Raw genomic sequence first — 72,089 nt, 5'->3', positions numbered from 1 at the left:
TCCATGTGCACTTGAGAAGACTGTGTGTTCTGTTGCTTTAGGATGGAATGCTCTGTATATATCTGTGAAGTCCATCTGATCCAGTGGGTCATTCAAAGCCCTTGTTTCCTTGTTGATCTTCTGCTTAGATGATCTGTCCATTGCAGCAAGTGGGGTGTTAAAGTCCCTTACTATTATTGTATTATTATTAATGGGTTTCTTTAATTTTGTTATTACTTGGTTTATATAATTGGCTGCTCCCATGTTAGGGTCATAAATATTTACAATTGTTAGATCTTCTTGTTGGATAGACCCTTTAAGTATGATATAGTGTCCTTCCTCATCTTTTTATTTGGTTTAAAATCTAATTTGTCTGATATAAGGATTGCTACTGCAAGTTCTTTTGATGTCCATTAGCATGCTAAATGGTTTTCCACCCCCTCACTTTCAAACTAGAGGTGCCTTTGGGTCTAAAATGAGTCTCTTGCCGACAGCATATCAATGGGTCTTGCTTTTTTATCCAATATGATGCCCTGTGTCTTTTGATTGGGCATTTAGCCCATTTACATTCAGAGTAACTATTGAATGACATGAATTTAGTGCTGTTGTATTATCTGTAAAGTCCCTATTTCTGTATATTGTTTCTGTTCCTTTCTGGTCTATGTTACTTTTGGGCTTTCTCCTCACTTAAAGGATCACCTTCAATATTTCTTGCAGAGTTGGGTTAGTGATCAGAAATTCTTTTATTTTTTGTTTGTCCTGGAAGCTTTTTCTCTCTCCTATTTTGAATGACAGCCTTGCTAGATAAAGTATTCTGGCTGAATGTTTTTCTCACTTAGCACCTGAATATATCATGCCAGTCCTTTCTGGCCTGCCAGGTCTCTGAGAATAGGTCTTCTGCCAGTCTAATATTTCTACCATTCTCGGTTAAGGACTCTTGTCCTGAGCTGCTTGCAGGATTTATTCTTTGTCTCTGAGATTTGCAGGCTTCACTATTGTATGTCCAGATGTTGACCTGTTTTTACTGATTTTGAGGGAGGTTCTCTGTGCCTCCTGGACTTGAATGCCTTACTTCTTTACTTCTTACAAGCTTATGCCACATTACTCCAATTCCTTGTTATAGCTAATCCTTCTTCACATTAAACTTTTCTTGTTCAAATTATCGTCTGGATTCTCTCTCCTGTGTGGACTTAGACTTCTAATAAATACTTGCTAACAGAATAGAGTTCACTTCATTCACACCATAATTTAAATTATTTCTCTCAAGGTTCTTCTCGTAGGGTTCACTTAGGTGAGAGTAAGAAAAGTAAAATTATTGAACATTCTCCACTAGGAACAAGGATTGAAGAGCCAGCTCATAAATCACAAAACATATATGACATGAGAGTTTCTCAAAGTTAAAGTTAAATATTTAACAATATTCACTAATTCTTTTAAAGACTATTCTTATTTGTGAACACAAGTGGAAAACTCCTGTTTCTTTAAGTGAATATTTACTTCCCATTTAATTATTATATTGAAGATATATACAAAGTAGTTTTCGATCAGCTGAAAGTTATTATACTTTTTGTTTATTTTTTTTTGAAATTAAAATCTCAAATCAAATTTAACTCTTCAGTAAGATTTTACTTAATTTTTCACACATGTTTTTGGTTTATTATTAATTCTGGTCGAATATGCCATAATTCATTATGAAAGAATTACTTGGAGACATAAAAAATGCATTAAAGAACAGCTGTTGTATTGCTGAAAGCAATGCATCAGGGCATGCACATGGTGTTATGAAACACAGAACTGATTAATTGTATACCCTTGTTACAGTAATTTCTTAACTTTATGGTAATTGCCATCTATTTAAGAGCAGACTGTAGGATTTCCTTTATGCAATAAACTTGTCAAAACAAATAAGAAATAATTAAGTTATTAACTTAATTGGAGAATCTCACTATAAATAGTGTATTTAAGTTACCAATACCGATAAAATATCTAAGTCCAAACTCTCATGAGTAAGGTAAATTACACAAAAATTATTGAAACATCAAAGATTTTAATATTTTGAATATCTTAATTTCTGAATGATTCTGAAGTTATATACATAATCATTTTAATGTATATAATATAGTAAGTTCTCATTATGCAAGTTGCATTCTTTCATATGTTGTTTACCAAACACTGTCACTAATGCTAAAACAATGAGCCATGTGAATTGTCGATGAAGCTGGAGGCAATTCTATTGAATGTTCTTGACCATTATGTATTTATTCAATGATAAAAAAGAAAACATTAAATGTTGAAAACATGAGAAAAAACTTTCGATAACAAAGGAAAACTGTATAAACTTCCTTATTATTCCTCAGCATTCAACAAATATGTTTGTTTTGTACTTTATTTCAGGCACCATGCTAGGATTATATGGTCATAAATATCTATTGTTTTCAAATTCAAAGAATTTTAAGCCAAACAGGTAAGATATATAAACATATGTCCCCCAGGAGTTTATTGGAGATTCTGCTCCTTAAAAACCTTCAACTTGCTTATCAAATTATCTGTAGTTAATATTAAATTAACATTTAGTTTAACTATGTTGAGTAATTTCAAAATATAATTCTACTAACCTAGCCAAGCTACAATGTAAAGAGAGATTCATTATATTTATCTGATAAAAAAAAAAAAAGGATGTTTATGTTTTTCAAAGTAAATAATAGCTGGAAGATAGCTTACAAGTTAAATTTCAGAGCTAGGAATTATATTTAGCTCTATGACTACAAACTAATAGTTCCTTTACCATATTACAACTGTTCATATTAGAATTTCAACAAATGTTTCTTTAAAGTTGAATAACAATTCCTAGGTAGTATATGAAAGTGGTTTAATTTGTTTCACATAGTTTTCCACTTCTGTAAATAATCTCTAACTTTTTAAACATACCCTTCACCCCTAATCTTCTTTACACTTTTTAAGTGAGACTTATTTTTTTAGATCAGTTTAGGTTCATAGCAAAATTGAGCAGAAGGTACAGAGATTTCCCATATACCCTCTGTTCCCACATATATATACCCTCCCAATTATCAACATCCCCCACAGGAGTAGTAAATGTGTTACAACTGATTAATCTGCACTGGCAAATCACTATCACCCAGAGTCCATAGTTTATATGGAAGTTCACTCTGGTGTTACACATTATATGGGTTTGGACAAATTTATAATGACACACAGTTACCATTACAGTATCATACAAAGTAGATTCACCACCTAAAAAATCCTTTGTACTTAGCTTATTCATCTTTCCTCCTCTCCCCCAACCACTGACCTCTTTGTTATCTTCATAGTTTTGCCTTTTCTAGATTATCATATTGTAAGAATCATACAGTACTCAGCCATTTCAGTTCACCTACTGAAAGACATCTTGTTTCCTTCCAAATTTTGGCAATTATGAATAAAGCTGCAAAAACATCATGTGAAGGTTTTTACATGGACATAAATTTTCTATTCATTTGATAAGTACCAAGGAGTGTGTTTGCTGGATAATATGGCAAGAGAATGTTAGTTTTATAAGAAATCACCCAAACGGCTTTCCAAAGTGGCTATACCTTATTGCATTCAAACCAACAATGAAAGAGAGTTCCTGTTGCCCTACAGGTTTGCCAGCATTTCATGTTAGTTTTCTTGGTTTTGGCTAACCTAATAGGGGTACAGTAGGAGCTCATTGTTATTCTAAATGCATTTCCCTGATGACATGTGATGTAGAGCATCTTTTCATACACATATTTGCCATCTGTGTATCTTCTTTGGTGAGGTCTGTTAATGTCTCTGACCCATTTTTTAATTGGGCTGTTTTCTCATTGATGAGTTTTAAGAGTTCTGTGTGTGTGTGTGTGTGTGTGTGCGTGTGTGTGTGTGTATTTAATGTTCCTTTACAGATAAGTCTTTTGCAAATATTTTCTCCCTGTTTGTGGCTGGTCTTTTCATTTTCTTAACAGTGTATCTTTTAATGGTGTTAAAAGAAGATATGGTAGGGGCACCTGGGTGGCTCAGTTGGTTAAGCGACTGCCTTCGGCTGAGGTCATGATCCCGGAGTCCCGGGATCGAGTCCTGCATCAGGCTCCCTGCTCGGCAGGGAGTCTGCTTCTCCCTCTGACCCTCCCCCTTCTCATGCTCTCTCTCTCTCATTGTTTCTCTCTCATATAAATACATACAATCTTTAAAAAAAAAAGATGTGGAATATATTATATATACAAAGGGATATTATTCAGTCATAAAAAAGAGTGAAATCTTGCCATTTGCAACAATGTGGATGGAGCTAGAGAGTATAATGCTAAGCAAAATAAGTCAGTCAGAGAAAGACAAATACCATATGATTTAACTCACTTGTGGAATTTAAGGAACAAAACAAATGATCAAAGGGGAAACAGAGAGAGAGAGAGAAAGTGGGAGAGAGAGAGAAACCAAGAAACATTCTTACCGTTAGAGAACTGATGGTTACCAGAGAGGAGGTGGGGCAGGGAATGGGTGAAATAAGTGATCGGGATTAAGGAGGGCACTTGTTGTGATGAGTGCTGGGTGATGTATGGAAGTGTTACATCACTATATTGTACACCTGAAACTAATATAACACTGTATGTTAACTACACTAGAATTAAAATAACAAAATAAAAAATGAATAAATTAAAACAAACAAAACAACAGCAACAACAAACCAAAAGAAGTCTTAACAGTGTGTTACCAGGGTGTAAAGTCTGTGGTCCACGTCTAAATTTCTTTTTTTTTTGCAGATGGATGTCCAATGTTTTAGCACCATTTGTTGAAAAGACCACCTTTTTCCATGTATTGCCCGTGTCCCTTTGCCAAAGATCAGTTGATTATATTTATTGAGGTTTATTTCTGAGCTCTCTATTCTGTTCCATTGATCTATTTGCCTATTCTCTTGTTAATATCACACTATCTTGATTACTATAAACTTTATAGTAAACCTTGAAATCAAGTAATGTCAGTCCTCCAATTTTGTTCTTTTCCTTCAATTTTGTGATGGCTATTCTGGGTCTTTTGTTCTTCTGTATAAACTTTACAATCTGTTGTTATCCACCAAGTAGCTTTCTGGGATTTGGTAAGGGTGTGACGAAACTCTAGATCAAGTGAGGAAGAATTGACATCTTGAATGCATTCAGTCTTCCTATCCATGAATGCAGAATAGCTCTTCATTTACTTAGTTCTTCTTTGTCATTGTTCATTATAGTTTTGTAGGATTCCTCATATAGATCTTATAACTAATTTGTTAGGTTTATACTAAGTATTTCATTTTGGGGATGATATTGTAAATGATATTGTGTTTTTAATTTCAAATTTCACCTGTTAATTGTGGTAAATAGGAAAGTAATCGACTTTTGTATCCTTCTTCCTTGCTTTAACTGCTTATTATTTCAGGAGTTTTTTGTCGATTTTTTCAGATGTTCTGCATAGACAATTATTTTACCTATGAAGAAACATAGTTTTATTTCTTCCCCAATCTGTATACCTTTTCTTTCTTTCTTTTTTTTTTTTTTGGTCTTATATTAGCTAAAATTCCAGTATGTACAATTCTTTTCATACATTGTAGGATTAGATTTGATATTTTGTTGAGAATTTTTGTATCTATGTTCATGAGACATATTGGCTTACTTTTCTCATGATGAAAAGATACAGTTTTCTCTTAATGTATCTGATTTGGCATTAGGGTAATACTGGCCTCATAGAATGAATTAGGAAGTATTCTCTGCTTCTATCTTCTGAAAAAGAATATAGAGAATTAGTATAATTTCTTCCTAAATGTTTGGCAGATTTTACCAGTGAACCCTTCGGGGCTGGGTGCTTTCTATTTGGAAGATTATTAATTATTAATTCAATTTCTTTAATAAATATAAGCCTATTCAGATTGTCTGTTCTTCTTGAGTGAGACTGGCAGATTGTATCTTTCAAGGAATTGGTCCATTTAATCTTGGTTATCATATTTGTGGGAACAGAATTGTTTATAGTATTACTTCATGACACTTTTAATGTCTCTGGGATCTGTAGAGATGTTCTCCCCTTCATTTTTGATATTCGTAATTTGTATGCTCACTTGCTCGCTCCCCCCCCCCCTTTTTTTTCTTGATTAGTCTGGCTAGAGGCTTACTGATCTTATTTATCTTTTCAAAAAACAAGCTTTTTGAAAAAAAATTCTCTCTTGATTTCCTATTTTCAGTTTCACTGATTCTGCCCTAATTTTCATTATTTCTTTTCTTCTGCTTACTTTGGATTTTATTTTCTCTCTCTCTCTCTTTTTTTTTTTTCCTGGTTTCCTAGGGTGATGCTTAGATAATTTGTTTTCTCTCTATTCTTTCAGGCATCATTTGTGTGATCAATTCTCTTGGTGTCATATAGTTGCTAGTAAGGTATGAAATGATATATAAAATACTGAGTTTTCCTTAAAACATGTGTCCAAGAGTGCAATTGTTGTTGATAAATGACAAGTGGAAAAGAAAAGTTGAAGTGATTGTGTTAAAGAAAAACACCTTCGGTGCACTTTACTTCGTAGTGGTATCTAGTAAACTAATAGTTATTTGAGTATTTACTACTCAGAGAAAAACAAATATCCTAGCAAATGAAAGAAAATACAACAAAAATGCTTATGATTGCTTCTCAGGAGGAACTTGAACTCCAGGTAAGTGGTTCCTCATTTTTTTTTTCTCTTCCTCTCTGATACCTATCTTCGGATGCAGCATATTCTAATAAGCAGACACAAATTTGGATTGCCATACTATGTAATTGTTTCTCAAACCATTTAATCCACATCTATTCTTAATAAACATAAAAATATATTTTTCAACTTGATAAAGAATATCTATGAAAACCTGAAGCTAACATCATACTTAATGGTGAGAAATTCAAACCTTTCTCACTAAGATTAGGTACAAGATAAGGATGTTCTCTCTCACCATTCCTTTTCAACACCATATTGGAAATTCTACCCAGTGCGGTAAGACCAAAAATAAATAAATAAATAAATAAATAAATAAATAAATAAATAAATAAATGGTATGAAGATTAGGAAAGAAGAAGTAAAACTGCCTTTGTTCACAAGTAAAACAATAGTCTATGTAGAAAATCTGAAAAAAATCAAGAAAAAAACTACTACAAGTAATAAGCACTTATAGCAAGGCTCTGAAATAAATAAATGATTACATTATGAACTGAATAATATATATGAATAATAAATATAATAAATATGTTCATTGGATATTTAAATTTGTGTACAAACATATTTAATATATCGAGCTTTAGCAAGCACTATACACTTTTATTTTCTAAGAAAAAAATAAAAACAGGAAAGACTGTAGAAGTGTAATGATTAATTAAGATTCAGGTAGTTTTATCTTGACTTGTTTTTGAAAAAAACCTCTTGAATAATGCAAGAAAAAACATATTTGCGAAAATATTCATCTCAAATATTTTTGATTTTGTGTCAAGTATAAATAACATCTTTTGTGGTTAGAAAATTTTCCAATTGAGGACTTTGTACCAAATGTGAAATCTGAATGCATATGTCTTTTAATTTTTTTCAGATTTTATTTATTCATTTGAGAGAGACAGAGAGGGAGAGAGCATGAAAAGAGAGAGGGGCAGAGGGAGAGGGAGAAGCAGACTCCCCACTGAGTAGGGAGCCTGACACAGGGCTCAATCCCAGGACCCTGAGATCATGACTTGAGCCAAAGGCAGACACTTTTTTTTTTTAAAGATTTTATTTATTTATTTGACACAGAGAGACAGCCAGCAAGAGAGGGAACACAAGCAGGGGAAGTGGGAGAGAAAGAAGCAGGCTCCCAGCAGAGGAGCCTGATGTGGGTCTCCATCCCAGGACTCTGGGATCACGCCCTGGGCCGAAGGCAGATGCTTAACAACTGAGCCACCCAGGCGCTCCAAGCCAAAGGCAGACACTCAACCAATTGAGTCACCCAGTTGCCCCTCATCTGCCTTTTAATTAAAAAATATAGTACAATATTGAATACTAAAATAGTTTTTATTCGAAGAACTGAATGCTATTTTATTTTCTGTGAAAACAAATGTATAATTTTAACTTGAAAGGATATTGAAAGGTAATCTACTTGGAGGTTTTTGTTTTAATTATATTATAAAATAGCATATCAATGTAAATAGGCCAGTTGGCAATTGAAAGATTAGATAAAAAGAGGAAATAAGGAAAATTAGAAAACAATATTATTTTACTGTTTACCTTTAATGTAATATTTGGAAGAGGTAAAATAATTTTGAGGGAAAGTCAACCATTTGTACACTCTTCTTGAGAATAAGAATCTTTCTAAATATAACTAATAAGTTCTAAATTTTGAATAAATACAAAATAAGAATAATATAATGATTTATCTTTTATGTTTATGATCTTCAGAGTAATATATATATATATATATATGGTACAGAGTAGGAATAGAGTATTAGGTATACATATATACCTAATAGGAGTAGGAATAGATGTACACGCTTATATATTAGTATAAATATAAATAAATATATATATATTTTTTAAATAAGAACAAAATTTGCAACTTAGTGCTTATATTATCTTATTTTTACAGAGTTCCTTTTTCAGAAATAGTAAAAATCCCTTAAAAAAATAAAGACTTAAATAGTTTAATGAGGAAAGAGATTAATGTGGCCAAATCTTCCTGTTTTATTAGAGTTCCATTTGTCTATATTTATGTTCAATGTTCTTTCTTTAATTCATATATTATAATGTTTCCTTGGTCTGCTTTTTAGCAGTAAAACCAATAGACAATAAGACTCTATTTTCTTCAAAGTGGTAGAAATTTTAAAAACTTCCAAACCATGAATCAGATATGATTTGCATAAAAAATAAAAATAACGTATCACAAAAAGTTTTTTTACAAGTCCTGAAACTGTGTGTGGAAATTCTACATAAACAGAACAATAATGTATATAAATGGACACTACTGCATGCTTAAAGATCCTGATATAACCTCATTTCATTAAAACATAAGAAATTTTGGTGTAAGTGGCCAAAACAGCAAAAGAACTTTATGCACTCTAATTCATAGGTTGTGTTAAAAAAAAATTTAACTACAACATTTAAAAATGAAAGAAAGAAGAAATTCTAAGGGCCAAAATAGGGAAATACCAAAGAATCAGGAGTGGCAAAAACTTAACCCACTAGGAGCTTGGGACCAATATAAGATTCTACATACAGAGAGCAGGGTGGGGTGAGGAGACCAGGCTTCCTGCATGATCCCTAGAACCAAAACACCAGTGTTAATTAATTACCTTGGCTGAATTACCTTTGCTCTTCAATTTGGGATGAAGCCGTCATGTGCCAATTTGAATATTCAGAGGGCCAAAGTAAATGCACCCACAAATACGTATTTGGTCTGTGTCACGTGTGGCTACAGGGCCAAGATTGCTGATCTGCAGAGGGTAAGGTTCTGGAAACAAACTGATAGCATGGTATCTGCTCCTTATATCATAAAAAGCTTTTATTGAGGCTGTTAAGAAACTACTACTCTAGTAAAGAGTGCACGATGAAGAACAACAGAGAATTTTCAATATCTGAGTAATCAATATGTAGGAAACTTTACATCTACAGAAGTAGAAATCTAATAATCATAAGTACAATATTTTACAAAAAGTAAGCTTAAGTTCTCAAAATGTAGAGGCTTCCTAGTACTAAAAAAATAAGTAAGAGTTTTAAAGTACAGAGAAATTAACAATTAATCATTTGAAAATCTTTAAATGGAAAACTATAATCATTGAAATTATATTTTTACTCAATCTTGCTAAGAGAAAATAAATGAACTGAAACCAGAAGTAAATGCAGGAATTAGCACAGGTCAAACTGATTTGGTTTGAATATTTAACCTCCTTGTCACACTCAGATTCTTCATCTCTAAAACACAAATTGTAATAGCCTTTGCATCTTAGGCTGTTGTGAATGCAAACATGCGCTGAGTACCTACTCAATAAATCCCTACACATCTATTATATCACTATAATCTCAGAAAGACAAGATAATAAGAAAGAGACTGGAAGATAAAAGCAATTGAGGCACAGAGTATCAAATGCAAGTCTCTAACATAAATCTAGTAGGAATTCTAGAGGGATAGAAGAGGGAAAAGGGAAAGGGAAGGGGGGGAGGGGAGGAAAGAGAAGGGGAGGGGGGAGAGAAGGGGAGGGGGGAGAGGAGGGGAGGGGAGGGAAGGAACAAGGTGTCAGAGTGTGGTGTTGGTGGTGGCCTTGAGGCAGACCCAGGTATGCCGATCTTTGTGAGACATGACAGACAAGACAATTGTCTCCCTACCGCCCCAAGGTCAAGCTCAGTGATGTCACTGAGAATATCAAAGCCAAAATCCAAGACAAGGAGGGCACCCTGCCTGACCAGCAGCATCTGATTTTTGTGGGGCAAACAGCTGGAGGATGGCCACACCCTTCAGATTACAGTATCCAGAAAGAGTCCCACCATGTACTTGGTGCTTGTCCTTCAGGGCAGCATCACCGAGCCTTCTCCAGCTCACCCAGAAGTACAACTGTGACAAGATGATCTGCCCCAAGTGTTAAGGCTCCCCTGCACCCCTGCACAATCAACTGACAGAAGAAGAAATGCAGCCACCCAACCACCTGTGCTCCAAAAAGGTTAAATAAGGCCCTGCCACCAGCTCTTTCTTTGCCCACAGGGCAGCCTCCTGCCCAGTCCCATGGACCTGGGACCTCAATAAAAGAGGAAAGGAAGGAGAGGCAAAACTCAAAGAAAGTATTGGAAATGTATCTTTTTTTCCAAGTTAATAATATTAAATTGTTTATCATGTGTCAAGGCAATGAACAAGGGCTTGTCAAAAATAAGTATTATGTTTGAAAAGTAAGTTGAGTTTTTCATTAACTGTGATTGGTCCGTGAACTTTGAATTTCTGATCTGAACCTTTCATACTTTTTCCATGAACAAGAAGTTTGGCACAAAAGCCCCAGTGATCAATGTCAAGTGTCCATATCCTAGTTCTGATACTTTATAATTTGGAGATACACAAGATATTTAAACTCAGTGTGCCTCTGTTTCCTCACCTCACAAAGCTATTAGGCTGCTTTGATAATTTGAATAATATTACACATATAAAAAATTAGGATTGTGTATTACTTATAAATACAATTATACTGCATAAACACAGACTTAATGATTCATCTGAGGAGCATTTCAACAAATCTGAAATTTATCTTGTGAAAATTCTAGTAGGCTACTCCTGGATATATATATATATATATATATATATATATATATATATATATGCACAAACTTATGTATAGACACACAGTTCATGATGTAAATAATGTAATATGTAATTCATGTAATGTAATATGAAATAAGTTTGATCAATAAATTGAAAATAATTAAATTATAAGTAGAAAATATACCTATTTTTTCTAAATACTTTCTACTATCTTTGAAATCTCCCTTCCCACTGTGTAGCTGATTACTATAACTGCTTCTCATTTGAGCCCACGAATTTTCAATCATTTTTTTTAACTTTGATCACATATTTGATTCAAAGTCCTCCTTTCACTAGCTTAGTATGGGTGGAGACAATATCTGCTCTTATCCAAAGACCCCTTCTTGCACTTATTGCTCTAGTTGGAAAGATGCAGAAGAAGAGGAAAAATGAAAGTCCACATTAGTGGCACAGAAATTGTTTTCCTCATTGTGTGGGATGCTACTAATTCTCCAGCTAATACTCACTAGTTTTCATTTACTTCTCTGTAGCAGGTACTCAAATGCTGGCTGCCTTAGGAGAAAGATGTATGATTATACAGAAGGTACCACAGGATTTTGGTCTGCACAGAAAATCTATCTTAAGCTATCCCTCTTGTCTCTACTTCTCACCCACACCTATAAAAATTATTACAAGAAGATTTTTTTTTAAGTTTAAATGCTCCTCAGAGGAGCCACTAACATAGTGACTGTGTAGTATAATTATGCTTAACATTTGTTAGGTTACTTGGTGGTATTACTTAACAGGTTGGGTTTTTCTTGTTTGTTTGTTTGTTTGTTTGTTTGTTTGTTTGTTTGTTTGTTTTTGCCACAGGAGGCACCTCACTTTGAAATAATGATAAGACAACTTAAGCTTTATAGCAAACAAGATGTTCCCTTAATCAATGGAAAACTCATGTACTCTTACCATGACAAAGAGATGCAGCCTACCCCTTGGTATTCCTGCACTTAGCTAAGCTATCTTTTTGGTTTTCTCCAACCCTGGTCACCTCAGGCTACTTTTGCAGTTTCACTAATTTTACAAGTCCCCTAATTTTTTAAGTCCCCTAAAGTTTGCTGCATTTTGCAGATTTCATCTCATTGACATTAGGCAGACCACTTCAAATTTCTAGGCCTATTTCTTTATATGTAACACATGAAGGATACTTAATTCACGGAGGTTTTTTTTGTTTTGTTTTGTTTTTTAAAGATCTAGTTATTTGAGAGAGAGAGAGTGTGTATGTGAGCAGGGGGAAGGGACGAAGGAGAGGGAGGGGGAGAGAATCTTCAGCAGACTCCCACTGAGTGGGGAGCCCAACATGAGGCTTGATCTCACAACCCCGAAATCATAACCTGAGCCAAAATCAAGAATTGGACGCTTAACCTACTGAACCACCCAGGCACCCCTAATTCATGGAATTTTAATGAGGTTCAGTTGAAAGAATATTGGATTGACTATATAAAGTTCAATTAATATTTTCATATAAGAATATATGAAGTATTAATCCAAACCTCTCTCTTTCTCTTATACACATGAACACACACACACACAATTTTAGAACCTACTCTGTATATAATGTCTGTCAACTGCTTTATAATCTAATTATAGAGTCATCACATCAATATAAAATTAAAAAGTATAAAGGGAATAATATTTTGCCTCCCACCAATTTGTTTTTCCTTTTGCTGATCCAGCTTCCTGCATTACTTCTACAATTTTCCCTCAGGGACAGGAAGGCAAATACACCTTGGAGCAGGAGGAGGATGTGACTGTATTGTTTTCTGTTACTGCCACAACAAATTGCTACAGATTTAGCAGCTTAAAACAACACAAATTTATTACCTGATAGTTTCTGTAGATCAGATCTGTCACAGACCTCACAGGACTAAAATCAAGATGTTGGCAAGGTTACTAGAAGCTCTGGATATAATCCAATTCCAGACTTATTCAGGCAAAATTCAATTCTAAGTAGTTGTACAGCTGAAATCCCCATTTCTTTGCTGGCTGTCAACAAGGAATCTTTGCTCCGAGAGTCCCCATCTCTCTTTGTGCTTTCCAAGTGGCCTCCTTCCAGCAACAGTGAGTCTGGTTTATCTTAAGCTTCAAACCTCCCCTGCTTTCCATGCTACTACATCTCTCTGCCTCACTCTTGGGCCTTCCTCTTCTGCTTCTCAGGGGTCATATGATCACATGGGGCCCACTTGGAAAATCCAGAATAATCTCCCTATTCTATAGTCAGCCTATTAGCAACCTTAATTCTAGAAGCAATATCCCTTCACAGCAGTACCTAGGTTACTGTTTGATTGAATAATCTAGGGAAAGGAATCTGGAGGGAGGGATGCATCTTTAGAATTCTGCCTGTCATAATGACAGTCATGTTATATACAAAAGGAGTTGGTGCACATTAAAGAGGAAGAAGGCATTTTGTTTCTGAAAGGAAGTACCAGAGAGGGAGAGTAGGGTCTAACCAGTTAGACCAGTTATTTCCACCTATCTAAAAAAAGTTTAAATGCCTGGGAGAGAGAGGTAGGAAGTCAGAAGCACAAGAAGCTTCCTGGCCTTTTTCATCCTCATGGTTGGTACTGAATCTGAGTAGGGGGTGTGGAGCTAGAACACTGAGGAAGGTTGGAAGATCTCCCAGATCTGAGAACATCTGCAACATGTCTTAAGCAGAGTGAGAAAGCAATGGTGGGGGAATGCACCTGGCTTAGCATTACAGAGTTCTTCACTCTGCTGTTTAGTATAGAAAAAGCAGCGCAGAACCTACACCCTCTCCAAAGAAAAGAACTGCTGAAAAGAGATTTGAGAGGAATAAAGGATGGTTTCTCTTCCAGTACATAGTATCCTCCTATGACCTGAACCTCTTTTCTTAGGAGATGAGTACATTTGCATGTTCTTTTAATCCTTGGTGCCCCTTGGCTTGGAAAAAAGAGCTGGAGGTTCTCTGAACTCGAAATGTAAGTAGAGTTCTCCATATCTCCATAAACTTAGATAAAGTTCTTAATGCTAATTCTGAGAAAGCAGGAAAATCTCATTAAGCACTTCCATTTATTCTGATATTTTTGACAGAGAGAACAAATAATTGTTCACAATGCGAACACTCAAAACATAAAGAAAGTGGCCAGCACATGGCATTCTAATCAATCACAATACCTAGTGCATCACCCTTCATTTCTTTAGTAATCTCAGTGAGGTTAGGAATGTCGTTGATTTTGCTCAATATTTTATTTCCGTGCCTTTATCATATTGGATAGGGAGTAAACATTCAATAAACTGCATTTCTATCACCACTCTGGGTGGGGAATATTTTGAGAACTGGTACATTTCAGATAAGCCTGTTTATCTTTACTGTGACTGAAACACAGATTTGCAAAGAACCTCATATTAATTAGTGCAGGCCCACTTTACACAGGCAGAGGTTATCATTCTACATTACTGTAAAGGCAGCTGAGGCCCAGAGCAAGACAAAGAGGACCACCCAGCCAGGAAGACACAGAGGGAAGAACACAGTGCAAATTTTCTGACTTCCAATACAGTGCTTCCTTCACTTCACAATGTTCCTCAAGCATAAACAAGCTAAAATTGTTCCCTTTCTGCACACCAGAGTACTTATTCAAAAAGGCAGATGAAAAATTAAATCAAGTTATTGTTCCCACAATATAAACAGGACTGTCCTTTGCTGAGACAGAGAAATACTGAGCACTGGACAGCTTCCTAATCCATAAAGAGTGTCCCATTAGGTCATCCATGGGAATTATCAAGAGACTATCCTCCTGATACCATGTGGGAGGTAGATGGCTTCCCAACAGAGATTAAAAACACAGCCAGGTGGCATTGTGCTAATAAGGCTATGTACCTTGAATCAGAATAAAATATGAGACCCACAATACCCATGATAGGGATGCTTTGGTTGAGAGAACAAAGCACTAAAGAGTAAAAGGGAGAGAGGAAAACAAAAACCTTCTTGAAGTCAGTTCTTCAATAGGGAAACTGAAATGTGGCCAGTTCTAAAGGACAATCTGTTCACTTACCTCTTCTCCATTAAAGCTTCCCAGCATCCTGTAGCAGCCTTTCCAATTTCTCAAAGAAAGAATCAGCACTCAGGCTGTGAGGCATATACCAATCAGCAGCTGGATGCGCGTCAAGGCTTCCCCTCGGCGGGTTGGCTCTCTGCTGAAGATGGGAAAAGTCAGAGTGCAGCCAAATTGAACAAACAAATAGAAGTGATGTCAGTGGATTTTTTTGTTGTTGTAAATATGCAGTGTTTAGCCATATCAAAGGTGATATAAAATTATAGAATACTTAGATCTGTGGTTTGGACCTTTATTGTCTTAAAACTTGATTGTGTAGAGTACTTTTTTTTTCCCTCAAAGCCAAGCTTCTAACCAAAATTTAATGTAGAATATTGATGTCATTATTTAAACAAATAAAAATGAAGAAAAACAATCTAGTTTCCATCTAAATTTCTGGGAGAAAAACAACTCAGTATCTCACATTTGCCAATTTAAGCATGTAATATCCCTACTTGATTTTGTAAAAATAAACTGTGAAATTTAATAATGTATGCATTTAAGAGAAAAATAATTCCAATTCACTTCTATGAATACAGAATACATTAAGGTACAGTGTTTTGATTTGGTTCAAGATGATAAACAGCTGGGTTTGTTTATTTGTTTAACTCTCATCATGGGTTGATTTTTTTTTACAAGTAACTGTATTAGTTTATTTTATATTTCTATAGAATATATTTATGTACAAACATTTCATAGTACAAATTTATTATATCTGAAATTACGGAAATTTGAAAACATTGTTATTTTCTCCTTTATTTTATTTTTAAAAAATATTTTATTTATTTGAGAGAGAGAAAGAGAGCACACGTGTGTTCACACATGGGAGTGGGAGGAAGGGCAGAGGAAAAGGGAGAGGGATAAGCAGACTCCCCACTAAATGAGGAGCCAGGTGCAGTGCTTAATCCCAGGATTCAGAGATCATGACCTAAGCCAAAATCGGACGCTTAACCAACTGAGCCACCCAGGCACTACACCACTTCCTCTGTCCCTCCCTCCCATCCTTTTCTTTCTTCCTTCCTTCCATTAGCAATCTTAACTGTACTTTTTTAAATTAATTGAAAGCAGCTACTGTAAAAACATTTTCTTTTTCAGTACTTACGCAATGCCAGACAACAATGCAAACATGAAAATGAATTAAGTTATTCTTTCAAAGATTTCTCTATATATCTGGGATGACAGAAACAAAAATAAATACTTGTAATATATGAGAGATGTTAGGACTGAGTTAATAAACTACAATGCGAAGACAGATAAAGAACTGCTCAAGGTGAGGAATTATGGTTAGGTGTGTCAGGCAAGACAGATGGGGGTAATCTATTGAGCTGGCTCTTTTAAGATAAACAAACTCAATATTTTATATGTAAAAGAGAAAAAAACTTTTCCTAGAGTTCAGTGGCCTTATTAAGTGAGATTATAAAGATTACATTGAAATAAAATGTATTATGAAGTGTGTAGTGAAGAGAATTGTACTAAAGAACATATTAGGTAGGTATTGTGAAACTCAATGTAGGAGAAGTATGAATAAAGAGAAAAAGATCAGGTGGCTGTACCCCCCCCCAAAAAAAAAATCTTGTGACTAGTGTAAGTTTTCTAGCAGGGGGTCAGACTGGCAAGAAGGCATCAGTAAATGCAGAGAATTCAGCAAATTAGGTACACTAGAAAAGAAGGGACACAAGAAAAACTGATTTTGCTATGTTGGAGTCAGTAATACAGAAATAACTCAATGTGTCTCTTGTAGCTTCTCCTTCTTCACTTTAACCACACTAATCCATTCTCCTGCCATGATCTATTTCAGTATTCTTGTTTAGAAAACAATCCCCCCCCCCCAAAAAAATACTATTCATCATTTTGAAACCTGTAGCTACTTAAGTTTGAGCAGAAAGTTGTTTTATTTATTTTTTTAATTTTTATTATTATATTCAGTTAGCCAACATATAGTACATCATTAGTTTTTGATGTAGTGTTCAATGATTCATTAGTTGTGTGTTGCTTTTAACAAAATTTTTATTCTAAACAAACTTTCAATTCACATAATTACATAAAATAATTTGACTACAGTAACAAAACTAGTGCCATAATTTAATGAGTCACATTAACTGAGACAAGAAATGTTAGGACATCAGATTTAGTCTGTTTCTGTTGTTTTTAAGAGAGAGAGACAGAGTGTGTAGGGCTGGGAGGGGCAGAGGGAGAGCGAGAAGGAAAATCACAAGCCAACTCCCTGCTAAGCATGGAGCCAGAAGTGGGGCTAGATCTCTTGACCCTGAGATCATGACCTAAGCGGAAATCAAGAGTCCACTGAATGAACCACCTAGGCGCCCCAAATTTAGCCTGTTTTAAATTAATTCAGCAAATTATCTTTGATGATGAATTTATTCTTTCAATTCAACAGATAATTTTTGAATGATGATGTACCAGAAAATCTTCTAGGAACAATGGATATATTGCAATCCTTACAGGGCTTTCCTCCTAGTGATAGTAAACAAACAAACAAAAGATGAATATGAACTATTTTGGAAAATGATAAAACTAAATAAAAGAAATTCTAAGAAATAAGAAAATTACAGTTTTATAGAGAATTTGCCAGAAGGGATTCACTGAGTACGTGATATCTGAGTGAAGAAATGAAGCTGATGAATCAGCAAGCCATGAAATATCTAGGAAGGAACAATCGAGTTAGAAGAGCAAAGGCTAAAGGAGACTGACTAGTAGGATCTAGAGATACTCAAGAGTCGAAGCAGCTAAAGCAAAGTGAGTAGAAAAGAGACACAGAAATTAGCAAAGAAGGTTAACAGTGGGCTTTGACTTAAATTCTGATTTAGATGAAAGACCTCAAAATCATCAGAGAAGCAACTGTATCCACCTTACATTTTAACTGTGTTATTCTAACTGCCCTTGAGAATATATTGATTGTATGTAATCAAGAAGCAGGAAAACCATTTCCAGGACTATTGCAAAAACCAAGGTGTCAGCAATGTAGCTTGGACTGGAAGTGTAGCAATGAAGGTAGTAGTAAAGACATGGAGGAGTAAACAAATGCTGAATAAATGCTGGTTACTGTCCTACTCTATACCATTGCTACACTGATAAAATTTGTTAATGGGTTGCATGTGGTATGTTAGAAAAAGCAGAATCATCAAAGACTACAAATTTTATGACTTGAGCAATTGGGAGAACGGAGTTACCATGAGGGAGATGGCAAACACCATTGGGTGATCAGATTGGGAGAAAATATCAAAGGCTCAATTTCCAAATGTTAAGTATTAGATATCTATTAAACATCAAATAGAGATGTCCAGTAAATAGTTAAAAATATGTATCTGTAGTTTAGGGTGAAAGTCCAGGCTGGAGATTTAAATTTAGAATTCATTAGCTATTATATATTCGTTCCAATTATGTCCTTTACAGGTAACAGATAATGTTGGAAAAACAGAAATGGTCTTGTCTTCAATGAGTTACAGCCAAATTGAAAATACATAATGGATATTAGTAAAATAGTAAGCAATCAACTCCAAACTGTCATGTCTAATAAATCTCTAAAATAGCAAATGTTAAAAACATAACACTTGTCAACTGTCTACAAAAAATATCCTTTTTTTCTCCTGTCTTCCCCAGGTGCCAAGTCTGTGTATCTAGTAACTCAGATCAAAACAAATTGGTGTCATCTTTCTTGCACTGCCTTATCTAATTCTTGAGCAAATTATTTTTTATCTCCTTTCAGAAATACATTCAACATTTGACCACTTCTTTTTCCAATTCTATTATATTCTACCTACCACTCTCAACTATCGCCTTAAACATTTCAGTAGTATAAATTTGGTCACCTTGTCTCCACCCTTGTTTTTCTGCAGTCTGTAACCTATATGGCAGTCAATGTATTTATTTAAATATTTAAATCTGGTCATATCATTTATTTGCCATTAATCCTGATTGCTTCCTTTCTCACAAAGAATACATCCAGACACTTTCCAGTGGTGTGCAAACCCACATGGTCTAACAACCAGCTACCTCACTGAGTTTGTCAATGCAGACTCTCCTCTAGCACACTGTTCTAATCACATCAGTCTCATTACTCCTGGAACTAGCAAGGCTAGTTACTACTTTACAGATTTGATATTTTTGTTCACTTTTCCTGGTATTCTCCTCCACAAAATCTTCACAAGAATAACTTCTCTTCATTATTTGTACACTTAAATTTCAATTTTTGTAGACACTTCCTCCTGATCACTTTATCTAAAACACGTTCATCTGATCATTGTCCATACAATTACCCTGTTTTGTTTTCTTTCTTTTTTTTTTTTAAGATTTTATTTATTTATTTATTTGACAGAGATAGAGACAGCCAGCGAGAGAGGGAACACAAGCAGGGGGAGTGGGAGAGGAAGAAGCAGGCTCCCAGCGGAAGAGCCTGACGTGGGGCTCGATCCCAGAATGTCGGGATCACGCCCTGAGCCGAAGGCAGATGCTTAACGACTGAGCCACCCAGGCGCCCCCTTGTTTTGTTTTCTTTATGGCATTTGTGTTACCTGAATTAAATAATTTACTACATACTCTTTATCTAGTAGCTTTTACCTATTGTATCCCACTGGAATCATTAGATCCATGAAGTGGAGTCATTCTCTGTTTTAGTCACCACTATAGCTCCAGGGTTTAGGTAAGATTGGTTTGTAGTATCCAGTTAATAAATGTTTGAAACAGGGGCGCCTGGGTGGCACAGCGGTTGGGCGTCAGCCTTCGGCTCAGGGCGTGATCCCAGCATTATGGGATCGAGCCCCACATCAGGCTCCTCTGCTATGAGCCTGCTTCTTCCTCTCCCACTCCCCCTGCTTGTGTTCCCTCTCTCGCTGGCTGTCTCTATCTCTGTTGAATAAATAAACAAAATCTTTAAAAAAAAAAAATAAATGTTTGAAACAATGAAGGAATTGATGGGTGCTTGGATGAAATATAACTTCTAGAATTTAAGTAAAATATCTTTTCTTCCCTGAGCACTGCTTACAGACTTCCACATTTTCCTTTCCTTATTTAAGTACTTCTACACTCTAAGAGTGTGTGTGTGTGTGTGTGTGTGTGTGTGTGTGTGTGTGTGTGTACACCAGCAAATGAACCACTGCTATTTTTAAAACTTTGTGTTTTAGTATTGGTATCTTTCTGATAGTAAGAATAATGTATCCTACACTTCTCCATTATTTCCTCATCTGATAAAGTTACTGACAATGAAGTTTGTTAAAGATTTACTTTTTCTTCATTAATAGAGACAGTATGGTATTTATTAGTTAGAAACATAGTTATTACATGTATCTTCCATTCTGGAATGATACACATGCTTCACCCAGTGCTTTCCCATTCTTAAAACACCCTCAAGGCAATGAAAATATCTGCAACAAAATATCCTAAAGGCAAGCCAATTAATTTAGGCTTACATCTCCTGTGGGAATGTATAGGTCAACTTCCCCATACTTTTTTTTTCTTTTAATCTTCTTCCCAGGACCTTGTTTTTCAGACTGTTACAAAAAAATGAAAATGAAACATTAGTTGTAATGAGAAATATTTTATTAAATACATTAATTTTTTTATAGTAGACCTTATGTTTTGTATAGTTTTGGATTTACACAAAATTGAGCATATAACACATAGAGTTCCCATATACCTCCCCCCCAACACAGTTTACCTTATTAATATCTTATGTTTCTGTAGTATGTTTTTAAAATTAATGAACAAATATTGAAATCTTATTGTTAAATCACAGTCCATAGTTAATTCAGATTTTCTTACTTTTTACTTAACATCTTTTTCTGTTCCAGGATGCTATCCAGGATTTCAAAGAATACTGAGTTGTCATGGTTCCTTAGGCTTCTCTGGCTATGACAGCTACTCAGACTTTCCTTAGTTTTGATGAGCTTGACAGTTTTAAGGAATACTGAAAAGATATATTGTAGACTGTCCTCGATTAAAATTTGCCTGATGTTTTTCTAATGATTTGATTGGGGTTATGGATTTGGGGGACAATTACATAGAAGTAATTGTCATTTTCATCACATCATATATCAACATGATTTGATTTTGACCTTGATAGGTCTGTTTATCAAAACTGTTGACTTATAATATTAGCGCTTCTCCAGTTTCTCTGATATAGAGTTATTTTTCTCTCCCCTCTTCCATTCCCATGCTTTACTCCCTGGAAGGAAGTCACTGTGCAACCCACACTTGAGTGAAAATTATATTTCTCTTCCTTTAGGGTAGAATATATATATAAATTTACTTTTAATTCTTCTATGCAGATTTGTCTCTTCTCACCTATTCGTTAATTTATTTAACCATTTATTTATATCACTGTGGACTCAGGAACATTTAATCTCTCTACGGTATCACCTTTTCTGGAATATTATATTATTAGAATCACAGAATATATAGTCTTTTCAAATTGGGTTCTTTAAGTTAGCAATATACATTTGATGTTTCTCTTGTCTTTTTATGGCTTGCTAGCTCATTTCTTTTACCGCTGAATGATACCACATTCCTTTTTAATTGGGTTGTTTTCTTATTTAGTTTTAGGAGTTTAAAAAAATTAGATACCAGTTATTTGCCAGATATAGGTATTGCAAATGTCTTCTCCCAGCTGATGTGGTCTTTCCAGATTTTTTCTTTGTGGTTGTCTTATAGTTTCATAGTGCTGTGGTCAGAAAAGGTGCATGATATGACTTCAATCTTTGTTATTGTTGTTGAGAATTGTTCTGTGGCCTATTCTGGAGAACGTCTTATGTGCACTTGAAAAAAAATGTGTATTCTATTGTTTTAGGAAGGAATGTTCTAAATATACCTGTTAAGTCCATCAGATCCACTGTATCATTCAAAGCCATTGTTTTCTTGTCTATTTGTTGTTTTTATGATCTGTCCATTTATGTCAATGGGGTGTTACTGTCCTCTACTATTAGTGTGTTATTATTTAGTTTATTTATGTTTGTTACTGTTTTATATATTGGTGTGCTCCCATTTGGGGTGCATAAATATTCAGAATTGTTTTATCTTCCTGTTGGATTTTCCCCTTTATGATTATATGTCCTTCTTTGTCTTTTGTTATAGTCTTTGGTTTAAAATCTAGTTTGTTGGATATGACTATTCTTACTCCAGCTCACTTTTGACATCCATTTGCATGATAAATGTTTCTCCATCCCCTCACTTCCAATCTGCAGCTGTCTTAAGGTCTAAAATGAGTCTCTTATAGAGGCGCCTGGGTGGCTCAGTCATTAAGCGTCTGCCTTCAGCTCAGGATCGAGCCCTGCATCGGGCTCCCTGCTCCTCTGGGAGCCTGCTTCTTCCTCTCCCACTCCCCCTGCTTGTGTTCCCTCTTTCGCTGGCTGTCTTTCTCTCTGTCAAACAAATAAAATCTTTAAAAAAATAAATTAAATAAAATAAAATGAGTCTCTTATAGGCAGAACATACATGAGTCTTTTTTTTTTTTTATCCCTTCTGATACCCTATGTCTTTTGATTGGAACATTTAGTCCATTTACATTCAGAGTAATTATTGATAAATATATATTTATTGCCATTTTATTATTTGTCATTGTTTCTGGAGATTTTCTCTGATCCTTTCTTGTCTTTATCACCTTTGGTCTCGCCTTTACACTCAAAGAATCCTCTTCAATATTTCTTGCTGGGCTGGTTTAGTGGTCATGAATTCCTATGGTTTTTGTTTGGAAAACTCTTTATTTCTCCTACTATTGTGAATGACAGCCTTGCTGGATAGAGTATTCTTGGTGCATATTTTTCCCATTTAGCACTTTAAATATATCATGTCACTCCCTTCTGGCTTGCCAAATTCCTGTTGAGATATCTCCAGCTAGCCTAATAGGCTTTCCCTTGTAAGTTAAGGATTTCTTTTGTCCTTCTTTTGCTGCTTTTAAGATTTTTTACTTTATCAGAATATTTTGCAAATTTAATTACAGTTTGTCTTGGTGTTAGACTCCTTTTGTTGATTTCGATGGGAGTTCTTTGTGCCTCCTGGATCTGGATGCATTTCCTTTTCCAGATTAGGGAAGTTTTCATTTATTATTTCTTCAAATAAATTTTCTAGTCCCCTTTCTCTCTCTTCTTTTTCTGAGACTCCTATAATAGGAATATTATTACATATGATAGAGTCACTGAGTTCCCTAAGTCTTATTGTGTTGCATAATTTTTCTTTCATTCTTTTGTTCAGCTTCATTACTTTCCACGACCTTATCTTCCACGTCACTAGTTTATTCCTCTGCTTCTTCTAGCCTGCTGTTCATTGCATGAAGCTGTTTCTGATCTTATTTACTCCACTCTTCATCTCTGATTGATTCTGTTTTAGCTTTTTTTTTTTTTTTAAGATTTATTTATTTGAGAGGGAGAGAGAAAGCACATGAGTAGGGGCAGGGACAGAGGGGGAAGAGAGAGATTCCTCAAGACTCCCGGCTGAGTGCAGAGCTGGACATGGTACCTGAGCCAAAAATCAAGAGTCAGCTGCTTAACTGACTGTGCCACCCAGGTACCCCATAATTCTTTTTTAACTCTTCTATCTCTGTGGTAAGGGTCTCACTGATATCTTCTATTCTTTTCTCAAACCCAGTGAGTATCCTTATGATTGTTGCTTTAAATTCTCCATCAGACATGTTATTTATATCTGTTTTGCTTAGATCTTTGGCTATGGCCTTACCTTATCTTTCATTTGGGATAAATTCCTCCATCCTGCATTTTTTCTAGGACTCTTCCTTCTTCTGTGTGTTAGAAAAGCCAATTATGTCTTCTGCTCCTTCTTCCATTTGGCTTCTTCTCTCCCTTTACTTGTGGAGTTTGTTCTGTATGTCTTCCGGTCAATTTCTGGGATATTTAAGATGATTTGAAAGTTATCTAGTTGTGTTCATGGGATGAGGTGAGCCTACGTCTTCCTATCCCACTGCCATCTTCCTCTCTTACAGACCCACTGTATTTTTATAGTAAGTCTTTGAGTCAGGCAATGTCAGCCTTCCTTCCCCTTCCTCTTCTTTTTAATTTCCTCAGTGTTGTACTAGATATTCTGGGTCTTTAATTTTTCCATATAAACTTTAAAATCAGTTTGCGAACTCCATAAAATAGCTTCATTTGATTGAGATTGCATTGGTTAGGTCAGAACAACTGGCCTCTTAACAATGTTGAGTCTTCTAGTCTATGACCATTAAATATATCTCCATTTAATTATTCTTTGAGTTCCTTTATCAGAGTTTTGTATTTTCTAAATATAGAGTCTGTATACATTTTGTTTGATTTATACTTAAGTATTTGGTTTGGGGGGCCTTTGTAAATGGTACTGTGTTTTAATTTCAAACTCTCATGGTTCATTGCTGGTGTAAAGGAAAGCAACTGAATTATGTATATTAACCTTGTATACTGTGACCTTGGCTATAGTTGCACATTAATTCCAGAAGTTGTTGGTTTGTTTTTTGATCATTTCTTTATTATATTTTACATAGACCATCTTGCCATTTGTGAACAAAGAGAATTTTATTTCTTCTTTCTCAAACTGTACCTATTGTTTTACTTTTCTTGCCTTATTGCAGAAGGTAAGATTTCCAATATGATGCTGAATAGAAGTGGTAAAGAGGACACCATTATCTTGTTCACAATCTTAAGGGGAAAGCATTCAGCTTCTCACCTTTAAGTATTATGCTAACTGCAGGGTTTTTGTATATGTTCTTTATCAACTTGAGGAAGTTCTTCTCTATTCCTGGTTTGGTGAGTCTTTTTAATTGATTGAGTATTGGACGTTGTTATATACTTTTTCTGTATCAATCAATATGTTTATATGATTTGTCACTCTTACCCAGCCTATTTGCTGGTGGATTTTATTAATTGGTTTTTGAGTGGGCAACCAGCTTTCCATGTTTGGAATAAATCTTCCTTAGTCTTAGTATATAATTTGTTGAATTCTATTTCTAATATTTTGTTGAGAATTTTTGCATCTATCTTCATAAGAGATACCGGCCTGTAGTTTTCCTTTCTTACAATATCTTTGTTTTTGTTATTAAGGTAGTGCTGGCCTCATAGAATGAGTTAGAAAGTGTTCCCTCTGCTTCTATTTTCTGAAAGAGATTGTAGAAAATTGGGATCATTTTCTTTCCTAACAAATTTGCTAGAAATCACAAGTGAAAACATTTGAGCCCTAATGCCTTCCTTTTGGAGAAAATTCTTAAGTGTTAATTCAATTTCTCTAATAGTTATAGCCCTACTCAAATTTATACTTCTCTATCTGGTAGTTTTGGAAGTATATGTCTTTCAAAGAAATGGCCCATTTAACCAAAATTGTCATATGTGTAAACATAGAGTTTCACATAATATTTTTTTAATCCTTTAGTGCCCTGGTATTGGTAGTGATGTTAGTGTTTCTGATGTTAGTAATTTATGTCTTCTCTCTTTTTTTCTGTTATTATCCACGATACAGACTTACCAATTCTAATTAACTTTTCAATGAACCAGCTTTTGCTTTCATTCTTTTTTTCCCATTTATTTTCATTTGTTTTCAGTGTCAAAGTTTCTACTCCATGTCTTTTCTTTCCTGTTTATTTTCTTTTCTTTCTTCTGCTTTGTTTAGGCTTAAATTGTTTTCCCTTCTCTAGGTTTCCTAAGGTAGAAGCTTAAGTGATGACTTCAGCTCTGTTTTTCTATCTAATATATGTATTCAGTATTTTAATGTTCTCTCTAATCATTGCTTTGGTTGCATCCCACAAATTTTGATAGGTTGCATTTTCATTTAGGTTTAGTTTAAAATATTTAAAATATTTTCTTTCTTAATACTTCTTCTCTGATCCACATGTGTTAAATTTGTGTTGTTTAATCACAAACATATATATATGCAATTATATAATTACATATATATATAATTTTCCAGCTATCTTTCTGTTACAGATTCCTATTTAATTCCATTGTAGTCTAAGGGCATACTTTGTATTATCTCTCTTCTTTTAAGTTTGTTAAGGTGTGATTTATGAGCCAGAATGTGGTCTATTTTGGTAAATGATCCATGTGATCTTATTCTGCTGTTGTTGGATAGAGCATTTTATAAGTGTCAATTAAATACAGTTGATTAATGGTGTTGCTCAAGTCACATCCTTACTGATTTTCTGTCTGCTGGTATCAGTTAATGATAAAGGAGTAGGTATTAAAATCTTCAACTATAATAGATTCGTCTATTTCTCCTTGTGGTTCTATCAGTTTTTGCCTTATGTAATTCTTTGATGCTTTAATGCCGGGTGCCTACATATTAAAGATTATTACATATTCTTGGAGAATTGACCACTTTATAATCATTAAGTAATTCCCCACCTTATCTCTGATAGTTTTCCTTGCTCTGAAGCCTGCTTTGTCTGAAATTAATATGGTCATTCCCACTCTCTTTTGATTTACTATTGGCATGTTCTATGTTTTCATACCATTACTTTTTAACCAGTCTTGGTTTTTATATTCAAAGTAGGTATCTTGTAGACAACACATAGTTGAGTCTTGTTTTTGCTTTTGTTTTAAATCTATTCTGAGAGTCTCTGTCTTTTAATTACTGTAGTTAGGCCACTTACATTTAAGGTGATTATTCATATAGTTTCATTAATATTTATTATGCTTCTGTTTTCTATGTGTTGCACATGTTCACTATTTCTTTTTCAATCTTCACCCCTCCTTTTTTTTCCTGTCCTCTCTGATTATAATTGAGCATTTTACATGATTCCATTTTCTCTCTGCCCTTAGCATATCAATTATACTTTTTATTTTAAACTGGTGGTCCTAGTGTTTCAATTTATCTATTATACTTTTACAACTAATCTAAGTCCACTTTCAAATAACAGTTCATAGGAAGTACAAGTAATTTATAATCTGTTTCCAACATTCTCACCCTTTATGTTTATCTGAATTTCTGACTTGTATCATTTCCTTCTTTCTAAGGAATTTTCAATATTTCCTTCAAGACAGGTCTATTCATGATAAATTTCCTCAACTATTGCCTGAGAATGTCTTTGACTCCTTCACTTTTGAAGAATACGTTTGCTGCATACAGAATTGTAGATCAGTGGGTTTTTTTCCAAGAGTTTAAATATTTCACTCCATTCTATTCTTGTTTGTATGGTTCATGAAGAGAAGCTGAATGTCATTCTTATCCTTGTTCTTCAATATATAAGGCATTTTTGTTTTGTTTTTACTATGACTTCTTTCACAATTTTCTTTTCATTTTTGTTTTTCCAAAATTTGGATATGACATGCCCAGGTATAGACTGTTTCATATTTATCCTGCTTGCTGTTTTCTGAGCTCCCTGTTTTCACTTTGGTGTCTGTCATTAACTTTGGAAAATTCTTAGTCATTATTGCTTCAAATATTTCTTTTGTTTCTTTCTCTTTCCTTTCCAGTATTCCAATTACAAATATATGTGCATGTCATACCCTTTGTTACTGTTCCACGGGTCTTGTTGCTGTTGTTGTTGTTGTTGTTGTTGTTGTTTTAATTCATTCTGTTTTCTCTTCTATTTCAGTCTGGAAAATTTCCATTCTTCTAGCTTCAAGGTCTCAGTTTCTTTCTCTATTGTGTCTAGTCTACTGATGAGACCATCAAAGGCATTTTTCACTTTGTTAGTGTTACTCATTTCTAACGATTTCTTTTAATTTTATCCTAGATTATCCCTCTCTCTGGTTACATTACTCATTTGTTTTACATGCTGTCTATTTATTTTTTCCCTTTACAGACCTTAACTTATCAATTATATTTATTTTAAATTCCCTATCTATTGGTGATTCCAAAATCTGGGTCATAACTGAGTCTGGTTCTGATGCCTGTTTTGTCTTTTCAAACTGTGATTTTGATCATTTTTTAGCATGCCTTGTTTTTTTTTTTTTATTATTTATTTATTTATGGTCAAAAGTTGGACATAACATATTGGGTAACGAAAATGGGTAAATGGGCTTTAACATGAGTTTTAATGGTAATCTAGATAGGATCATGGCTGTGTTTAATATTTGGTGTGGCTGTAGGTGTAAGAGGCCTGTATCCTACAGTGTCCTTGGATTTTTTTTTTTCTCCCTTGTTTGTGGGTTTCTCTAAGAACTTCTTCACTCACACAGCTCTTTCCATTATAATCCTCTGTTATTATACTGGAACCCGGTTGATGTGGTAAGGTGTGGGGTAGAGAAAGTGTTTTGTAAGCTTATGATTAATTCTCAGTCTCTTAGATCTAAGTATATGCCCTGTGACAGTCAGAAGTATTTCTTAGGACTATGTTTTTCTTATCTTAGGTGAGATGGGTATGTTAGAAAGGCTGAAGTTGGCTAGTATCCTTCTTCCCAGTTAATAAGGCACTAATAAATTAATTTCCTTTTAACAAGCATCTGTTATATGGAAAGTTTTGGATATATTTTTAAATGTTTACATCCCATCTATCCAGAACAGGAAACATGAGGGGATTTTTCTAGGATCATCATATTGAGAACCCAATGAGATTCCTGTTGGTAAACCCACAAAACTAAAAGGGTCCCCTAAAACTGGGCCCTCCAAGAGTTTTTTATTCTGTCTCCAACAGTTTGTTAAAATTACCATGTAAGGGTTCCTACCAATATATGGCTAAGAGTTTCTGCTCCTGGTGAGCTGATCTGGGCTAAGATTCTCAGTACTGTCCTATTTTTCAAATTTCTGGGTGGGAGTTTGTCCCATGACCTCAGTTCTTTGATGGACTTAAGAACAGTCAATGATTTCCATTGTGTTCACCTTTTTCTTACAGAATGAAAAATTATTGTATTTTTTTTAGAAATTTTAAGATATTAATGAAATGTCACCCTTGCAGTAGGCTGATTCATACTGCAGTAAAATCTTTATACTATGGATTAATTCTTTTTAAAAATATTTTTCCCCATGTCTCACATTGCATATAACTCTTCAACAAATTCCACTCCTCTCTCTTCCATTTCCACTATTCCTTTGTATCTTTCTTCTGCTCAGTGGGTATACCCTCTTTCCCCTTTTCTTTCTCAATAAACTCCCACTCCCCTCTTCAATAACCTGCCTTTCCTCTCTCCTATCCCAAACTCCTTCTCTCTTTCAGTATCTGGAGAATAGATTCTCTAATTCATTTTCTCTTTTCCTCTTAATTATCTCTTCATTGTATTTGAAGTGGAAAAAAAGAAAGATAAAAGAACACAAAATGATGTCAGATTAGTTTTAATGAGCAGTGTAATCATTCTGAAAAGCCTCTGAAAATGTGACCCTCAGAATTTCTACAAAATCTTTGGTGATCATTCCTTCATTTTTTAATTAAATGTTTTTAGTCAGTCCAATAATTCAATAAAAAGAACTAATTTTTATTCTATTTTTCTCTGTTTTGTTTAATTGGTAGTATTGCAACAGTATTATTTCCCTACTATTTTCCATTACAATTACACATTATTTTAACTACATTATGGCATAAATAGAGTTCCCTGGGTTTGTCTGAGGAACTAGCTACCATTTATAGCTTTGTTTCCATGGAAAAATTACTCCCTTGGTCTAAACAACTAACTACACAAAACTTTTTGTATAAATGCTGTAAAAGTGATAAAGCAGGTATTTTCTTCCCTACTTTGATCTACCCCTTCCCATTAACCAAAGAAAAGAATGGATGCTAATTTGTCTTAGGAAACCAAACACAAGTTCTGTTTCCAATAATAACAATCACACTCTTTTAGTGAATTCCAGTCTGGGCCCTGTGTTAAGTACAATATAATTGTTAAACATTTTAATTTTCAAAATAATCATATTATCACATTTGATGTGTAAAGAAATTGAAGTTCCAGCTGATTAAAGAAATTCCTCAAAGCCACGTTTCTAAGTGGCATAACTGAAATTCCAACCTGGAATTACTTGAACTTACACAATAGGCTACAACTTCCAAGATAATGCTAATCAAATCCAAAAACAACACTGACATTTTTCATTCCTCTTTTATTTTGCATATACTTAATTCTTAAAATATTACATTCTACAGACTCACCACCACCAGAACTTCCCCAAGCATTTATATTTATATTTGTATTTAAGCATCAATATAAGGCATTATCTAGCAGTATGCCCCTTTTAGAACAGACTTCATAGAAGAATATATAGGACATTTATGGAGAAATGAAAATTCTAGCATTCTAAAATGCTGAATTGTTGGGGCTAATGTAGAACATAAAATCGGCCATAATAACTGGCTTGCTAAAATTTAACACGGAGGCCGCTGAGGGCAGGGAAGGTTTCAGAGAAGCGCATAGGCCCTTAGAATGCCGAGGCCTAAATGACCACTATGATCTTGAAATGCCATGGGGAGTCACCTTCCTGAAACTTTCTTAGCCCAAACAGCTGCCCTGTGATCTAAGAGATGTAGGCATTGTACCCTAGGCTATGTTTAGCAGAACTTGAAGACCATGCAAATTAGCATATCGTATCTTTCCCGTAAATAGATCCTTTCAGTTTCAGTAAGACACTTGTCACACATCACCTGCTTGAGAAACAGTGATAAGGATTTGTGATTATCCCAAAGGACCAATAAAAGGAGGAGAAAAGAAGAGCAAAGGGTTTTTGCCTGTGAGTGTTGACCCCCTTGCCTTCTCCTCTCTTTCACAGCAAAGTTTGGAATAATCTTTCCTCCATCAGTACAGGGACTGCTGGCCATTCCCGGCACTGAATATTGTAAAGGCTGATGGAAAATACAAATATTCAAAAATAAAAATAACAAAACTTTTTTTATTCTTTAAGAAGCATATAAAATTGTCCTAATACGTTCTTTTATATTTAACCAGGCTTTTCTCAAGTATTCTTGAAGCATCACAGTATGCAAGTTTCCTTTAACTTAGATTTACATGTTATCTACAAAAAAAGAAAGAAAAATGGCATATTTTGTAATCTTTCATTATGATGACAATTCAAAAGAAAGCACGTTCTAGCATATTTAATTACAGTGGACTTGTCTATGTTTAGCCAAATGACATCACTATGTGCTGTATGAACAACGTTTTTCAGAAGTTCAACTGGAAGAAAAGAGGAGAGACTTGAGTCAGATTTCAGTGACCTGACTCACTCAGGCATTCCTAAGTCAAAACCCATAAAATAAAATACAGAATAATGCTGAAGTCCTAAGTACATTGATTCTAGGTACAATATTTTCAAGCACAAACTTTCAAAATGTTTTCATGTTTCCCATTTATAGTAATGATTAAATATAATATGCATGTGCCATATTTCAGAATGCTACACACTACTAAAGATATATTAACAAGAATGTTAATACCAAGTTAGTGACATAATTAAAATTAATATTTGTGGTTATTTGGTTGTGTATGTGATCTGATTATGCTAAGCTAACAACAAATATTTAATATTAATACCATGTTATATATCATCCACTTTTTGTATACACATATATACATTTTTAAATTCAAGTTAGTTAACATGTAGTGTAGTATTGGTTTCAGGAATAGACTTTAGTGATTCATCACTTACATGTAACATGCTAAAGTCAAAATACAAGGGCAGAATACAGAACTTAGTTGGCGGTTTTAGGAAAACAATGTGATTGCCATATTTTATTATTTTTGTTCATTTGTTCTTTCATACTTAAAATCATTTGTATTTTTTCTTATTTGTATAACCATAAAAGAAGTATGATCACAAAGAGTTATAGCTTGACATGCTATTTATAGACACATCATCTTAGTAAAATGTTTTTAATATCACAGAAGTCCATGATTATTTTCTTGTAAGAAAAAAGCAAGCAATACTCAAGTTTGGAAAATTCTGGTGTTGTTAAAAGATGTGGTAAATGAAAGAGTGCAGCACCTACTACACAACAGAACTAAGCAATTTCCAATCTTATCATTAGTTAAGATAGGTAAGCTGGAAAGGCCTTATGAACATACAGATTTTTATTCCATACTATATGGAAGGAAATATTATTTTACTAGAAATACTACTAATGTCCATATTAGAAGAAAAATCTGCATATCTCTTTAGAAATCAATAAAGATTCAAATATAAACATAACTAAATATACCTCAAAAATACATTTCTCTGTCAAGAGAATACACTACTCTTTTGTGTACTATCTTTACTCATATATAGTAAAAAGCCAATTTTGTAATACATGAAAATCAAGGCATAAATTGATATAATTATGAAAATTATCAACAGTAATATCATCATCAAAAGTATCATCAATGATACTATAATTTTACTCTCCTGGGAGTGAAACATACTTTCATAAAATTTTAGTAGACACTCATCAAATTTTATTTCTGAAGTTAAAAAGATACATCAGAATTTAGAACATATCTCTTAAGATAAACAGAAAAGAAATTAACAAAACTATTATATCTTGTAGTGTTCATTAACTGCTTATCTGTGACAAATAATAATCACAGGAAGACTGAATATCACGTTATAAAAAAAAATTGTAATCATAAGTGTTACATATTTCCATTTAATTGTTTATGTAAAAAACCCTCAAATACCACTACAGATGAGAATGAGAATGATAAAATTGGGAAAAGTAATATTAAAATACTTGGAAAATTTCAAACAGATCTAACTGACTGACTCTTACACAGATTCCTGGGATTTACAGATGAAAAGCAACTGCTTTTTTTGGTGGTGGGGGGGACTTATGAGGAGAGAAGAAATTCCTTGTACATCACTTTTCTCTTTTAAAATGTTCTTAGCATACTATGTACTCCCAAGGCAGTCAAACTGTCAATGCCTTTGCTTATCATCATCATTATTATTTTTTTAGAATGCTTTGGTTGACTACCAGAGCAATTTGTATTTATTATTTTTCTCTGTATTTTTATTTTCTTTTTCAGCTGTTTCCAGTTTATTTTTTTAGGCTGCCTATCTACTTACGTTTGTTTTCTAAACAAAAAATAAAGACTATTAGGAGGGTTATTAGTAAGCTAGATTTTATTATACACTTAAAGCTAGATGCTTTTTTCCCTTCACTTTACCAAAATCTACAATAGATTATTCCATGATGGGTCCTCTTTCAAGTTTGATGATTTGATCAACAAATGAGCCTGCTGAGGAAGGAATGAAAGCACCTGATCTGCACCCCAACCATAATTTTGAATTATTTGACTTGACATTTTATATCATATTTTAAAATACTTTATTGGGGAATAATTAACAAATAAAATTGCATGTAGTAAAGTGTACAATGTGATGATTAGATGTGCATATACTTTGTGAAATGATTACCACCATCAAGTTAATTAACACACTTATCACCTCACATAGTTACCTTTCTCTTCTGTTGGCTGAGAATGCTTAACATTCACTCTTTTAGCAAACTTTGAGTATACGATACAGTATTATTAACTATAGCCACCATTCTGTACTTTAGATCCTCAGAACTTATTTATCTTATGACTGAAAATTTGTGCCCTTTGACCAACCTCTCCCAATTTTCCCCACTCCCTCAGCCTCTGGCAACCACCTTTACTCTCTGTTTTTATAAACTCAACTTTTTCAAATTCCACATATAAGTGATATTATACAATATTTGCATTTCTCTGTCTAGTTTGTTTCACTTAGCATAATGCCCTACAGTTTCATTCATGTTGTTATAAGTGGCAGGATGCCCTTCTTTTTCTTATGGCTGAATAATAGTTCATCATATACATATGGAATAATATATATATATATATATATATATAGTCTGAATCCATTCATCCACAGACGGACACTTAGATTGTTTCCATATCTTGGCTATTGTTAAAAAGCTGCAATGAACATGGAAGTGCAGATATCTCTATAAGATACTGATTTTGCCTCCTTCAGATATATAACCAAAAGTAGGGTTGCTGGATCATATGACAGTTTTATTCTTTATTGTTAGGGCAACCTCCATACTATTTTCCATGCTGGCTGTACTAACTTACATATTCACTGACAGTGTACAAGGCTTCCATCTTCACATCCTAACCAAAATTTATCCCTTGCCTTTTTGGTAATAGCCATCCTAACTGGTGAGCTCGTATCACATTGTGGTTTTCATTTGCATTTTCTTGATGATTAGCAGTAGTGAGCACCCTTCTGTGTAGCTGTTGGCCATTTGTATATCTTTGGAAAAATGTCTATTCAGGTCCTTTGCCCAGTTTTCTTTCCTATTGAGCTGTATGAGTTCCTTGTACATTTTGGATATTAAGCCCTTATTAGATATATGGTTTGCAAATATTTTCTCCCATTCCATAGAATGCATTTTCGTTCTGTTGATAGTTTTCTTTGCTACACAGCTTTTTTAGATGTATTCTCAAATTTATTTTTGCTTTTGTTACTTTGCTTTTGGTGTGATATCCAAAATATCATTGAGAAGACCAATGTCAAGGAGCTTTTCCCCTATTTCCCTAGGAGTTTTAGGTTTTCACATCTTAATTGAAGTCTTTAATTCATTTAAAGTTAATTTTTTAAGTGGTATGAGATAGGGATACAATTTCATTCTTTCGCATGTGGCTATACAGTTTTCCTGTCACCTTTTACTGAAGACAATATCATAACCATATTATACGGTTTAGGCACCCTTCTCAAAGATTAGTTGGCTGTGCATGTATGGGTTTATTTCTAGGATCTCTACCCTGCTCCTTTGGTCTATGTGTCTAGTTTTATGCCAGTAGCATGCTATTTTGATTATTATAGCTTTGTAATATTTTTTGAAATCAGGAAGTGTAATAGTTCTAGCTTTGTTCTTTCTCAAGATCGCTTTGACCATCTGAAGTCTTTTGTGATTCCATAAAAATTTTAGCATTGATTTTTTTTCCTATTTCTGTGAAGAATGTCTTTGAAATTTTGGTAGAGATTGCATTGAATCTATAGATCATTTTGGGTAGTATGGACATTTTAACATAATTAATTCTTCCAATCAAACAATATTTCCTCTCATCTGTGTCTATGTCCATTTATTTTATCAATGTCTTATAGTTTTCTATAAGTAAAGGTCTTTCACCACCTTGATTAAATTTATTCCCAGGTATTGATGCTATTGTAAATGGGAGTTCTTTCTTCATTCTTCTCTCAGGTAGTTCATTTTTAGTGTATAGAAATGCAACTGATTTACAAAAATTGATTTTGTATCCTAAAACATCACTGAATTCATTTCTTAATTCTAAGAGTTTTTGGTGTCATTAGAATTGTCTATATAAGATCATGTCATCTGCAACCATAGATGATTTTACCTTTTCTGATCTGAATCGCTTTACATCTTTTTACAATTTATTTTATTTTCTATTGCCTATTTGCTCCAGCTAGGACTTTCAGTATTACTTTTAATAGAAGTGGGACAGTGGGACTTCTCATATTGTTCCTGATTTTAGAGAAAAGTCCTTTAGCTTTTCACCACTGTAGATGATGTTAGCTGTGGGCTTGTTATATTTTATTATGTGATGTACATTCCTCCTATATCCACTATGCTGAGAGTTTTTATCATGAAAGGATGTTGAATTTTATTAAATGCTTTTTCTACAGCAATTTAGATGACCATATGATTTCTATCCCTCATTATGTTAATGATCATAATGTTTGACCCCTTTAATGTTCTGTTGAATTTGGTTAGTATTTTAGTAAGGATTTTTGCATCTTCATTAATCAGGGATATTAATTTGTAATTTTTTCTTGTAGTGTTTTTGTCTGGCCACCCTATCAGGGTAATGCTGGCCTCATAAAATGAGTTTGGAAGTGTTTACTTTTCAATTTTTTGGAAGAGTTTAAGGATTGATGTTAATTCTTTAAATGTTAAAACTAACATTTAAAGAAATGGTAGAAATCACCAATGAAGCCATCTGGTCCCAGGCTCATTCTGGTGGGAGACTTTTTTTTGGGGGGGGGTAGGACATTTTTGATTACTTATTAAATCTCCTTACTAGTTATAGGTCCATTCAGATTTTGAATTTATCCATTTCTCCTAGATTTCCTAATTTGTTGTCATATAATTGTCCAATGCAATATCTTATGATCCTTTGTGCTTCTGTGGTATCAGTTTTAATCTTTCCTCTTATTTCTGATTTCGAGTCTTGTTGTTGTTGTTTAGCTAAAAATTTGTCAGTTTTATCTTTTCGAAAAGCCACAACTCTTAGTTTCATTGAGTTTTTCTATTGTTTTTCTAGTCTATTCAATTTATTTCTGCTCAATCTTTATTATTGCCTTCCTTCATAACTTTGGGCTTTATTTCTAGTTCCTTGCAATGCAAAGTTTGGTTGTTTTAGATCTTTCTTTTTGTTAACTTAGGTGTTTATTGCTTTAATTCTACAATAGGCAAAATTGGTCCTTTGCAGTAATATGAAATAAGCAAAAGCCCTATAAGTTATAGGAAGATAACACATTTAAGTAAATTTTCACCAGGTTGCCACTTACATATTTACTACTGCTAGCATTTTTCCATGTTTAAGATCCAAGAGTGTATATTTTCTGCCATATTAGGGCACAATGTAAAATATCAACTTAGACATGTTAGTAGATTTTTAATGAGCATGCTTTTATTGTTTTGTTTTCACATCAAAAATAGTATTACAAGTGTTTTAATCAATAATATTATTTAGTACTTCATTTTATAAATGCAGAAATTGATTTGAAGATTTCAATGATTATCAGAAATGTTTATTTTATGCTCAGGTCAGTCACAGTAGTGTATAGTGAAAAGGAATATACCAACCCCACCTAAAATTCCTGGCCCCAAACTCTTCTCCAAAATGGATTTTATTTTTTAACAAAATGACTGCCTATCCAAGGCTGCAATACTAAATTAACAGTTGCAGTATTCATTATTCAAAAACTGTCATGATACTGTTATTGTTAAATATGAATGGTGTAGATAATGGTTATTTTACTTAGAAGACACATCTAAGAACTTGTTTTTAAAAAGCTGAATATTTTATCAAAGAATCTTGATTATATCTAGCTCTAATTTCTAGGCATTTTTTGTTTGTTTGGTTTATTTTTTGGGTTTTTCCCCGAGTTCCATATGTCAATGAACATATAATCTTGATCCTCAGGCTCTTAAAAGAGACAAAACAGAAGCCAAGCAGCACACAACTACAAGTGCCAAAGAAGTAACTCCAAATCATATTCTACCTGTCACAAAGTTTTTTGTTTGTTTGTTTGTTTGTTTTTTAAGATTTATTTATTTTAGAGAGCCAGCGAGCAGGGGGAGGGGCAGAAGGAGAGGGAAAGAGAGAATCTAGAATAGACTCCTCACTCAGTGCAGAGCTGACAAAGGGCTAGATTCTAAGACCCTGAGATCATGACCCAAGCCAAAATCAAGAGTCAGATGTTTAACTGACTGCACCAACTAGGCACCCCTGTTAGAAAGTGTTTTTAATAATAAATAAGAGTCAGAAGAGAGCTTTCTTTCACTTGATGCCCACTAGGGTTTTTATCTAAGAGGCAGCTGGTAAGCAGCAGCAATTGTAATCCCAACTTTGTCTCCTTTCTTTTCTTTCTTCTGCTTTATTTCTGATGCCCTCCTTCCCCACCATGATGCTGTTCATCACATATCTGTAATGATATGTCTTATATCCTTTGCTTATTTCCTTCATATTTTCACATTAGGTCATATTATATTTATGTGATGGCTGGTTTTACATGTCAACTTGAGCTGAAGGACACCCAGAGAGATGGTAAAACAGAGTTTCTGGGTGTGTCTGTGAGAGTATCTACAGAAGACAGCATTTGAATCACTAGATTAAATAAAATACATGACCCTCATCAATGGGGATGGGCATCATCCAGTCTGTTAAGGTCCTGAACAGAACAACATGTGAAGGAAGAACAAATTAGTTCTCTCTGCTTGAAATTAAATATCCATCTTCCCTGTCCTTTGACATCAGTACTCCTGGTTCTCAAGCAATCAGATTCATACCAGGAATTATACCACCAGTCTCCCAATTTTCAGGCCTACAAACTTGGGCTGAATTATACCACTTGGTTTGCTGGTTCTCCAGCTTACAGACAGCAGATCATGGGTTTTTTTGACTTCCATAACTGCATAAGCCAATTTCTATAATAAATCTTTCTCTAGATATAGATCTAAATATATATAAAGAGAACAACAAAACTTATATATAATCTCCAAGCTTACTGATACACATGTATCTCCTATTGGATCTGTTTCTCTTGAGAATCCTGACTTATACAATTTAGAAGAGGCATTCTACGGCTTTATTTCCTTGGTGATGGATATCCAAACCACACAATCACTCTTTTCTTGGAACTTTGGGCCATCATCCTGAAACACATGGCAAGAGCCTCTTTCTACTTGTTTATTATGTATAACATTAGTTATAACCCATCCTTCCTATTCTGGTACATTACCAAAAATATCCATAGTTATGTCACACCAGAAGCAAGAGGTTGGGGTGAGGCAAGAAAGTGGTCATAAGCTAAGGATTGCATGTGGCTTCTAGAAACTAGAAAGGGCAACAAAACCTATCATTCCTTCAGAACTTCCAGGAAGACACAGTTCTGCAGACTCCTTAATGTTAGCCAAATGAAACTGATTTCAAAATTCTAATCTCCAAATTTTAATATAATACATTTATGTTAATTTAAACCACTATGTTTGTGGTAATTTTTTTATAGCAGCAATGAGACTAATACATACCTCTACCTTTTTTTCCCAGTTCAAACTATAAAATATATTTAGAGTTAAGAGGTAGATGAATATTGACTTAAATAACTCCATATTTTCTTTTTGAAAGCTATAACAGATAGCAGCCATTTGTAGCTGACTATCCTTTTTAACAAGCTCACCACAATTCGACATTTCTGAATAGGGTGAATTCCAACACTATTAAGAATTGTAAATTAAAAAACACCGTATTTTCTAGAGCCCTTGCTGTTAACATTAAGAAATGTGACTTTGTTTGCACCAATCAGACATCTATGACTTTAATCCCAGTATACTAATGTGAAGACATACGAAGGATGTGATACATCTACTTTTTGGATGCTGATTCCAACAACACAGTATTTAGTATTATTATTAATATATATATATATATATATATATATATATATATATATACAATTTCTCTATACCATATTTTCTAGTTCTTTAAAAAAAAATCTGAGTTGAGCTCTATTAATTAAATCATAGGGATTCTTTCTCTCTTTCCTTCTTAAATTGAGTGTTTCAAAGATACGGTCTCAACACCCATGTGTACCACAATTACCTGGGGTTCTTTAGTAAAAATGTGATAACCTGCCCTCTCTCAAGAACAACAAAATTAGAATTTCTTGGAGTGAATCCTAGGACTCACTATTTACTTTTAACAATGATACCAAGAAATTCTGAGATACTCCAAATTTGAGAACCATTGGTACAATAATAAAATTTTACTTTTTTTTTAGGCTTCTGCGGGTTATTTTTAATTATTTTCTAAATGTATTTAAATGCAAATACATGCATTTCAGTTATTTGAATTAACGTTAAAACAACTACATTTATAGCCTCCTTCACGTTGAAAAGAGACTTCAGGATATATTTACTGTTTACTTCCCATCATTTCCTGATCAACTTTAGCTTAATTTATTTATTTAGTATTTATATTAGTTTTAGATTTAAAAATATATATAAAATCACTTGTCCATTACCAGTTTTTGATTGAACTATCAGTGTTTTAGAAATAATTTCTAATTTATTTTCATTTTTATTTTCAAATTTTTGTGATACATTTTCAGTCTTCTACTTTTAATATCCTTAAATGTATTAGTTTTTTAAAATAATTATTTAAGCTATTATTTAAATTTAACTATAAGTATAAATGGGGTCAAAGAAATATATTCTGTGTTTGGAAACATCTGAAAATTCTTGTATTTGCAAAAAAAAAAAAACTACTAATTGATGAACTTTCTGTGTGTCAAAGAATAGGATGATAATCTAAAAATAAGAAAAATAAGAGCAAAGATATAAAGAAGAAACCACCTCCCTCCAGCTTACATATATTTTAATTTTAATTCAAATTCAATATTAACATTTCAAATGTAATCAATTTTTGAAACAACGTGAGATATTTTACATGCTTTTTTCTTTTCATACTAAGTCTAGGAAATATGGTGTAGAGACATCAGTAACAAATAATTAGACATGAACTAGTTCTCCTTAGTTATCTAAGCCAGAGGATTTTAATATTGTTTGTAACTGAAAATTTTATAGCAAAAATGGCCTGTTATTGAACACTAATGAGCTTTTCAATTCATCTGTCAGCAGAGTAAAACTGCAAAAAATTATGGCTTATCATTGCAAGGCCTCAACATGTGACTCACAAGTGCCACAGCTACGCCTCTTTCTTACTAGAAAAAACTTAGCTAGCCACACTGAACAATCGCAAAAGTGTCTAGTTAGTTTTTCAGACAACAGTATTTGGACTTTCATTCTTTTTTCCCTCCCAGCCATACCTTGAACTAGACTTTCAAGGAAAAGTGCTAACATGTAATTTTTATTTTTCTATTTTATAATAATCAATAAATATTTGTCTGGGACCGTCTTAATTACTTAGTGAAAGTAAATTAAGATAATTAGAAAATGCAAATTATAAAAACAATGAACTCATGACAAAATATGCAAATCTGCAATGAAAAAATTACTGGAAAGTTTAGAACAGATTAGGCACTTTGGGGGAAAAAATCAGTGAAATTTAAAACACAGCAATAACAACTATCAAAAAATCACAGAAAGGGAAAAGAATGGAGAAGAAAAAAAACCTCTGTAAGTTGGGGCAAAATATTAAATGTCTTACATATATTAGGAGTTCAAAAAGAAGAGGGGGAATGGGGAGGGATAGAATAAACTTTTTTTTAAAGATTTTATTTATTTATTTGAGAGAGAGCACATGCACAAGTGGGGGCAGAGGGCAACAGAGGGAGAGGGAGAAGCAGACTTCCTGCTGAGAAGAGAGCCCCAAACAGGGCTCAAATTCAGGACCCTGAGATCATGACCTGAGCTGAAGGCAGATGCTTAACTGATTGAGCCACCAGGTACCCCAAAATATTTGAAGAAATAATTTCCAAGAATTTTCCAAATTTGATGAAAACTATGAATCCACAGATCTAAGAAACTAAATGAACCCTAAGCAGGATAAAAACAAAGAAACCATACCAAGAAATAGCATAATGAAATTGTTTAAAGCTGGTGAAAAAGGAAACTTTATAAACCAATGAAAACAAGCACATTTCATTCAAAGGAACAAAGACCGTAATGACAGAGGACAATTTGTGAGAAATATGGTAGTGTGAAGTCAATAGAATACCATCAATACTCAGAAAAAAATCTTTCAGAAATGTGTAAAATATATTTTCACACAAACAGTAGATCAGAGATAGTTGACCATCACTATAAGAAATATTAAATTAATTCTTCAAGGAATAGAAAAATGATCCCAGATGGAAAAGTAGATCTACATAAAGGAATGAGTAACAGAGGAAATAATAAATTTGAGGGTAAATGTAAAATACATTTTTCTCATTTATCAATTCATTTAAAATATAATTAAAATTGTTTAAAAAAAAAAACAATAACTCTTGAGTAGATTATCTCAAAACCACACCCAGAGACCCAGAAGAAGTAAAGAAGTGCCTGTTTCCAGGTATAAGTACTATATATTTCTCTCAATCTCTACTTTCCTACACAAATCTGCCGACCAGTTTAAAAAATATATATGAATCTTCTAAAAGATAGGATTAAACAGTCTTCCAAAATACACAGTTATCTTCAGAAACAGATTCAGGTATGTCATAAATGTTGAAACTATATGAAAAGGAATTCAAAAGATGATACATTTAAACCGGTTATCAATATTCAGAATAAAATGGAAATGTTTTAAACATATCAGTTAAAAGAAACATATTCTGTCTTTTAAAGCAAGGCACAACTACTAATTGACGAGTATGCTTCAAAAATATTGAAGAGTAGAACAACTAGGAAACATTATGGAACATTCTACAGTGAGGAACACCAAGAAATTTGAAATTGAAATGACATATGTGATCTGGGTTTGATTCCAGGATAGGAAAGCACCATCAATTTAAAAAAAACTGCTGAAATCCAAATAAAGCTGTAGTTTGGTTATAATACTGGACTGATTATTATTATTATTTTAGTTTTGGTAATTGTACTTTGGCTATATGTTATTTGAATTGAGGGAAGGTAGGTGAAGGATATGTGGGAACTCTCTGTACTATTTCTGCAACACTTCAGTAAATCTGAAATTCAAGAAAACATTTAAAACTTAGTAAATGTAGTCAAGTCCATGAAAACAAAAAGGAACTTCTTTTTCATCAATGAAAACTTAATCATGGCTTAGATTTTTACTTCATATTTCTTTCTATAAGTAGTTCTTCATGCACAGTACATACAGTCTTTGTAATATGGTAATAACATTGATAGTATGATGATGTTTAAAAGTAAAATAACTGATCATTTCAGTCTTTGCCTAATGAAAAGCCTGTAATGCTTTTTCCTTAAGATCACAGTATTGTTCTGAATAGCATGAAACTTTGTCAATAAAACCAGAAAAAAGTTGGGGCGCCTGGGTGGTGCAGTCGTTAAGCGTCTGCCTTCGGCTCAGGGCGTGATCCTGGCGTTCTGGGATCGAGCCCCACATCAGGCTCCTTGGATATGGGCCTGCTTCTTCCTCTCCCACTCCCCCTGCTTGTGTGTTCCCTCTCTCGCTGCCTGTCTCTCTCTGTCAAATAAATGAATATTTAAAAAAAAAAAAAAAAAAAAACAGAAAAAAGTTAATTCCTATTTTTGGATACTGTCAACATATAATCTTGAGTAAACAAAGTATATAAAGTATATATTCTGTGATGATTGCTCCAATTTTAATGTCCTACTGACTTAGGAATTTTGTATTTCTATATGGAAGAAGAAATTGTTACTTTGTGACTATATGCATGTATACTGAGGTGTCAAATTATGGACAGAATGGGAATATTCGATTTTGAAAAAAGTAAGGTAGAACAGTTTTCAAACTTAATCTGTATATCACAGTAACCTAAGGAGGATTTTAAAATGGTGTATTCCATGAACCCACACCCAGAGATTCTTGTTCACTAAAACTGAATTGATACAAGAGAATATGCATATTTAATAGCTCCCCAGGTGATTTTGATAAAGACCCATCACTGTCTGAGTAGCATTGTCAAAAACCAAACTTCAAAAAGTGACTCTTAATAACAGAGCACAGAATAATAAAAATCAGAGAGCTTTGAAGTCAGAAAACAGTAACACATATTTCTGCAAGCAGTGCCTTGGGGATTTTCTAGGCTTCTAAAACCCATTTTTGTTATCTCAAAAAAAAAAAAAACAGCATAGCAATATATAATATATTTTATATATTATATTATATATATAGCAATGTATAATATATATACACACATTATTTAATGTGTATATATTATATACATATACACAATTTAATGTTATAATTATTACAACAGTGTTTAAGTATGCCATGTTCCTGACACAGCCAATGCTCTGTAAGTGATGAAATACCAGTTTTCATTCAAACACAGCTACTTATGAGTCATTATAACAAGATTCATAAGACTGTTATGCACTACCACCTTCAAAACAAAGTAAACACAGGATAACCCCCACACATGAGATACTTCAAAACTCTTTAGTTAATGACCATTTAAAAAAGATGACTTTTCACTGACAGAGAGTAATAGAATAAAGTCGTCCAAGGAAAGAGAAGAGGATTCATGAGCTTCTATGGCTTCATCTCCTGTGGGAAGATATTGACATTTCATAAAGGGTGGGAGTATGCTCTTAAAAAGCACAAATATTATCATGTAATTTATATTACAAATAGAAAGTATCCCTTTGGTATTCCAAACAATAGAAATTAAGCCCTGATGTACAAAATCTTCTAGACTGTAGAGATGCTGAGAAGAAACTACCTTCTCAAAAGACTATACACTCAAAAATTTAAGAGAAACTGATGAATTAATGATATTATATGGCTTAGAGTCTGTCACTAATTATATGCTTTTGAAAGAAAGGTTTGATGTTTTTGAGCCTCAATGATATCCTTATTAAAACTTGAAGGTTAGGGGCACCTGGGTGGCTCAGTCAGTTAAGCATCTGCCTTTGGCTCAGGTCACGATCCCAGGGTCCTGGGATCAAGCCCCATGTTGGGCTCCCAGCTCAAGCAGACAAGAGTCTGCTTCTCTCTCTCCCTCTGCCCCTCCTCCCTAACTCTTACTCTCTCTCTTGCTCACTCTCAAATAAATAAAATCTTAAAAAAATAATATAAAAAGAAAATTTAAAGATTAGATGCAATTCATAATATTGTCCAGATATTAATAATAATTACTGTATGTTAAAATATATTGATATAATTTAAAATGTAAGTATTTTATCTATTTCATACCTAAGCATAAAAATAAAAATATTTAGATATATAATACATATAAAATAAATATATATGTTTATGTGGAATATAAAGATCTTCTTGATACATCTGTTTGCTTTAGCTATTAATAAAACATGTGCCAAGCTGAAATACTTTTGAGGACAGAGTTGACTCCTTCCTTTCTTTTTTTTTTTTTTTTAAAGATTTTATTTATTTGACAGAGATAGAGACAGCCAGCGAGAGAGGGAACACAAGCAGGGGGAGTGGGAGAGGAAGAAGCAGGCCCATAGCAGAAGAGCCTGATGTGGGGCTCGATCCCAGATCACCGGGATCACACCCTGAGCCGAAGGCAGATGCTTAACCACTGTGCCACCCAGGCGCCCCTGACTCCTTCCTTTCTTTACCTTTGTTACTGTAGTTAAAAGAATAGATAAATAGATAAACCTCAGTTATCAACATTATCTTATGATTACTTATACTTGTATATTAGCTTTTTACTTTTTCAGGTCCCACCTCAGTCATTTGATTCTTTAGTTGGTTTCTATGTTTGACAGTACCCTTGGTACTAAATTAAAAGCACAACTGACAAAAATCTAACTGCCCCCAACAAATACATGATGTAAAGGAAACCAAAAATCCAAGAATAATCACAAAGAGATATTCATATGTGTACAGAGATGAGCTTTGTCTAAGATTTTATTGAGAAGAAATGAAAATCCTTTAAAACTTGATAGCACTAAAGGAATAAAACTTTTCTTTCCTTGAAAACCACTTAGTCTCCTTATACATGGTGATAACTTTTCTTTTAGTGGCAACTAAGAATAATATACCATGGATAATATACCAAGGGATATAACATTTTTTAAATAGTGAAAATGCTAATTAATACATGCTTCAGTAGAGGGAGAGCAGAAAGCTGGAAATTTTTTTTTTTTTAAAGCTAGACATTTCTAAGAATCAGAAAAATAAGGAGAATAAGCTTTAGGCTTTTCTGTTAGTATTAATATAGAGAAAAACTATAACAATATAAAAATTTTAATTATTTACCACAGGAAGTTTTTGTTTTAATCTGTTTCGTTTTGCATTTTTCTATGCTATCTTTCTTTGTTAGTTCAAATTCACTATTGTACTAAGACCTATAGTAATCTATTTTCAAAAAAATATTCTATATATCTCCTGGACGTGAGGCACTGTTGTGATCAGAAAATACCTTGCTTCTTGGAATAGAAATATGATACAAATGCACTGTTATCCTCGTATTGTTAAAAGTGAAAAGGTTAGTGATAGTTTGAAGACTCAGAAGATGATGTCATTATACCATGTGAATTGCACATAGGGAGATAAACCTTTTCAAATAGCAAAATCAGATATTAAATCTTTAAAATTTCACTTTCTTCTGTACCTATCAATAAGCAAAATAAAACATAAAGCAATTTGAGTACTTTCTGCTCTGTACTACAAATTTCATTAGAGTTATTTGTGTTTAATCCTTTTTTTGTCTATAAAACAAAAATTTTCAATTTTAGATAAAGAAAAGCTCATAAATTTCAAGATACTGTTCTTGAGTTCAGTTTTGAAGACTTTCTCATGTTTCATATCAACTGCTTTCTTCTGTGTAAAATAATTTTCTTTTTTGAAATGTAAACAATTTGATTGCTTTCACAATTAAAACAGTAAAGAGAAAAAGAATTGATTTTACTTACAATCCATGATAGTCAATATTCTCTTTCTACAATTGATGAAGCCCTATTTTATACTTCATGTCAATTATTTAGGTTAAACACATATCTAATGTTCACATATTTCATGGCTCCAGTGTCTACTTAATGTTTGATGGTATGCACTTTCTTCAACTAAAAATAATTATGTCATTATGTGCATCTATGGCACGCTTACAGCTCTGATCTCAAGTAGCTGAAATCCAAGCTCTAACTTACCACCATGAAATTGGTAAAACAGTCAAAAGTGGCTTTGGTACATTAAAAGATTGCTCAGTAATGTCAAACGGTAAGACATTGCTTTATTATTAACCTGTCCCACAGGACTCATTTTGTATTTTAAAATAATCATAGTTCTAGCAAATATTTATTGGGCCGTTAGTATGTTTCAAGTACCGTACTCAGCACTTTATCTGTATTATCATACTTAAACACAAACAACTCTATAATATAGGAAATATTATCACTGTTTAATAAAAAAGGGATAATTATCCTGTTCACAGTGTCATAACTAGTAAGCAATGGAGATAGTTCTAAACTAGATGATTGGATTCTAAGGTGCATGAGTTTAGTAAGTCTGTATAGCGAAAAGAGCCCTGGAAGAACAGTGCACTGGGGAGATAATTGTTTATGATGACTGCACTCTGAAGTGGTTCTCAATATTCCACCATTGAGAAACTCTTTGTCCCCTTTATATATGCCCACAAGGGATATAAAACTATAAACTTCACTTTGCTTTTAAATGATTGCCCAGTAAGTGTAAAGTCTTTTTAAGTCATGAGGAGGAAATGAACTAGCTCAAAATACCTCATCAGCTTCACACAGAAGGCAAATTCTTTTGTACAAATGCATTTTGCTGTAAACAGCTCCATTATTAGCTGCTATCCTTCCCCAGCAGGTACAATGTGACACAACAATAAATTACTGTTCACCATATAACTTCTGATGAAACAATAAACATTGTACAAAAGGCAGAAAGGCCAATTATTTTCTACTTCTTAACTGTTTGAGTAGCAACTAGACAGAAATAGGTGACATGATGTCTATTATGTCTGAGGACAAAGTAAAGTAATTTAAATCTTGATGGGAAAGGTTCTATTCCAGAATTTAGGCCTAGAAGGAACCACAGAGATTAAATTGCCCATATTCCTTAACTAGCAGGTGAAAAATTTCCGGCTCAAAAAAGTTAAGTGCTTTATTTAGGATCACACAGCTAATAACTAACAATTCTGCTAACAGAATTCAGGTGTCTTGAGTGCTTTTCTGATGCACTTTGTTCTTTATCAAGGCTAACTGAGGCACTAGAGTTTAGGCTTTTAATTAATTGAATTATTATTTGTTTCTTTTCTTAATCTCACTTTCTGTTGCTATCATTAAAATCTTGAGTCATCCTTAATTTCATTCTTTTTCGCTTCATAAATCATTTAACTGTACATGGAAGAATGTGTTTTATATGTTTACTTATATTTTGTTTTCTGTTTTTGAAAACTTAAATATAAGGTTTTTAAAGGTAGAAGCTTTACGTATGTTGTTTACCACTCTTCTCAGTCAGGTGACCAACCATCCTGATTTGCCTGGGACTGAGTTTCCCTGGAAGCAGGGTTTTCAGTGCTAAAACTGGGAATGTCCTGGAAAAGCTGGCATGAGTCACTCCTCCTATCAGGGCTTCTTCATATAGTTTTACAAGTTATGTATTTCACTCTTCCAAGGAGTGACATTAATATCAGAATTATCATAGATTTAATTATTACCAACATATTTTGAAAGATGGTGGCAAACATGGCATAATCCGCAAAGAGTTGATGTTTGAACTGGGATAGTCCTGGTTCTATCTTCATTTTAAAGGACAATGCATGTTATACTGCAGGCACTCAATTAGTATTTGTTGCCTGATATACCGGTTAAAACTATAGGAAGAAAGAAATAATATTCAGTTACGATTTTTTATGAGCAGTGGTTTATCTATGCAGTTCCTCAGTCTCAAATTTGGGGCTAAATCCTTTTTGGGAGGGAAGCTGTTGTACACTTTGTAAGATTACACATACATACACAAATATATACATACTCAACCTACATACTATGCATACACATTCATATTCATATGTACATGTAATAAAACTATTAAGTCATAGCCATATGGGCACTATATACATGCATACGCATTGTCTTAAAATGCTATTATTTTATTTGACTGACTCAGGATTGTCAAATGACACCAGTTAGAAAAAGTAAACAGAAAAAAAGAATCAACAAAAATGTTCTTGGTTTCAGGAAACAGAAAGCAAATCTCTTCACTATAAGAATAGGATCCTTTAAAAATAGCTTTTAGATTAATCTCAAGAGTGACCATCACTATAATGAGTAAGTCTTGGCAGAACTATCTTCAACTCCATTCCCTGCTGTGACAAACAACAAACCCTATACTTAGTACCTGCTTGCACTGTTGAGATGAAATTTGTCATGTCACTTCCTATGCAGCCCCTGATTGTGTTTATGGTATGGGACGGCACTACAAAGTCTTCATAGAATTGCAGTTATCAGCTATTCACTGCTATCATAAACCCCAAAATTACCGTGTGTGTGTTCCCCCCACCCTCCCGCAATCATCCACTTCCAATAGCTCTTCCCACACCTTTCAATGACTACTTCGGTATTTGGTAATTTTCTTTGGACCCCCACATCCACTTTGTCCACAGCCAGACTTCTTTTTTCATTGTTATGAGAAATATCTTTACAAAAGCCTCTTTAATGTGTGTTTTTGGGGTTTTTTTATAGAGGCTATTTTGTGACTTTGTTAGCCCTTCCTCTTGATCTCCTGATCAAAATTACTCCAATAACTTGTGATAACATATTCTGGTTCAATTTGTCCTGCCTTATATTTTACCTGCTGGTCTATACATTCAACCTATTTAATGACTATAATATTCTTAACCCAACTCAACTGTAAACATCTAAAATATCTTTGCCTCACCTTTCAAAAAATTCCTCAAAGTACATTTGGGGAAGGTACATTGTTTTATGTTTTCATGAATATTTTATGTATTACTTATTATTTGTTATAAGCCTCCATTTTTAAAGGGAGGCAAAATTTTCTATAAGGACCAATAGGTCCTCCCACACAAATGAAAGAAAAGGTGAAAGTAATTTTGTTTTGCTTTCTTGTTTGCTATTTGCTTTGGATTTCAGGCACTTACTAATGAGGTCAATTATATATTGTATTAACAACTCTGCTTGTAGCCAAACAGCCTTCAAGAAGCAAAAGTAAACCTATAGACAGAGACAAGACAGTACCAAATGTAATATTATCTCTACAGGTTTTCATACATGATGCAAATAATTTACTCACAAATAAACACTCATAAAAGGACCAAAAATCAACCAAAAGTAAAAAGACAATAGAAACAGACCCTCAGAAAAATATTAGAAATCAATTACTTGTGTGAAATAAACTGAGAAACCCATGCCTTATGGATCATAGTAGCTATCAAAATAAATAAAACTTACTGGCCTTGGTGCCCCCAAATTACAAATATACGCTAACACTCCTCCAGTCAAAGAGAAGAGAACACATTACAGTTAAGCAAAGGTGATTTTATAGGCTCCCTAAAACAAGGGAGCAAGCAGAAGATGGGGTGGGGATGAGTACAGGAAGTCTCACTACAAGGCTTTAGGACACTGGGTGTTATACATGACTGATGATTCACTCAACACTACACCTGAAACAAACGATGTACTATATGTTGGCTAATTGAATTGAAATAACAACAACAACAACACCCAAGGGTTTAGGACAGGTTCCTTATAGGGTTTGGATTTTTGTTTAGTGATTTGGAGAGAGTTCAAGAAAGCATAGTTTGGTTCCGAATTGGATACTGTCAGAAAAAAAGAGGTGATTATAGAATTAGGTAAGTTAATAATTTTGGGAAGTTGCAAAGAAGCTAAAATTGTATTCAGAGAAAAGGAGCAGCCACATTATGTGGGAGAGGGAGAATTTGGGTCTTTCTTGTTGCTTGACAATGTTCTTGTTTCTGTCTTTGCTGAAACATGATTATAGACTGCTATTGTTTTGGTTTGGCCTCATCCTGGTCTCAGAGTAGCCTCGTCTAATATTAATTTATTGTTCCACAAGAAAACACCATGCCTTAACAGTCATCAGGGGCTGTTTTCCCCCCTCAAAGCAAAAATCTAAAGCATATAGCTATGATTTGGCTGAATGTGAAGGAAATCCATATACTAATCAATAGTACTAATACGCTCCGGAAAAATTTTGTTTTCTGTTCCCCTCCATATAGCCGACTAAATAATTTGAAAGGATTTTGACCTTTATACCAACAGATACTACGTACATGATAAACATGTCTTTTAAAATATCCCTGTGATCACAGAAAATAAGAGGAAACAACAGCAGCAGCAACTGTAACAAACATAGTCTGCTTACACCAATCATGAGTGTGGCAAAGTGGGCTTACTCCTAACTTCCATTTTCTCATTTTACAGTAATAGGAGCCCAAAATGTTTAGATGGGCACAGGTCAAAGTGACTATTACTCAGGTTTATTTTGAGGTAGATTTAGCTACATGACTAAGTTTGATCAATGAATTATAACAAAAAGTACCATGTGGTCAACTGTAGGGACTGTCAAGAGATATTGTCCCCCTATACTGTTCGTCTTCCTCCCTGTGCTATAATTTGCAGAGGGAAGCACCAGGAGACCTAAGGTAAAGACCACATACAGCAGATCAAAAGGGTACAAGGACTCAGGTCTCTGAGATATCAGAGAGCAATGCCAGTCTTTGACTCTCTACCTGGACATTTACATGATAAAAAAAAATTCTCTCTCATTAATGTCACTGCCATTTTAATTTTTCTGTTCTGCAGCAGAACCTAATAATAATTGATACAATGAACAGTAAGCTTTATAAAAGCCATGATTTCCTAACACAAATGATGATACTAGCACTGGTATCTGGAAACTAAGCCTGGGGCTTTTTCTACGTTTAGGAGGGTGAACCTGAGAACCTGTATTAAGTTAAGACCCTAAGCAGAAGTCCGAGACTGGCAGTGTGGCCTGGATCCTATAACAAATAAATGCTATATTCAACAGAAGGCAGCAGCCTTTGTTTAGACCCTCTGAGTTACTGCTTATTATTTTATATTCTCCATGAGGAGAAAGAGGAGAAATATTTTCAAAGTGTCCTGATACCAGGAAGAAAAACTTAAAATCTACTTTTCTGGGGGGAAGGCCACTATTATTTCATTGAAAAATCACTATGAATTAGCTATATATTAGACTCTTAGAACTAAAGAACCTGAGAACCTAAACTTGTAAATATGAAAACTTGAATTTAGAATATGGTGACTTCTCAGAGTGTTCTGGATGTCGTGAGGGGTGATGAGGAAAGAAATATACAGACGAAAGGAGAGAAAATGAAAGTTGGTATTTATTAAGCACCTACACTCCCTAGCATTCAGAAAACTTATCTACTATAACTAATGGAAAATGACATGAGGAATACCAGAATAACAGAAGTAGTAATAAACACATATTTGGGACTGAAACTCAGGGCTCATATATGCCTGGCCACTATGAAATATTTTTGCCAATACCCTCCCCAACATTCCATTCTCTCTGACTTTCTACCAATTTACTTATCTCATTTTCGGTATGTAGACTTCATCCTATGTTTATTGAGGAAAAATCTCTTAGCCCAGAATAAACTTTAAAAGTTAATATATGGGGTGCCTGGGTGGCTCAGTTGGTTAAAGCATCTGCCTTTGGCTCAGGTCATGATCCCAGAGTCCTCAGATCCAGCCCCACATTGGGCTCCCTGCTCAGTGGAGAGCTTGCTTCTCCCTCTCCCTCTGTTGCTCCCCTGCTTGTGTGCTTGCTCTCTCTCACTCTCTCTGTCAAATAAATAAATAAATAATTTTTAAAAAATAAAAATAAAATAAAATAAATAAAAGTTAATATCTATCCAGATGTATGCATCATCTAAATAAGGCTGACCCTAGTATTTAATTCAAAGAGAGTATATGTCAACATTTGTATTAAATGATTATTTAATGAGCCATAAATTAATGTTAGAAAACATATTTATGATTCTATGCCAAATAAATAGTCCACTATTTCATTTATGAAACTAAGCTATAGAAAAATATTTCACATCACTTAGAAATTATAGAAATATGATAAAAAGTTTAATAAAGATATTTTAAGTTTTATATATTCCATTAATCCAGCCCATTGATCATTTTATATCTATCAAAATTTTAATCACTGTGCCTTTACAATATGTTTTAATATCTGGTAGTGCACTTTTTTTTTTTTTAAGATTTTATTTATTTATTTAACAGAGATAGCCGGCGAGAGAGGGAACACAAGCAGGGGGAGTGGGAGAGGAAGAAGCAGGCTCATAGTGGAGGAGCCTGATGTGGGGCTCGATCCCATAACGCCGGGATCACGCCCTGAGCCGAAGGCAGGCGCTTAACCGCTGTGCCACCCAGGTGCCCCATGGTAGTGCACTTTTTAAATCTGCCTTGGTTATTTTCTTTTGTTTGCTCTCCCATATGAATTTAACATTATTTTGGCCAGTTGAGAACATTTTTTTTTTTTACTTTTATTGTTACATACTGTATGTGTATGAGAGAGAATTATTTTCACATCATTACTGAACCTTATATATATATATATCTTTATTTACCTTTATATACTTTCCATAGCTTGTAGCGTATACCAATAAGTCATAACTATTTCTGGATACATCTACTTTTAAGTTTGTGTGATGCATACCACTTCTACAAACTAGTTTTCAGTATCCCACAGCAGATGAGTATTTAGATATTCTATCCCTCTATTTTATCTGGATAATGCTCTTATTTCAGTGTTGTTTTATATTTTATAAGTTTTCATCATCCTAGCTAGAATCTTATATTCGGATTCCTCTTGCCTCTAATGAATATCAACTTGGGTAATATTTTATTTCCTTTTCCATATCTATAGCTAAAAAGTGGTGACTGTGTTTTGCTCTTAGTGTAGTTCTCATTTATATGACCTATTCATCAAGTGAACATTCTTGTACTTCAGTGGGATATTCTAACCCAAAGCTTATCTTTCAGACATGGTTACCTATTAAAGAATTTAGAATTTAAACCCCCTACACTGATATCACAATTGAGATAATTTCTGACCTAACCTACCTTGAATTACCTATGGTCAGAACATTTTTCAGGTTGCAAGGTGTTACACCACTCTTTCCCCTCATATTTGTTTTCTCTCTGAATGGACAAAGATGGGAAAAAGCTGTTTTAGATGTATTTTTAAATAAGACAACCACAAATAACTTCCCAGTTAAGAACATCTAAAAGTCTTTGAGTACAAGGTTGTTAAATGAAGGAAGAAATATTTTTATTTATTTATTTTTTTAATACTTGGCTGGCTCTTCAGGAAATTAACAGAAATTCTCAGAGGATACATACTATGAGATAGAGGAAATTCATACAGGCCAGTGAGCAGGAAAGTCAGCTTTTACCCTTGGGCCAGGTAGCTTTGATTATAAGGGAACTAGGAAATGCTATTGGGGAGTTCTGTAGGCAGGAAATTTGATTGTAGATTTCTCAGAAAAATTCAGCTTCCTGGGCAGGTGAAATAGAAAAAAATACCATTTAGGTGATTTAGGGTGGTTTAGGGTGATAGTAACTGGTTTAGGTGGTTTAGGGTGGTTTAGAAGATAGTGGGGATCCATGTCTCTCTCAGCCTTAGCTGAATGGGAGAAGTAAAAGAAAAAGCTACTGCGGAAAATCTCTAATTACACACTGTCAAATCATACCACATACTTGGCTAGAAAAACCTGCTGAATATGTATTTTAAGGTAGTCGCATATTGATAGTGGGCAATACCTCTAAGAGAGGAGAAGGAAAAATCCTTTCTGGAGGAATAAATGTTACAATTGGTACTCAAAGAGTTAACTACAGGTACAGGGCAAAGTGTCGTGAAATTAAAATTGCCAACACAAAGATGATTATTTGTAGCCTTAGAAACACTCAAAAGCAAAAGATACAGTTGTCATTATGTAATATATATTTTAAGAATATATGAGATGGGGGACTAAAATAAATGATACATTTAGGTTTCATAATTCTATAAATACACAGTTTTTAGGACAAATTGTGTGCAAACATAATATTCAATCATTTTCATTCATTTTTTCTCACTTAACATTTAGCTCACTGCCAAAAATATATTTGGAGAGCTCCCACCAACAGTCTAACTTGAGCTGTGCTAAATTTGGATGATATCCATCCCTTTATGATACATGATTTTTTTTATTAATATCTACCAAATGTTGTACATCTGCCAGTAAAAACAGAAGGCCTTGAGAAGCTCGAGATACATGATCTCTAGCACCTGTTGCAGACTTATACTATAAAATAAATTATGGAAACATGTTTGAGACTATTAAAAAATCAGTATAATTTTCTGGTAAGCTTTAATCTTCCATACTTGTACAGAATGAACTGCTCATGGATATTATTTTTAAGGAGAGATTGATAGTAGATATATTTCTCTAGAAATTTTGTCAGCTGAAACACAATAGACAAAATACTTACAAATGGTAATTACCTATCAGAACTGTAGAAGAAAGAGGAAATGATACCAAACTTAACCTTCATAATAAAACTTCATGGAATTATTTCCAAAGTATGCACATTATATGTATGGCTTTCTCAAACTGACATTATCACCCACATCTAAAAAAGTAACCTAAATTGGGAGGAGCTAAGATGGTGGAGCAAGCTAGGCTTGCCTGGTCCTACAAACATAGCTAGATAAATACCAAATCATTCTGAACACCAAAGAAATCAATTGAAAGACTGACAGAACAAACTGCACAACCAGAGGGAGAGAACAGGCTACATCACAGAAGGTAGGAGGTGTGGAGACATGATTTGGGGGAGAAACAGATCATGGGTACTGTAGAGGGGAGGGAGCTCTAGTCACAGAGAAAGAGCAAGAGAGAGAGAGAGGAGCATACAGAAGATCACACAAGGAAAACTCTTCCCCAAAGCCAATAAGGGGGGCTGATTTTCACGAGTTTTTATAACTAGCAGGGCTCAAAGACTGGAGTTTAGGAGGTCTGCAGCATGGCTGATGTGGAGCCCTAAGGGCGCTGCAACTATTCCTGTGGAGAAGGAGGGAAGAAGGCCAGGAGCAGATGGAGTCATCTGAGGATCCCCTGGTATGCACTGGGTGAGATATCCCCCTCTTCTTGGAGCACATCTGGGAGAGGTGGCACTGCCATTCTTGGGACAAAAGAACTGGCAGGTGGCATGACCCTCCCTTAGTCCCTTAGCATAAGAGCAGAGACACTTGCTAAAGATGGCTAACCTGGACACCATCTTTTCTGCTGTGCTTTACTTCAAACTTGATGCCCCAGTGCTTAGGTGTGAACCGCCCTTCTGGGATAAACCTGCATCAGTCTCAGCACAAGACTCTCCCCCAGAAAATCAGCACAGGTCCATTCCAAGCCAGGTCCTCAAAGTTTGCAGTTTTAAAACTCAACCAGCCAGCCTCGGATAGAACACAGGTGCACTGTGTTGCTGGATGGACAGACAGCCTGGAGACAGACTGGGTGAAGGCAGGGAACTGAGGGACACCTGGGACACATGAGATAAGACTGTTCACTCTTCTGGGAGTGCTTCCTGGACAGCAGTGCACACAAACTCCCCTCTCCGGGGATGAGGGAGGGGGCTGGTGCTATTTTTCTTCCCCTCCCTTCTGCATAAACTAACTTCAGTAAGCAGCACAGTGCCAACAGTGGCAGCCTAAAGAGCTTACACTAAGACCTACTCTCCTGAGTTCTGCAGGTGCTGAGTTTCTCAGGCAAGTGTGGCTGAGAACCAGAGCAGTAGGCCCCTCCCCGAGAAGACCAGAACAACTCCCCCCACATGCACCACCTACTGACAGAGTTCCGCAAAGCTCCGGCTCTAGGGGAAATAGCATCAGGTCTTTCTTAGCAAACGGACTGGAGTGCACCTAGTTAAAAATCACCACACTCTGGCCCAGGTCCCCACTGCAGGCAAGGAGAAACTTGCAGAGGACTGAGCTGAAAAAAAGAGTAGCCAAAACACAGCAGCAGAGTGCCCACACCATACACCAAAGACACTTCCTGAAGTGCCAGGCTCTGGACAGTATATGACCTCTCTATAAAGCCATTATTCTCAGGAGCAGGAAACACAATAGGTTTTCAAAACACAAAGAATAAAACAGAGACCTAGACAGAATGCCAAAATGGAGGAATTCACCCAAAAGAAAAAACAAGAAAAGGTCACAGCCAGGAATATAACTGAACAGATATAAGTAATATGTTTGATCCAGAATTTTAAACAACAATCATAAGGATACTAGCTGGGTTTGAGAGAAGCACAGAAGACACCAGGGAGTCTCTTACTACAGAGATAAAAGACCTGAAAGTCAGGCCAAAACAAAAAATGCTATGACCCAGATGCGAAACTGACTGGATGTGATGAACACATTACAGAGGAATGAATAAGTGATATAGAAGATAAAATAAGAGAAAATAAGCTGAAAAGAAGAAGGAAGGAAAAATATTAGATCACGAATGTAGACTTAGGGAACTCAGCGACTCCATAAGTGTAATAACATTTGTATCATAGGAGTCGCAGAAGAAGAAAAGAGGGGAAAAGGGACAGAAGGTTTATTTGAGGAAATTTATAGCTGAAAAGTTTCCTAATGTGGAGAAGTAAACATATTCAAATCCAGGAGGCACAGAGAATGCCCATCAAAATCAACAAAAGCAGGCGAACACCAAGACATAACATAGTTAAATTTGCAAAATATGGAGATAAAGAAAAAAGTCCTGAAGTCAGCAAGAGAAAAGAAGTCCCCAACTTAAAAGGAAAAAACAAGTAAGATTAGCATTAGATCTCTCCACAGAAACTTGACAGGCTAGAAGAAAGTGGCAGTATATATTCAACATGCTGAATGGGAAAAAACACGCAGTCAAGAATATTCTATCCAGTAAGGCTGTCATTCAGAATAATGAATAAAATCTTTAAAAAAAAAAGAGTTTTCCAAAAAAACAGAACCTAAAGGAGTTCATGACCACTACACCAGCCCTGTAAGAAACATTAAAGGGGACTCTTTGAATGGGAGAGAAACCAAAAGTAACAAAGACTAGAAAGGAGCAGAGAAAATCTCCAGAAACAATGAGAAAACAGGTAATAAAATGGCAATAAATTCATATCTATCAATACTTACTCTGAAAGTAAATGGACTAAATGCTCCAGCCAAAAGACATATGGTATCAGAATGGATAAAACACACACACAAAAAAAAACAAAAAACAAGACCGATCTATATGCTGCCTACAAGAAACCCAGTTTAGACCTAAAGACACCCGCAGATTGTGAGGGGTTGGAGAACCATTTATCATGCTAACAACATCAGAAGAAAGCCAGAGTAGTCGTATCTGTATCACACAAACTAGATTTTAAACCAAAGACAATAATAAGAAATGAAGAAGGGCACTGCATCATAATAAAGGGGACTATCTGACAAGAAGATCTAATGATTGTAAATATTTATGCCTCTAACTTGAAAGCACCCAAATATATAAATCAATTAATAACAAACATAAAGGAACTCACTGATAATAATGATACAATAATTGCAGGGGATTTAACACCCCACTTACAGCAATGGACAGATCATCTAAGCAGAAAATCAACAAGGAAACAATGGCTTTGTACAACACACTGGACCAGATGGAATTAACAGATATATTCAGAACATTTCATCCTAAAACAGCAGAATATACATTCTTTTCAAGTGCACATGGGAAATTCTCCAGAACAGATCACATATATATTAGGCCTCAAGAAGTACAAAAAGATTGAGATCATACATGCATATTTCCTGCCCACACTCCATAAAACTTAAAGTCAACTACAAGAAAACATTTGGAAAGACCACAAACACATGGAGGTTAAACAACATGTTACTAAATAATTAATGGGCCAACCAGGAAACCAAAGAAGTAAAAAAAAAAAAAAAAAACATGGAAGCAAATGATAATGAAAACACAATGGTTCAAAACAATTGGGATGCAACAAAAATGGTCATAAGAGGGAACTGCATAGCAATACAGGCCTACCTCAAGAAGCAAGAAAAATCTCAAATATGCAACCTAACCTTACACCAAAAGGAGCTAGAAAAAGAACAAAAAATGAAGCCTAAAGCCAGCAGGAGAAGGGAAATAAAAGATTGGAGCAGAAATAAATGATATAGAAACAAACAAAAACAGCAGAATGGATCAATAAAACCAGGAGCTGGTTCTTTGAAGAATTAATAAAATTGATAAACCCATAGCCAGACTTATCTAAAGGAAAGACAAAGGACAGAAATAAGTAAAATCACAAATGAGAGAGGAGAGATCACAAACAACACCACAGAAATACAAACAATCAGAAGAGAATATTATGAAGAATTATATGTCAGCAAATTGGGCAATCTGGAAGAAATGGATGCATTCCTAGAAACATATAAACTACAAAAACTGCAACAGGAAGAAACAGAAAACTTGAACATACCAATGACCAGCAAAGAAACTGAATCAGTAATTAAAAATCTCCCAAGAAACGAAAGTCTAGAGCCAGATGGCTCCCCGTGGGAATTCTAACAAACATTGAAAGAGTTAATACCTATTTTTCCCAAACTGTTCCAAAAAATAGAAATGGAAGGAAAACTTCCAAACTCATTCTATGAGGCCAGCATTACCTTGATTCCAAAACCAGACAAAGACTTGGCCAACTATAAGAGAATTAATTATAGGCCAATAGCACTGATGAACATAGGTGCAAAAATTCTCACCAAAATACTAGCAAATTGAATCCAACAGTACATTAAAAGAATCATTCACCATGATCAAGTGGCATTTTTTTCTGGGCTATAGGGTGGTTCAACATGTGCAAATCAATGAACATGATACACTACATTAATAACAGAAAGGATGAATGCCACATGATCCTCTCAATAGATGCAGAAAAAGCATTAGACAAAGTACAGCATCCACTCTTAATAAAAAACCTTCAACAAAGTAGGGATAGAGAGAATATTTCTCAACATCATAATGGCCATATATGAAAGACCCACAGCTAATGAAATCCTCAACAGGGAAAAACCAAGAGGTTTTCCTCTGTGGTCAGGAACAAGGCAGGGATGTCCATTCTCACCACTGTTATTTAACATAGTACTGGAAGTCCTAGCCACAGCAATCAGACAACAAAAATTTTCCAATTTGTCAAGGAAGAAGTCAAACTTTCATTCCTTGCAGACGACATGATACTCTATGTAGAAAACTCAAGAGACACCACCAAAAAATTGCTGGAACTGATACACAAATTCAGTAAAGTCACAGGATACAAAATCAATGTACAGAAATATGTTGTATTTCTATACACCAATAGAGAAATCAAGGATTGATTCTATTTACGATTGCACCAAAGCCAAAAGATACCTAGGAATAAACCTAACCAAACATGTAAAAGATCTGTACTCTGAAAATTATAAAACACTTATGAAACAAATTGAAGATGACACAAAGAAATGGAAAAACATCCCATGCTCATGGATTGGGAGAACAAATATTGGTAAAACATCTATACTACCCAAAGCAATCTACACATTTAATGCAATCCTTATCAAAATACCACCAGCATTTTTTACAGATTTAGAACAAATAATCCTAAAGTTTGTATGGAAGCATCACAATTCCCAACATCAAGGTATACAAAACTGTGCTGATCAAAACAGTATGGTACTAGCACCAAAACAGATACATAGATCAATGGAGCAGAATAGAGAAAACAGAACTCTGTGGTCAACTAATCTTCAACAAAGCAGGAAACAATATCCAACAGAAAAAAAGACAGTCTCTTCAACAAATGGTGTTGGAAAAACTGGACAGCCACATGCAGAAGAATGAAACTGGACCATTTCTTCACACCATACACAAAAATAAATTCAAAACGGATAAAAGACCTAAATGTGAGACAGGAAACCATCAACATCCTGGAGAACGCAGGCCGTAGCAACATCTTAGTAGATGTATCTCCTGAGACAAGGGAAACAGAAGCAAAAATGAACTATTAGGACTTCATCAAGATAAAAAGCTTGTGAAAAAAGTGGAGGAAACAATCAACAAAACTAAAAGGCAATCTTCAGAATGGAAGAGATATTTGCAAATGACATCTGATAAATGGCTGGTATCCAAAATCTATAAAGAACTTCTTAAACTCAACACCCAAAAAGCAAATAATCCAGTTAAGAAATGGATGAATAAACATTTTTTCAAAGAAGACATCCAGATGGCTAACAGACACATGAAAAAGATGCTCAACAGTCATCATCAGGGAAACGCGAATCAAAGCTACAAGGAGATATCACCTCACACCAGTCAGAATGCCTAAAAATAACAACACAGGGAACTATAGGTATTGGCAAGGATTCAGAGAAAAGGGGACTCCCTTGCACTGTTGGTGGGAATTCAAACTGGTGCAGCCACTCTGGAAAACAGTATAGAAGTTCCTCAAAAAGTGAAAAATAGAACTACCCTATGATCCAGCAAATGCATTCCTAGGTATTTACCCAAAGGACATAAAAATACTGATTTGAAAGGACACATGCACCTCAATGTTTATAGCAGCATTATCAACCTTAGCCAAACTATGGAACAAGCCCAAATGTCCACTGACTGATAAATGGATAAAGAAGATGTGGTATATATACATAATGGAATATTATTCAGCCATAAAAAAGAATAAAATCTTACCATTTACAATGACAGGGATGGAGCTAGGGAATATTATGCTAAGCAAAATAAGTAAGTCAGAGAAAGACAAATACCATATGATTTCACTCATATGTGGAATCTAAGAAATGAAACAGATGAACTTGGTGGGGATGCAAAGACAGAGGCAAACCATAAAAAGACTCTTAACTATAGAGAACAAAATGAGGGTTGCTGGAGGGGTGGTGGGTAGGAGGATGGGTTAAATGGGTGATGGGTAATAAGGAGGGCACTTGTGATGAGCACCGGGTGTTGTATATAATTTTGTGATGAATCACAAAATTGTACTACTGAAGCCAGTAACACACTATATGTTAACCAACTGGAATTTAAATAAAAACCTGAATAAAAAGTAATAGAAAATAAGCAAAAAATAAATAATATAAAATAACACATTTTGCCACTAAAAAATAAAATAAGATAAAATAAAATAAAATAAATAAAATAAAAATAACCTAAATTTTTGGACATTTAAAAAGGAAAAGATGTTATGAGACATTTTATTGTCAATCCCCGTTTTCTCACAGAAATAAATTTAAGAAACAGACATTTGTATTTCTCTCTCATTCACACTGGACTGCATTTAACATTCATTCCTCAGTACATGTCCATTAGAAATGACATACATGCATTTTTTTCAAAATCCATATTAATAATTCATTGATTAAGATTAACTTTTATCAAAGAACAAAGTTCTATGTTGATGTGACCTCCTCCAGTGCTAGGTATTTACACTTCTTCATTCTTTTCCATTCTGTGTAATTCTTAGCAGAAGGCATTCATTATATTCACATAGTTTTCCTCCTTCCTACACATTTAATAAAGTTAAAAATTGATCATTTGGATCTGGAGGTTAAATGAAACTCCTCAGATGTCTTTTTAGCAGAAAAATTTTTGGTTTGAGAAGTTAGCTAACTGCTGAATTACCAATTCAGTGAGATAATTTATTTAGAAATACTGAAATCATTTTTTTTAATTTTAATGTTTCACTTAGAATTTGAAAAAAATTCAAAAAGTTTGGGGATGGCCCTTATCACAAAGTCAATGATTAATTTTTTTAAAAAAACAGATTACATGGTGGTTAGTTTCCTGTCAACTTGACTAGATCAAGGGGAGCCCAGGTAGTTGTTTAAATCTTTCTTGATATATCTGTGAGGGTGTTTCTGGAAGAGATGAACATTTGAATCAGTAGACTGAGTAAAGCAGATTACCCTCCCCAATGTTGGTGGGCATCATCCAATCTGTTAGGGGGTTGAACAAAACAAAAATGATAGGGAAGGGAACATAATCTTTCTCTCTCTCTCTTTCTCTCTGACTGTTGAGCTCAACATCTATCTTCTCCCGTCCTTGGAATAGTACTTACACCACCAGCAGTCTTAGTTCTCAGGGTTTTGGACTTGGACTAGAACTTATACCAGCAGCTGCCCCAGTTTTCAGGCCTTTGGATTTGGACTTTGGCTAGAACACACTATCAGCTTTCCTAGGTCTCCAGTTGATAAGAAAGTATATGGGACTTCTCATCCTCCAAAATCCTGTCAGCCAATCCTTACAATAAATTTAAACATATCTCATACATATATACACATATCTTTCTCTCTCTCTTTCTATATATATATATAGAGAGAATTATCTATATACATACATATCCTTTTGATTCTCTGGAGAGCTCTAATACAGATTTCAATAGACAACATTATTCATTGCCAAAAAGTAGAAATATTGGTCAAAATTATTTAAAATAATGCTTTGACTATTTTGAAATAGTTTTTGGCTTTAAATATATTGCTATGCTTATAATATTTTTTGAAGTTTCTATCACAGACCTTGCTGATTTAACAAATATTATTTGAATGACTGGATATGCAAATACTGTATTTTTATCTGAAACTCTAGAAATTAACATTTGTTTTAAAAATCAATGAAACAAAAATTGAACATTCCTTCTTTTTCTTTATAGAATTGTCATTTCACCTGTTCTTGGATTACATTCTTTAAGGTCCAGATCTTTTCTTTCTTTATTTTTTTTTTAAAGAGTTTATTTATTTATTTGACAGAGATAGAGACAGCCAGCGAGAGAGGGAACACAAGCAGGAGGAGTAGGAGAGGAAGAAGCAGGCCCACAGTGGAGGAGCCTGATGTGGGGCTCGATCCCAGAACACTGGGATCACGCCCTGAGCCGAAGGCAGACGCTTTAACCGCTGTGCCACCCAGGTGCCCCAGATCTTTTCTTTAATATGCAAACCTTTAATATGCAAAATATGGGTCACTCTTTCTGTCAATTAATAGTTTCCTCTTCTTTGATATGGATAACATTTAAAACAAACAGAATTTATCATGATTCCATTGTAACTGTTTCTGTTTGACTTTTTTTATGCTAGGCTGTGAGGTACTAGACATCAAAGATGGTGTTATTCAGCTTTATCTACTAATTATGTAATTATGCGATAATGACTAATTGGCTGAATGAATGAATGATTAGACAGTGAATACATAAATTAAGTAAAAATTGTCCTGGAGTCGCCTTCCTACCCCATTTTTCTGCTTCTCACTATGCCAAGCATGAACAGGATATGCTCTGCAAGTCATGTCATATATAGACATGGCAGAGAAAGGGTCTCATGGCTTAGCACTCTTAAATGGCTCCCCCCCCTTGTTCATAGAATTTTTATTCAGGAGAAAACATGATATGATCAGCAGGAGATCAAGTACAACAAAGAAATGAGAGGATAATCTTCATGCATTTAAAAGAGCTCACTATGTTTTGAAGAGGAGTAACAGAAGATAAACTTGATAAAGATGTCATGCAAATTCCTTAACCAGATCAAATCTACTTCTTAGTTGAATTCATGTATAAATCTCATGTTTTGAAAAAGACACTGGCCTCATATTGATACTGATCTTGTTTTTCTGTTTTTTGTTTTGTTTTGTTTTTTTGTTTTAATATATTCTGGGCAGCTCTTTCTGCCCATGGGTCTAGTCCCTGTGCTTAAATAAAACCACCTTTTTGCACCAAAAAAATTAAATAAATAAATAAAGTAAAAATATATTCTGCATTGCACTTAATGCAACTCAAGGAAATCAATATTTAAACAATTAATTGGTTAACTGAACTCTCATTTCAAAATTAATTAAAACATAAAATATATTTCTGAAATTTGATGATGTTATTGAGAATTTGATGAGGAATGAGTGACTAGCCAGTGTGTCTTCTAAATCACTTATATAACTATCTTCATTATAAACTCTTTGTATACAATTTAGTAGACTCTTGTTCATAAGTTCTAAAACAGTTTTGTAAAATTAATTTAAAAAATTTAAATAGAGATGCAATTTTTTTTAAATGAGCTATTTTCACTTAGATCAGTTAAAAATGCTTAGGCTGTATGGCCTTCATTAATCTGAAAAAAAGAGTTCAAGCCTCACAGACATAAAGTAAAACAGCAATTTAAAAGTATAATTATGATTGAATAACTTACAACTTTCGTGCAAGCTTCTGGATAATATGTAAAGCGGAAATGCATTTGACCTTATGTTTTCACACATAAATGCACTTTTAATTAAGATAATATCATCCTTTTAAAACAGATTCTCTCCAGAACCATTCAGTTGAGTAAAATTATTATTTAAAAATTTTTAATAGCACTAACTGAAGGTCAATGGTTTCTCACAGATATAAATGTAAAGGCAAGGTTTGTGATTGTGTTTTTCCTCTGGTAATGGCATCAGTGCAAATAAGTCCCAAATTTGTAAATGAGCAATTTGTATTTTGAAATAATTCAATGATACTTTTTCCATTATAAAGTCTATAATTACCCAAGTTTAGAATTTCCTTCCAATTCTGCTTAAATCTATTAAGAGTAAAATAAAATAGAAAGCAAATACACAGTCTATGTCATACAAAAAAATAAAAAATAAAATCTGATATATGTCCTCCCTGTACCAGTTAAATAATAATCACATTAAAGAAAAACTATAGTTAAATAAATACGTTATGGAAGAAATTCTCACTGGAGTTTCATTGCCTTTTTGTTGCACTACCACTAACTTACCTGACTATTTGGAGTAGTATTAACAAATGAAGTAATTTCTTATTTTTAAAAGACATTAGTGAGAAAGATGACATTGTAGGTAATAGTGTAAAATTGAGTAACTGATAAAATTGAAAAGTCTTAGAGCAATCAGTAGAGTCATTAAAAGAAAACTAGTGTGCATATTTTTTGGTCTATTTCATTCCATTTTTTCCCCTTATTTTACTCTTTCCTCTAACTTTATTTTAAATACATTTGTTTCTCAAGATGCTATCAGAGAAAAATACTCCTATCAAAAATAGCTGTTAAAATGTCAAGTATATCTCTTCTAGAGATACACAACTGAGATTAATATGACACTGAGAAATTATAAATTTAAACTGTATTAAATATTTTTCATGTTAGAGGCACAAAACCAATTTAACACCTTTAAGAGACCTCATTTCAATTCAACTAAACACACTAAGGGAAAAATTTTTTTCTTTTTTTTTTTTTTAATGAAACTTCTTTTTTTTAATATTTTATTTATTTATTTGAGAGACAAGGAGGGCACAAGTTTGCTGGGGAGTGTAGAGGGAGAAAGAAGCAGACTCCCTGCTGAGCAGGAAGCCCACCCAGGGCTCAATCCCAAGACCCTGAGATCCCAGGACGCTGAGATCATGACCTGAGCCAAAGGCAGATGCTTAACCAACTGAGCCATCTAGGCGCTCCTTTACTGAAACTTTTGGTAATTAACTTACAAGATTTGTGAAAATTATCATTTCACATTCAGGTTTGTTGTTTAACAAAATATCAGTATTTTTTTCAACGCAACTAATTATTTATATATTCAATTTTTAAAGAAAAGTTTTCCATAGTGTGGCTAGGCCAATAAGTTTTTATTAATGAATACATTACTTCAAATTTTAGCTACATATAACATATTGATAGAGTTCTCAATAATTACAATTATTTTTTACCACTTGGAATTACTTAATAGGCTATCCAAAGCTGAATTATGTGAAAATATATGAATTTTTGACATTAAATATACCAATTTTTCAATAATTCAATAATGTGTCTACCTATTCTGCCACTACAAGGAATAAGAATGCTTATCTTGCAACATTCTTAGTTATAAAATTTTTTTATTCCATTTTAACCATACTTTTTTCAAACAAAAAAAGTATGTGTGTGTGTGTGTATATATGTAAATAATCAATTTAACATAGTCTAAATTTTTATCCTTAAATATTTTTTTTCCAAGTTGATGAGTATTAAAGAATCTATCTTCACCATTGCATTGAGGATTCTTTGCTAAATTATTTAGGTTTCCTGTTGCCTAATCATATTCCTTGCCTATTTTACTAATATTATTTTCTTTCTTAGGTATTTTAATATGCTGTATGTTAATGCCAATTCTATATTGTTATGTTTTAAAATACATTTTCAAGTCTGTTTATCTTCTCACTTTTTTGCATAGAACATGTAATTATAACATAATCAATACATTAATCTTTCATTATTTATACATTGTGCTTTCCACGTCTTATTTTGGATATTTCATATTTTCTTCATACAAGTTTGAATTTTGTAAGTTCGGTTATCTAATTAGATGTTACTTTATGTTTACTGTATGGCATAGGAATACTTATATATGTTTTTTTCAAATGGATATTTGTTGGGAAAGGTAGTCCCATCAACACAGTCTTTGTACCCCTGCATAGCTGCATGGAATGCACTTTGGGATGTGAACATTTCCTTACAAAGAGATAGAAAACCTCACAGCCTGTGCTGAGCCTCTGTCCTTAGGAATGTCTTTATCTCTTCTAGTCTTGTGTTTGCATCTTTGTTCTCTTTAAATGCATGCATTATGGCACTCGGCCAACCCCACTGCTATAATCATTCCCAGCAGCGAAGGGTGGCATGCAGACCATCTTTTTGTTTGGCTGTAGGAGGAGCCCCTTTGGCCATCAAGGACTAAATGCTTACTATCAAAACTGATCTTCCTCTCTCTCTTCTTTACATGAGTAAAGCATTGTTCCATCCAGTAGCTGTCTGAGTTCTATCTTGCTTGGAAACCTGGTGCCTGCAAACCATGGAGTGGGTTGACACCAGGGGACTACTGCTCCTTTATAAGTAGTTACTATGCTATCTGCTATACTTGATGCCATGCAACTCCTCCCCTAGAACTAATAATAGGTGTCACTTGCTAGACAGTATTCATTCATTCAAATTCTGTTTAGTAAATCTTTATTTGTACTATTTCCAATACTGTCTACTAAGTTTCTTTAGAGCTCTTAGCCTGTATTGGAGCTTTCCATTCTGTTCCATCACCAAATAAATATTTGTTTATTTTTGTAATAATAACAGCCCTAATTGCTGTAATTTTTAATGATATTGCTATTTCATAAGAAGGGTTTCTTCATCCTAACGAGGCTCAAATCTATACTAAGGTAGATGTAGAGATATGGGAAAAGAGAGAACGCTGATTAACATTTTTATTAAAAATTTTAATAGTAAATTTACTATTTCTGTCTCTTGCTGGGGCCGTGGCTATCATAAGTGGAGGTTATATATGAATCACAAAAAATCACTTCCATAATCATATTAATTACAAAAATGTAATCCCCCTCCCCTTTTCCCCTTTCTGAAAGACAAATTCCAAACATAAGCTCTTTCTTCTGAACTGAGGCAGCTCTGCCCATATTGCAAAAGCTTGGTGCACAACCTTACTTGGAGGTTTTGTACATCACACTTCCATATCACTTCTCCCAATTCATTATGCTGCCTCTGGCTATATAGGGTTTGGTGCAAAGGGGACAGGAAAGGAAAGGATGTCTGGAACTGGAAAATTCTTTCTTGACAAATGCACTTGTAATATAGTACTGGCTTCCTTTAGATAAGACTACACGGTCAGACACTAAACCCGTCTGTTGGAGTGCATTTTGCTGGTTTTTCAAACTCATGGTATAGGGACATTTGACTCCTGGCAGTTTCTGCATCTTTCTAAAAGTCACATTTTTTTAGCTAGGAAATCTTAGATGAAACACTTTGCAGATTCTTGTGTCCAGTTACTGTCCATGGGTCCAAGTGACCATGTGATTGAACTCAGACTTGTTTTCAACAATGTGTCTGAAAGCAGTGTGCTTCCAGTACTCTGAAATATCCTTCTTAGTGGCTGAATCCAGGGGTATCAGGATAATCTTTTTCTCCTGAAAAACATCTGTCAGTGTTTATTTTAAGGACTCACTTCTTGGCTTGTGGTGATGACAAAAAACACCAACATCCCAAGTTATATAGACACTGGAGAGTGGGAGAACGGTTACACATCACTCCTGCAACTCTCTTCAAAGAAACACTCTTTATCAAGTATGTCCCCTAATCATGTCTGCCTCTCTTCACATTCTAGAGCAATGGTTTTTAATAGAGCTTTCTGATACAGTGGAAATGTTCTTTATGCTGTCCAATGTGGCTGTCACTAGCCACATGTAGTACAAAGCACTTGAAATGCACCGGGTATGACTGAAAAACAGAACTTAAAATTTTATTTTCTTTTAAATAATGAAAATTAAAGTTAAATTTGCCATGCCTATGATGGCTACCATAATAGAAAGGAAAGCCCTGGGACTCTCTTTGGGCTAGGAGGACTCAAACTCCATTTGTATGACATAACTGAATTGTCTCACACCTTGTCTTGCTCTAAACAGTGAGACTACTTAGAAAATATTGTCCCCAGCTTTGGGGCTGCAGACAAAATTTTAAATAGTAAAAGTTCCTCCTAATATCCTTTCCCAAATATTATTAAATAACTTTCTGAATCTATTAAGAGAATCATATAAATTTCTCTCTGGTTTTACTTTAATGTGTTGGTATACATGGATGAATTTACTAAAGTAAACCAACCCTGGGTTCTAGGGACACTCTTTATTAATGATTCAATATTTTCATACATTCTAAATGTGATTTGTTTGAAGATTTTTGCATATATGTTCATGAGCAAGAATAATTTATCATTTTATTTTCTTGTACTCTCCTTGAACTTAGAATTAAGATTATACTAGCCTCGTTAAACGTGTGGGGAAAAAGTGTACATTATCGTTTTTTTAAAGATTTGATAAAAATCATGTGGTCTTGATCATTTGTCAGGAAGAGGTTTAAATACCGTTCTATGAATTTATTTAGTGATTATTGTTTATCTGGATTTTTGTATTTCTTAATTCTATTAAATTCTAATTTTTAAGAAAGTCATTCACTACTATTAAATAATGCATATTTTTCTTTTAATTCTTCCACTTGCATGTTACAGCTCATGCCACTACTTACAATCACATCATTGTTGATGATAATGCTTAGCAATCACAGTGACTAATTCCAGAACTTCTGTGATGTGTCAGGTTTATTAGATAGAAACGTTATTCTTATTTTTTATACCTCTTCTCCTTTGATAATGACTGAACTGCATCTATATTAAAACTTAGACTGAGGGCACCTAGGTGGCTCAGTTGGTTAAGTTTCTGCCTTCACCTCAGGTCATGATCCCGGAGTCCTGGGATCAAGCCCCACATAGGGCTTCCTGCTCAGGAGAGAGACTGCTTCCCCCTCTGCCCCTCACCCCACTCATGTGCTCTCTCTCTCTCGTTCACTCTCTCTAATAAATAAAATCTTAAAAAAAAAAACTTAGAATGAACAATAAACAAGTGAAAAAAGGAGGCCCTTTCAGTGATAGTCTAAGAGATCTTACAAAACCCTAACCTGTAAGTTTTAGTTTGGAAAATGGACACTAACAAACAGGCCATAAGACAGAATTTATGAAGTTTAAGTATTATTTATAGACAAATGCACATCTTTCTTGATCCTGATTCTACTAAGTCATCTCTTACACTTAGATCATACCAGTATTCTCTAAAACTGCATTTGTCGTTTCACTGGAGTTGGGAGTTGTCAATCCACAACCTCATAATGTATCATGCTCTAAATTGTATGTGCTTATGGTTGGATGTATTTTAGTTTTCTAATATTATTTTTCTGTCATTTTTTTCCTTTTGCTGATGTTGCACAAAGCTAGAGTTTATCTGAGAAACTAGTATTAAAAATGATAGGCCTTATACCCAGCCCTGAAAATAAAAAATAATATATGGATTCTTTCCTCATTAATCTTACAGCCACTGTTTTAATAGTATTTTCTACAGAGAAACTGTTTAATCAACATTCTCACACTGTCCAGAACTTTCTCATTTTAAATTTTGGAGATATGATAATTAGTACAATTTCCTCAGCTGTCATGTTCAAAGTCAGTATTTTCATGTTTAGATAGTAATATATGTACACATGTGTGTAGTCATATGTGTATACATACATATATACACATATGTACATATACAGTAATACATACACACATATATACTTGTACATAACTTCGTAAGTTCTTTGTTATTTAGTGATCCTTGTTAGTTTTAATAAAATTAAAATTTGGTTATCTGCAATTAGTAAATACTTGATATATTAAGACCCTTTCCAAATTTTTCTATGCCATGAATGTAAGATAGCAGTTATGTTAAGCCAGTGCACACTAGCAAGAAAATGGTTTAAAACACAGTAAATAACGACCTCCCATTGGATTTTAAGATCCTTATGTTCATGTATCAGAGAAAGCCCTTCAACCGGAAACAGCATGAAAACATATGCAGAAGAAAATAAAGATCGCATTCCCAGCTTCCTGTTTATGGTTTCAGTAATTCCTGGGACTTGTATGTGTTTCCATGTAGGATCTGTGAGACACCACTATATTCTCATTATGACTGCCCTTTTGCTGGAACTAATCACAATTGGTTTATTTCCCTCGCACCCCAAATTTTCCCAACTAAAACGAATCACCATTAAGATAAAAGTAGAATTGGGGCGCCTGGGTGGCACAGCGGTTAAGCGTCTGCCTTCGGCTCAGGGCGTGATCCCGGCGTTATGGGATCGAGCCCCACATCAGGCTCCTCCGCTATGAGCCTGCTTCTTCCTCTCCCACTCCCCCTGCTTGTGTTCCCTCTCTCGCTGGCTGTCTCTATCTCTGTCGAATAAATAAATAAAATCTTTAAAAAATATATATATAAAAGTAGAATCAAGATGAATAGTTCCACTAGTTTAAAATATTGGTTATAGAAATTAAATGACAGTGCTACTCCATTTCTAATTTCCCATCTCTATAAGAAGATATATGGAAGGATAGCTAATGAGGCAAGATTCTGAACTATGAAACATACACTATCACTGATATATCATCTATTTAAAGTAATTGTAGCAGCATTTAAGTAATACATGTGGGAGGACAGTATGAAACATACATCTAAAAGGCACTATTACACAAATGGGGCTCTTTTTCTTATGAATTTGATGCAGGACAGGAATTTCCAGAAAGTAGTTTCTCATGATTCCCACTGAATAAGATCTCACCACAGAAAACGCCATGTCCCTGAATAAAGTTTTGTGGTTTCTCAGCAAAAGGCCTTTGAAGAATTTGAAATACACATATTTCAATATTGGGGACCCACAAAACACTTTTGCTGCAGACTCACTGCCATAAAAAATGCTCTCCTCAGGAATCTATAACTTCACCAGGGGTGGGGTGGGGGGTGGATAATGAAACAGAGCCCAGAATGATGAAACAGCTGAGTAGCTAAGACTTTGAACATCAAAGGACAGAGAAACTTTTGACTCATAGTGGTTCAGGTAATAATAGCTAATATTTATTAAATGCTTGCTTTGTACTTGCAGTTGTAAGATTATTTATATATAACCAT

The sequence above is a fragment of the Ursus americanus genome, chromosome 17, assembly GCF_024610735.1.
Source record: "Ursus americanus isolate L20-20 chromosome 17, mUrsAme1.1.p, whole genome shotgun sequence".
NCBI classification, from domain to species: domain Eukaryota; kingdom Metazoa; phylum Chordata; class Mammalia; order Carnivora; family Ursidae; genus Ursus; species Ursus americanus.
Note: the sequence above shows the minus strand (reverse complement) of the source record.